This window comes from Cryptomeria japonica, chromosome 1 (assembly GCF_030272615.1).
Source record: "Cryptomeria japonica chromosome 1, Sugi_1.0, whole genome shotgun sequence".
Classification (NCBI taxonomy): Eukaryota; Viridiplantae; Streptophyta; class Pinopsida; order Cupressales; family Cupressaceae; genus Cryptomeria; species Cryptomeria japonica.
In genome coordinates this window covers 651,434,802-651,506,890 of record NC_081405.1, presented here as the reverse complement: position 1 = coordinate 651,506,890, position 72,089 = coordinate 651,434,802, and the positions used below count along the sequence as shown (strand labels likewise).

The window sequence follows — 72,089 nt, the reverse complement described above, 5'->3', positions numbered from 1 at the left end:
CATGTATTCTTTTGTAAGATTTGATCTATTTGTATTTTAGTGATGTTAGATGGGTGTCGTATATGGAGCAATAGAGAAGGGTAAGTTTCTACTTCAAACTTATTTGTCAATAATTGGCTCAAAAAGATGCTTTGGTCAAAGCTTATTGGAAATTAGTAAATGCTTGCTATTTGATTGTTCATTCTCTTTCTCTGTATCATATCATGATATCGTTACATTTTCAACATTTAGAATATAGATATATCATGCGTGCCAAATTTCATCACTCATGTTAGTTTTGAATTGCTAGGCATCCTTGTGCAAGGTTGGGTATTCTTTATAATACATTTTCCTAGGAAGCATATGCTTTGAGATTGGGTGGTAAAGCACCGTATCAATGTTCTTGTTTGTGTTGTTCTTGTGTGGAATTCACAAGGCAAAAGTAACTATCAAGATTGATTCAGTTATGTAGTTTACATACTTGTTGTTTTTGACCTTATGGTCTTCATGTAAAGGAAATAGATTCTTAATGTTTGCCTAATTATTGGGCTTATGTATTCAAATGTTATGTCAAAATCTAATAACATGTCTTTATTATTTTATTGAGCATGTCAGTTCAAATAATATTTAATTTGTGCATTTTGTGTAATTTGATTTTATTATTATGGAGGTCCTTACATGGGGCTTCTAATTCCAAATCCTCTAATATTGTCAAAATCTCCTCTCTAAAACCCATGTTGTAGACACAACCCTTCTCAATCACTTTATAAGTATATATCATCCATTCTCTTTTCCCATATTGTCGTCCATTGCACAAGCACACACTACCAAGCAAATATACGTCTTATTAAAATTACTAGCAACTCCAAAGCATTTAACACACTACAAACTCCCTAGATAGGAAACACCCAATTATATTTTCATCAAGTTTCTATTGAAAGATGAAAAATATTAGCAAGAGATGGAACTAAGATAATCTCCTAAATGACCACACTCTTTCCTTTTTCCCCTTTTTGGATATGCAAATATTCAAATATCAAGATATGATATTGAAATCACTTCAAAAGGGGACATCAATAGAGAAGAACAAGATATAGAAGTGCAGAAAGCCCAAATATTTTAGACTTGTGTCGTAGGCATAAACACCAATGCTAAAACTACAAAAGTGATCTATGAGATGACGTTTTCCAAGTTGTGTATATACTTGAATTATAGGAATGCTATCATCAACACTTGTCCCCTTTTGGGGTGTTTAAAGAGGGTTGTAGCACCCATCACTAATCTCAAAGTCTTCTAGGGTATTTGAAAAAGTTAAGAGCATCTATGGTTGACAAGGGGATCTTATAGGAGTATTTACAAAAATGTTTAGGTCCAATGCAAGTGTACCTATTAATTCTCTAGAACTACAAATTTCCATGTTTTTAATTCCATATTATTTTTAGTCATCGAAACAATCTACCATCCAAATATTAGTGGATGCATTTTCTTATATTTTATTTCCATTGACTAATTTACAATCCCAAACATCTGCATTTGATATATTGACAGAGATATGTGAGTTCTAGATTACTTTATTTGTAGTACTAAAATAACCTATTAATGAACTTTATATATATGACGTTGGCACCATTTAAATATGTTTCTAAGCTTTTGGATTTGATTGTGTGAGCTTTTTTACATCAACGTTTCAGATCACACTCTGTGATCCATCATCAAGATGAAAGTAGACAGCACAAGGAAAAAAATACATAAACCAAGTATCTTTTGACAATACAATATATCTTTAATGTCAATCATCCTCAAAACTAATTCTTTATAACGCTTTTAATTTAATTAAATATTCTTTATAAAGAGAGTTTTAAGCCGCGAACTTCAAAATAACCCACATTCAAAGAAGATTTGATCTTGCTAGACGAGCTAGAGCCGAACATCAAAAAAAACTTATTCTAAAGTTGCACATGATGCAACGACACTCTCCCCCAAGTAGATTGCAGTACTCAGCACAGCGCCCTACGCTTCATTGAATCTGCTGGCGGTTCAAATGTTGCAGACATGAGATACGGATAACAACAACACTATTTAATGAATGCAGAACAGACCAGCCCTGCAGCAAAGTGCCAAACCAGAACAGAACAGAAGTGCCCTGCAGCAAATTGGAAAGTCAGTCTGCCACGTAGTACCCACCTAGGTAGAAGACAATACATCTTGTCGTTCCCTAAATTTCCAAGCTCTCAGTTTCAGAAATCTAGCAGCATAAAACAACAAGAAGCAATCAATCCACCGTCCACCCTTTGGAGTCATCGGAACAGAAAACATTTAAGGAAAATGAGAACAAAATAGGATCAACCGGTTTATCTTCTGTCATGGGTGGTAAAGAGTCTCGTTTTCAAAAAAAAAACAGTTTCTTTTTCCTACAATCTTTTATGTTTGTCTTTTAAATCTGATTTTTCACTGATTTTTGCCAAAACTTTCCTGATTTTTCCAATGTTTCAAATAATCTTTGCCCATTTTTTCCCCAACCGAGTAAGTTAAAAGTTTCCACCTTTGACAGCCCTGCAAAAACAAATCCATTTTATGTTCAATCCTCTTCGGTCATTACAAAACTGTAGCACACTGTGCATCTCACATGTCTGCTGTAAGACCCGTGACTCCGAGCTCGTGTGACCTTATCCGTATGTGACGACAGTTGGGGACCAGTGATGTCTTCATATATAGAAAAAAAAGCCCATTTCTGTACAAAATTAACTACGCCAAGTATATCTTCAGTATATGGTATTCCAGACAATTTGAGCTCCAAAGAAATGAGGGAATTCATCACATCTCGGCGGCTCATGATGCAGGTATTTTGGGTATGTTTTATAGTTGGAAGAGGAGAAGAAATACAAGAGGGAAGATGGGAACTTCTGGTCGAAAACGCGGGAGTTTCTGCAATGCATATGACGCTCACTCACACTGACAAAGTCGTCATCTTTGATCAGACTCTGGCGGGTCCGTCCAAGATGTTGAGAGCTGATATTTCCTGCAATAATCAAACAACCAACGGGACAGAAGATTGCTGGGCACACTCCATCGAGTACGACATTGCAGCGAACAGTGTGAGACCTCTGCGCCTCCTCACCGACACTTTCTGTTCATCCGGCGCCTTTGATAGTACCGGCAGGCTCGTCCAGACTGGCGGGTGGAACAACGGGTACAGAGTCACCCGCTACTTCACTCCATGTTCGGACTCGTCCTGCGACTGGGTCGAATCTTCGACATTGCTCTTCTCCAGAAGATGGTATGCTTCAGACCAGATCTTGCCCGACGGTCGACTCATCATCGTGGGCGGGCGCAGGTCGGATTGGAGTAATTCTTTCCACTTGCAGAGTTTTTTTGTTGTTTTTTTTTTTTTCCAAGAATCGTGACAAATTTCTAAAAATCTTTGAATGCATCTAAGATTTGTCTTTTCATTTTCAGAATTTTTTGTTTTTTTGTCTTTTAATTTTAGGTTTTTTTAAAGAATACAAGTAGAATGTAAGTTTTACATAAGTTATTAGAAATCTTTGATGGTATCTGAAGCAATTGTATATTCAATTTTTATTTACTATTTTTATATAGTAAGTTTTATTTACTACTTCTATATTATAAAGCAATTGGACGTGAGATTAAGATATTTTGTAATTTTCCATTGCAAGATTTTTTAGTTTTTAGTTTTTAAATTTTAGTTTTTTTTTCAAGAATGCAAGTAGAATATGCTTTTTACATGATAAGTTTCTAGAAATCTTTGAATGTATCTAAGATTTATATATATATATATAATGAAGCAATTGTATATTCAATTGTTTTTTTTAAAACCTTTATAATAGACCAATTAATTGTTTATTTAAGACCTCTATATAATAAAGCAATGTAAATTCAATTTTTATTTAAGACCTCTATATATAATGTGAAACAATTGATAATTTAGTAATTCTTTTCACTTGAAAAAATTTTTGTTTTTAGTTTTAAAGTTTTTGTTTTTGTTTTTGTTTTAAGAATGTAAATTTTACATGATAAGTTTCTACATTAAAATCTTTATATAATGAAGCAATTGTGTATTCAATTTTCATAAGTCTTTGAATGTATCTAAGATAAGTAATTGTGCATACAATTTTTAGAAATCTTTGAAATGTATTTAAGACTTTTAAATAATGAAGCAAGTGTACATACAATTTTTAGAAATCTTTGAATTGTATTTAAGACTTTATATAATGAAATAATTGTACATACAATTTTTAGAAATCTTTAAATGTATTCAAGACTTTCATATAATAAGATAACTGTAATTCAGAAATTCAAGAATCTTTAAATGTATCCAAGACTTCCATATAATAAGATAACTGTAATTCAGAAATTCAAGATCCTCAAAAATATGCAAGACTTTCAATGTAATTCAGAAATTCAAGATCCTCAAAAATATGCAAGACTTTCAATCTATTTAAAATCTCTAGAGTTTTCAAAAAAATTTAAATTATATTTAAAACTTTATATAATGAACAATTGCCCATACAATTTTTAGAAATCTTTGAATATATCCCAGACTTTTTTTTAAAATGAGATAACTGTAATTCATTGATTATGATCCTTGATTTCTTTCAGGTCGTTTAATTATGAGTTTCTCCCCAAGCGACCCGGCGAGGGGAGCTTTCGACTACCCTTTCTGATCCAAACCCACGACACAAACGAGGAGAACAACTTATACCCATTTCTCCATCTCTCTTCCGACGGCAATCTCTTCATCTTCGCCAACAGGAATTCCATTCTCCTCGACTACAACCAAAACCGGGTCCTCAGAACTTTCCCCACCATTCCAGGTGCCGGGTCAAGGAGCTACCCGAGCAGTGGGTCTTCCGTCATGCTACCGCTCGACAATGCAAACAATTTCCAAAGGGTCGAGATCATGATATGCGGAGGCGCAGCCGACAGAGCCTTCACGAGGGCCCGAGATGACCAGGCATTTCTGCAAGCATTACAGAGCTGCGGGAGAATTGAGATCACTTCCCCAAATCCAGTGTGGCAAATGGAGGAAATGCCCGGGCCGAGGGTAATGAACGACATGCTCATTCTCCCCACTGGTGAAATCCTCATAATCAACGGCGCTGAACAGGGATCTGCGGGCTATCAGAATGCGAGAGCACCTGCTCTGAGCCCATTTCTCTACAGACCCACGCAAGCCATGGCAAACCGGTTCAGCATATTGGGTTCGACAAAAATCCCTCGAATGTACCATTCCACTGCAAATGTTCTTCCAGACGGACGGGTTCTTGTGGGTGGAAGTAACTCCAACTTTGGCTACAATTTCTCTGACGTGCCATTCCCCACTGAACTTCGGATCGAAGCATACATTCCTTACTACCTGCATTCCTATTATGATCCCATAAGGCCGAGTATTCTGTCTGTTTTTCCGCGGAAAATTAACTACAGATCTAAATTCGTCGTGCGCTTCTCTGTTCAGAGACCACCCGGGGTTAACATTCGTTTCCATGTTTATGCTCCTCCATTCACCACGCATTCGGTGTCGATGAACCAGAGAATGTTGTCTTTGGCGGCCACACCCGTTGCCCTGCGGAATAGCTCGTATTTGGTCGGTTTGATGGCCCCACCAAACCCCGTGGTGGCTCCTTCTGGGTATTATTTGCTCACTGTTGTTAATGGAGGTGTGCCCAGCAGAGCTGAATGGATTTGTTTTGTGAATTAGAAACAAAATTGACACTGCCCACTGCAATCAAATTGTTTTTGTTGGCAGGATTATATGTTCAATTGGGTTTGAGCATTTTTGTATATGTTGGAGTTATTGAACTTTTTTGTATATTTTGGAGTTATTGTGGCATCACAGGAATAAATGACAGAAGAGTAATGGCATTGTTAGGACCGTCCAGCATGAGTCCAGAAGACATGTCTGTCAATCATTTTCAGCTAGCTGTTGTAATAATGTAGCGATGGAATTGGTATAAAGGAGGGGTAAGAAAGAAGTTGAGCTGAAGTACATAGTGCAGGGCCCATTTGTAACATTTAATATAAGTAAATTTAATCTATGTAATGGTTAAAGTTGGATACCAATGTCGTCTTTTTTTAAATGATGGTATCGTTCATGTATCAATTATCTTTATGATTTTGTTCATGTAATTCTTAAATATTTATCAATAAAAATAATCAATACATAATAGTTAAAAGTTCACTAAAATATTCTATATATATCAATTGATGTTCACTTGTACATCTATAGTTAAAATTTGAATATTTAAATAAAAGAATTGTACAACTTTATTAATGAACATAATGTACAGTTATGAAAACATTTGTATATAGATATTGATAAAATATTTATTGACAGAATATGTGTCAGATCAGTTATATTTTATTTTTTTAATAATTGTATTATATATATGATTATTCAAACATCTATGACATGAGAGATTAAAGTTGCAGGAAAGTAACAAAATAATTGTGCTCAGAATAGTTTGTCCGGTCACTTTGAAGATTGATAAGCCTCCAGTTGGAGGACTGTATAAGATGCCATTCACGTGCCAATGCCATGCAACGAACGTAATATGGTAATATAATTGGAAAACACAGTCAACCCGTGTGGCTTCCTGCAGATTTCTAAGTTATATATTTTAGTATCACACACACATTCTACAACACTCCATCTGACTTTCTCATATCATTTGTATCTTCTAGTTTTCTTCAAAAGGCATACCTCTTTCATAAATAGCTACAATTTTATTTTTTTTCAATAAAAGTGGATTATTCCACTAAACTTTTTTATTAATATATATGATCACACCTTTTCTTTAATCAATTACTGTTATATGTTCTACATCGCTGCTTTTTTTTAATACATTTGATCATTAATTATTGTTTATTTATAATTAATATAAACAATTCTCATCTTATTAATATTATCGATGTCCAGGTTTCTAAGTCGTTGTCTAACTTGTATGTGTGATTCACTACACCTCAATACAATCGATGCTTTTATCAAAACAAAACTCCTTTGGTAACTGTTGTTATGTTGATCAATATACATTACTTTGTCATAATGTTCTTTGTATAAACAAGTTGTTGTTGTTTCACTATTTTAGTCAGTCAACATTCATCGTAAGTATCAAAATTTTGATTCATTATAACATCGACTCGCTGGCAATCAAGTCGACTATATCTTGTTTCGACTTTAGCAAAACAATTACCTCTATCATATAGATTACCTATCATGTATCACTAATTATGATCGTTGTCCATGATTCAGTTTGTTGTTATGTTTGATCGTACACACTTCTAATTGTTGCAATATTGTGCTTGACTTATAGCCTTGAGATACATTACTCACTTAATTATACCTTTCTTCACTTGAACAAATTCGTTGCTTCTTTCTTATTATATGCATTACATAATACACACTAGGAGTCGTCATCATTTATATTTTGTACTCACTACTGCATGTTCTTTACAAAACATCTTGTCTTCAAAACCAATCTAGATCTTGGTATCTTGTGGACAATCAAATTGCTTCTTTGATATCAATGACAAATTTCAATATTCTTGATTTTTCGTCTTGATATCAATGACAAACAATTCCAACAACACCTTCCCAAGACAAACACAAAATAAAGCAAGAAGCAAAGGCAAGATTAAAGTGTGCACGAAAAAATCACATATATACAATACAAATTATTTTCGTCTAATGCAATTATTTGGTTATGGAGATGATTCTAAAATGAGCAGTTAATGTATGTTGGTGTGGAAGCCATGTTGTTGTATGGAGTATGTGTATGGATGTTTGTGGTAGCATATTATGATGTTATGATATTTTTGGAGCTTTATTTTATATCACTATGATGTTTCAGTCATGTTTGGTTGTTTTGGTGAACAATTTGTCATACAGTTCAATCCGATATGTGGTGGATATGCATCAAATAGTTATGTGATTTTAGAGTAGTGTTTGTAGAAGTACATTATCATTATATTATAGTTTTCAGAAGGATAGATGATCTACAATTGAACTTATAAGTCTAAAGTCTGATTGATACAATTGCAGTACAGTGGTGTGGAGGAATACATTGCATTCCTTGGCTTATAGTCGATTAAGAGTTGTGGATGGTTGATTAAGGTTCCCTAATTTTTCATGTGGGATCTTTGGTTGTGCACAAGTTTTGTTTGCGGTTAGGGTTGAAGTTTGAGTTTGTTGTATTGGCATGGGTTAACTGTTTTATCTTTTGAGGCTAACTTATGTGCTTTTTGGCCTATATAATAGTATATGTGAGCGCATGAGAGCTATCTTGGGAGCGCTTGGAAGGTGTTATGACATGGTGTGATCCTTCACACGTTTCATTTGCCTTGGAGACTATTTTGGGAGGATGGTTATGTATGAACACGTTACATTTTTTTAGGCCAACCTAGTGAATGTTAGAGAGGTTGAGGTTGACATATAATGGACAAAATTATTGTATTCATGCATGAATGATATGTATATTTTATGTGAAGTCATTGTGATAAATTTTAGAGGTTCGGATATGTAGCAAAGCACAGATGAAGATTGTTTCAGATGTGTATTGAATTGTGAACTATTATCAACATTCTAGTATATTTTTTTTGTACAATGCAATCGTATTGATATTATTGTATTAGAAGAATTGTATCTTGCCATGAAGAAGTGATCTTCAGTTTGTGCGAGTAATTATTGTATCTTTCCCTAAGGTTGTGTGTCTTAGCCTACAAGTCATCTTTTGGAGCAATGAGTTCCTAACCTCTATAATTATTTGTGAGCTTGGTTCTCATCGTGGTTTTTCCCCATTTGGGTTTTCCATGTAATAGTCTTTGTGTTCATGTAAGTTTGGTTTAGTGGTTTTAGTTATTTATTTCCATGCAAATGGTTGATGAAATGAATAATAAAGTAAGAAGTTAAATCTGATCAAATTCTAACTAATAACAACAGGGGTTAATAATATGCTCTCCAAATGTCATTAGACATTAATGGTGGCCTTGGAGGGAAAAGGCTAAACTCGAAGGAGATATGCATTGACTTTACAGAGCAATTGGAGGAGGGTGTGTTCTTTTGGGAAAAGCACGCAGTCATTGCAAGGATTATCGGGTTGAACTAGTCAAGAAAAGAAATTAAAAAATGGGTGGAAGGCAGTTGGGGGTTGCGGACTGTCATTAAATTCATTCTAAAAGGCTTCTCCATGGTCTTGTTCGAAGATGGCGAAGACAGAAATCGAATTCTCAATCAGGAGAATTGGTTCGCAAATAATCACTCAATATATCTGATACCATGGTCCTCGAACTTTGATCCAATACCATTGGTTGTATACTCTGCATCGGTATGGATTCGATTATACAATTTAACCATTGAATATTGGAGAGGTTATTCTGGAAAAAATCGGCAGATGCTTGGGGACTCTATTGGAAGTAGATTTTGATGATGAGGACGATCTATGCAAATATGCCCATTTGAGGATTGCAGCGATTAAAAGGATTCCTGAGTCAATCACATTTTTAACTTCAAGTGGTGAATGGTGCCAACAAGTGGAAATTGAAAAAGAAATTAAACAATGTCCTAGATGTGGGAGCAAGTTTCATGGATTGGATGAATGCAAGATGTTTGTGAGGAAGGCTAGGAATGTCCTCAAGAAGCCAACCCGTTTTTGGAGGTGGAAGCCAGAGAACTCATTAAAAACGGTTACGGATCAAGAAGGGAAGAGATCTGGTGATGTTGATCAGACACACAACCACGAGATGAACCCTTCGACTTCTTTGCAATCAGCATCTTGCAATTCAGAGGAAACAAGAAAGGAAGATTCGATCATGGTCCTAGGTGATAATGGCGAATGTTCAAGATTGAATATTAATGTAGGGAGGGAGAATGATGCAGTCCCAAATACCCTGAAGCAAAGGACTTTCAGACACCAAATTTGAATTTGAAAAGGGTTCAAATGATGATTTGTTTCAAGAAGATGAATTGGAAAACATTGATCCAAGGTGTATCAGTCAGTCGGCTAATGCATTCTTGGGGAAGGCCAAAGGTTTTAGAGGTAGGAGGAGCAATCGTCAGAAAAGAGAGGAGAGAGCAAGGGAAAAAGGCATCATCAGTGTATTGGATTTTATGAAGAAAGCCAAGGGAGAAGGGCTCTCCCTTGGTGGAGATAAAAAAGGGTAGTTCATTAATTCTTGTTCTAAATGGGACGAAGACCGAAGACAAATTGAAGGTCTGGAGAGAAATTACAGTGTAAGCGTCTCTAGTTGAGAAGGATAAAGCTATCATAGCAGAGGATTTCAATGCTCTGCTGGATGTGGATGAGAAAGAAGGAGGTCTCGGAAAATGCTCAAAAGTGATGGAGGACTTCAGAGATTTCATTGAACACAATAAGCTTATCGATATTATCCCAAAAAATGGTAAATTTACCTGGACTAGCAGAAGGTTGAACTTCTCTAAAATATCGGAAAGACTAGATAGGTTTTTTGTTGGAGACTGGTGGTTGACAAGGGACTTGTTATTGGTCACTTGCATTATTCCCCAGTGTGGCTCTGATCATTTACCAATTTCTTTATCAATCGGGAATGAGACTCACAAATAGAGGAGCCACTTCAAATTCCTCAGTATGTGGTGGTGTGACCTAGGTTTTAAAGAAAAACTCAAGGTGTGGTGGTTGGAAGGAGACACTTTCGTGGGCACCCCTAGTTTCAGATTTGTTAAAAGGCTTAAATCTTTAAAACATAAGATTAAGGCCTGGAATAAATCGAGCTTCAAAAACATTTTTTCAGAAAAATTGAGAATAGAGGAAGAACTTGAAGCGTTAAACCAAAAAGTGATGTTGGTCGGGATGAATAAGGAGGAATTTCTACTTGAAATTAATTTAAAGGAGGAGTACAATGAAGTTTTGAAAAGAGAAGAAGTTTTTTGGAGGGATAAGTCTAGGGAGCTATGGATTTCAGAGGGCGATCGTAACACCAAATTCTTTCATGCATCTTCAAAAGCCAGAGAATCCATAATAAGATCAATGCCATCAAGGATGAGAATGGTCACTGGAAGATGTTAGACAAGGAGATACAACATACTGCCCTTAATCATTTTCAAAGAGTTCAGGGGAATGCTGACTTGGGAGGAATTGATTTTGAGCACCTTGTCGACATGAATATTAATAATTATCTGATTTCCAGTTCGGATGTAGAATTGCAGGTAGCTCCATACACCATGGAAGAAGTGAAGGCTAGGATGTTTGGACTACACCCAAACAAAGCCCCTGGTCCGGATGGGATGACTGCAAATTTGTTTCAAAACTGCTAGGAGTTCATGGGAAGAGACATTTGGATGATTGTTGAAGACTTCAGGAAAAAACATAAATTTGTTAGAGAATTGAACCACACCATGATTGTGTTGATTCCCAAGAAAGAAGATTGTGTAACCATGGCGGATTTTAGGCCTATCTTGTTGTGCAACACGATATACAAAATCATTTCAAAATCTATGGCCAATAGTCTCAAGAAAATCATGCCTAATTTAATTTCTGAAAACCAAAATGGCTTCACACCTGGTAGAGAGTTAGCGGACAGCATCATTTTGGTAGCAGAGGTGCTGCATTCCATGCAGTAAGGCAAACAAAAAGGTATGACCATTAAACTTGATGTTGCAAAAGCTTACGACAGGGTGGTTTGGGATTTTCTTGTCTGTGTCCTTGATAAATTTGGCTTTCCTAAAGATTGGATTGATTGCATTAAATTTTGTATTTCTTCGGTGAGTTTTTCTATGATTGTAAATGGAGCGGTTTGTGGGTTCTTTGAGGCCACAAATGGGCTCCGCCAAGAGGATCCTCTTTCCACTTCTCTATTTGTCCAAATGGCAAAGGTGTTGGGCAATTTCATCAAAAGGAAAAATAGTGAAGGTTTTTGGAAAGGCATCAGGGTGCATGAAAATTTTGAGGCCATCATGCATTCGCAATTCGTGGATGACACAATTTTGTTTGGTGAAGCTTCCATGAAAGAAGCGAAGGAAATCAAGAATGTCTTGGACATTTACACTCAAGCTTCGAGACAGGCGATTAATAGGGATAAATCGTAGGTCTTCTTCTTCAACACCAGCAAACCTCTTCAAACCAAATTTGCAAACTTCTTGGAGTTTAAAATTGGGGTGTTCCCCATCAAATACTTAGGGGTTCGGATCAGCTCTAGTTGCAGGCAGAGTCATATCTGAGAAGATGTGATTCATTCATGCTAATCGAAGTCTGATAAGTTGAAGAACATATGGCTCTCGCAAGCGGGACGTTTGACTATGATTAGAGTTGTCCTCTCGATTATTCTGATTTATAGTATGTCTTGTTTTAAGATGCCGCATGTGGCTGGGAGGAAGTTGGATGGTTTGCTCAAGAAATTTGTGTGGGAAGGTGCCAAAGATCAAAGGAAGATTCCCCTAATCAACTGGGATACCATGTGCCTTCTCAAGGAAGAAGGTGGAACAGGGCTGAGGAAGATGGGTCTTCAAAACCTTGCGTTGGGGGTGAAATTGACTTGGAAAATGTATGAACATTTGAACAAGTTATGGTGTAGACTCTTTAGGAGGAAATATTTGGATTTGGAGAATCTGAACAGGATCCTTACCATAGTTGATGCTGCTAGAGGTTCTTCGACTTGGTGGGACTGCAGGAACATCATTACCGATCATATTTCTTGGTGCATTGGCAATGGCCAGACGGCTATGTTCTGGCACAACTCATGGGAGGGTGAGCAAGTGTTTAGTGACTTATTTGCAGAACAGGAATGGGTCAAAGAGGTCGAAAGCAAGGTCAGCCTTTTTGTTAAAGATTATGTTGATGACAGCTTGAGTAATGGTGGGGTGTTGGGGTGGAAAACTATTGATATTGGAGAGAGAATGTTGTGTTGGAAGTTGGCAAATCTTCTAAAAACATATGTGTCTTGCAGTCGAAACAGGAGGACATCATATTTTGGTGTGCATCCAAATCGTGTAAGTATAGTGTGAAATTGGGGTACGAGATTCAACGTCACAGATTGAGAGAAAGCAAGTGGCCTTATTATCTTTGTTGGAACAACATTGGTCTTCCTAAAGCTGGAGCTTTTATGTGGATTTCACTACATGGCAAAATTCTGACTGGTGATAGATTGAAGTATATTGGGATATCAAGACCGAGTTGGTGTGTTATGTGCAAAGGGAGTGAAGAGATGGCTAATCATTTACTCTTTCATTGTCCCTTCATGGATGCATGCTGGAATTGGCTCGTGGATAAATTGCAGTTCTTTTCGGTTAAAAATGAGCTTCTTAAAGATTTCCTTCTTGCGTGGCCTAAAGCAGGTCATTCGAAGTTGAGTAGATTGTGGCTGATTACCCCTGCTTTGTTAGTTTGGCACATCTAGAAGGAGAGGAATAGGAGGATATTCAGAGAATCTTGTCTTTCGTTGGAGGAGGTGATTTTCAAAATCAAGGTGGCAATTGAAGAAGTGATTAATGGAAAGCCCCCCAAAGCTAAATCATTCAGGTATTGCAGTTGGGACAGTGATATGGAATGCAATTGGTCGCTCAAGGACTGGGGTTTGGGGTGCCCTCCAGTTCCCAAAACCAATAGGAAGCTAGTTAGATGGATTCCTCAACAATGTGATTGGGTGAAGCTGAATTTTGATGGAGCGAGCAGAGGGAATCTTGGGATTTCAGGTATTGGTACGATCATTAGAAATTCCTCGGGACAATTCATGGGAGGCTTGTTTGGGAGTTCGGGCTTTGCCACAAATAATGAAGTAGAGATAAGGGCACTGGTGGCTGGATTGGACTTATGTGTTCAGAAAGGGTATGACAAAGTCATCATTGAAGGAGACTCACATATTATCACTAATGGTATATCAAAATCTAGCTTTCAAAATTGGAAACTAGGTAAGTGGATACCTTATATTAATAAGCTTCTGGGATCTATTAACTCTTTTGAACTCAAACATACTTTTAGGAAAGGAAATAAGGTGGCAGATCTTTTGGCCAATGTTGGGATTGATAAGGATCTTAGTACAATCATATTCGACAAAGAGGATGCAGACACAGTAGTTTTGGAAGCCATTCTAAATGAGACCCTAGATTTGACTCGTACGGGGGTTGGGCGAACCGGACCATAGGTGGCATAGTTGAGTGATAAAAGGGAAATTAGAACTGTGTTTCGGCTCCTCGTGATTCCCAGTCTATAGAAAGTGGCGGTGACAGGTACAAGTTAGTCATACCTCTGGTAGATCGGAGTATGTGATGGTAGGTAAGAGAGCAATGTGCAAATCCCATAAGATTTCGTTGGAATGGGAGTTTGGATGTTTCCAGTAGTCTGCATTCTATTTAAGGAGGAACAGGATAGAGATGGATGTATTATGATTGGATAGCCAAAATGCCGCCTTTTGTGGGTCTGAGCTGTGTTAATTGTGGGAACTCTCTGGAGCAACAATCCCTCAACCTGTTCGTATTGGAGGAAGAAATTTGTGGTGCAATTATCTCCCTGGTGGATTGTTCCTTGAGCTTAGATCGTCATTGGTGTGATGGGCTTGTTTATCGAGCAGTAATCACTCCCATAGTGGATATCCTAGAGTCACGGGTGGAAGGTGTCGATTTGATGCAAGGATTTGTTAATCCGGTGAACATCCATGTCGTGGTGGATGCAATTTTTGAACTGCAAGAAGGGGTCAGGGAGAGCATCCTGAAGTTGTATTTTGAGCATGTCGATAGCATTTCTTCCGCATTACAGAGGAATCGTCGGGAAATGGGCAAGAGGAGTCTGATGGTGATGAAGACAAGGAAATGGATGCAGAAGGAGAGAAAGAGGAGGAAGCATATGGGGGAGAGGAGCTGGAAGAGGACATGGAAGAGGTGACAAACTCGGACAATGGAGAGGAAGAGGAGGTTGATGGAGAGGCGGCTCGCAGAGCAAAGCAGAGAAGAAAGGCCTTGTTCGCGAGAGAGGCTTGGTGCACTTTCAAGGCAGGTGTGTTGAGCAACAACCTCAACAATTTCAGGAGGCTTTTGGATTCGGATGATTGGTGGCTTTTGGAGGGGTCAACTGACAATCTCCTCAGCATAGGGGATGCAATGGTGGATATACTTCACTTTATTAGACAGAATTAGGGAATACGATACTGGTGTTCAGGCAAGTTAAGGTGTATTTGCCAAGGTTTTTGTAGTCGGGTTCTAATTGTAACTATGCTCTCTCCTTAGTTGAAGAGATTTTTGTATTGGATATGTGATAGCATAACTATGTATTTATTTTATTTTATTAATATAGGGTGCTATCCCCACAGCTGATAGCACTTATCTTAAAAAAAAAAAATCTGATCAAATTCTTAGTATATGTTGATTCAACCCCCCTCTTAGCATCTTGTAGCGTTCAAAAATTGGTATCAGTGCTTGATTCCTGAAGTATTTTAACCATTGAGGTAGATCCAAGATTTGAACATTATATTTGAAGAAGAAAATATGGATTTGAATGAGTGGGATTCTAAAGTTGTTGTTGATATGGAAGGAGAACTAGGATATCCTCTAGTAGATCTGGATGAAAGCAGAAGAAAATATTGCCTATCTGAGAAAGCTACTTGATGAAGGAAGAAATACTATGGATGATCTAGAAACATTGTTAAATGACAAGACTGAAAAATGTACCAAACTTGGAAAGGAAGTGACTATGTTGAAAAAGGAATTCAATAATGCAAAAGAGCAAATTGATAAAGGAATGAATCTTAAAGGAGGTAGTGAAGTGCTTGATGTGATGTTTAATGCTCAAAAATAGAACCATGGGGCCTTCATTGGCTAAGTAATAGTATATCACATGCATTCATATTGGGGGGTTTAATATCCCAAAAATGAGGGTACAATATATTGCCTATTGGTAAAAATAGGGGGATTTTTAATTCAATCTATGAAAAAATACAATATTTGGTGAAAATAGGAAGGCTTTTAATCAGGTTGTGTATTGGGAGAGGATGACCAAAAAGGAGTTTACGGCAATATTTTTTGAAAATAAGGGGATTCTTTAGTATGCCATGAACACAAGTGCTATAACCCAGGTTCACTAAGTGAAGCCCCCATGAATAGAACAAAGACAAGGGCAAACTTGGTTTTGATGAAGGTGAAAATTCTGAAGTTCCAAGCAAGGAACATAAAGGGAAGGAAAAGGTCAAGGAAGAATTGATGAACAATGATGACAATCAACATGGTTTCAATCAAGTCCAGAATAAGAATAATATTAGGACTCCTACAACACTTTCTTCTTTCTTTTCTATGTGCAAGGAATTAACTCAAGAATTGTACTCAGAGATTCTGATAGAATTGACGACGAACAACAGGTTCAACTTTTGACAAAATGATAGTCAAAGGACCGAGGCGTGTTTGTTTTACCTGATCCCAGAAAATCAGGTCAAAGTTCTAGGTACAAATTCTAAACATCTTCTTTTGCCCAAATCTCAATTTGTGGCTATGTGAAACATCTATAGCAGTCTTTTTTCACTCTCTCTCTGCAATTATCCCTTGTTTTGCTCTAGTTTCCTAATTCACATCCAAATTTCAACTAGAAAGGGGGCAAACTAAAAACCAGTGAATCTAATCAAAATTTCAGCCCTTTTTCCTATTTGGTTTGCAACTAGATCTATTGGATTCACCTCTTTCAATGTAGTCAACCCTAAAGTAAAATTAGTGGTCTTACTATCTCAATTGGTGGAACCCTAGTTTTACCACCATTACATTTTGGTGAGTCCGACTCTCATTACAGTCCTTCTGCTTTTTCATTTTTGGATCTGATTTGTATGCACTTAAACATTAAATTTTGCACTCATAAATCATATTTTCAATTGAATTACATAGATTTAGTTAATTTCATAAAAAACCCAATTTATTATTCTAGAATTGACTTGTGGGTTGCATAATTTTTTAGTTGTGTTCAAGATCTGATTTGGGATATTTTCATAATAGAATTTTACTAAATCTGATTTTTTTTTCTATTTTACATACGATTACATTATTTCTTAGTTACATGTTTTCAAACCATGTGTTTTCATTTCACACTACTTATTTTCATCCATAGTACTCTTGCATATTGCATCTTTAGAGTTTCAAAGATACTTCCTATTTGCAAATCATCTCTCAAGGCTTTTATCCATATGTATGTTGTTTTAAGATGACATTTTTAAGAAAATGCATTACATATGTAGATCATATAAAAGCTTTTGTAAACAATGATAATCCTAGAGATGACATTGAAAAAGGTAACACTTGTACCTCTCCTAGGGTATCTCGTGTGAATGAGGAAAGAGTTAATACTCCTATCAATGATCTCTCTAAAGGAGAGTAAACAATGAAGAGCAATATGATACCATCTTCTTCTCATGTACATACTCTAGAGAAAGGGGGGCAAGATCAAAATCTTGTTGTATCAATCTCTTTAGATCCTCCTTGTTCTCCTAGAGCTTATCTCAATCGTCAAAATATTTGTAGACAAGATGATTTTATGCATTTTATTCATGACCTATCTCCTCACATAGAATTAAATAAAGATGAAGCTTTAGATAATAAGGACCCTACTTTCCAACCTATCAAAGAGGACATGAATGATGATACAAATGAGAAATTCCTTACAAAGGATATCCCTTCTTCATCTATTCATCCCTTTGAATATTACATGTGTCTTTACAAAAAAATTTAAAAAAACTCGTGATAACAATCTGTCTTCCTCGTAATTGAAAAATTCTTATAGGTGTGGTTATAATATAATCTCAAAACAAGGCTATAGTGGACAAGGACTTGGAAATTATTAATAGAAGGTCTAAGACATCCTCATCATTCACCTATAGATGATCTCCTCAAATTTCAAAAGTTTAAGACGTATCTTACAAAACAAAAACTCTATCATCCATATAAAGGTGCTTCTTCCTCAAATAATCATTTATGCACATATCATCAAACTAATAATCATCATACAAATAAATGTCCTGATTTTCGTAATGAAATACAAGGACTCATTGATAATGGAACTCTCAAAATTATAGAAAACAATCATTCTCCTACTAGCACATCTTGTTCTACATCTCAAGAGACGACACCTAGACCCCTATTGACAATCAAGACAAATTAGCTGCAAGAATCTTTTGGAGATTGAAGTATGATAAGAATGTTGTCTTTCCTTTCATAAGATATAATAATAAGGATTAAGAAGATGATGAGTATTGTCTTCTTCATCATTGTCATTTTCATTCTCTTGAAAATTGTAAATCTTTTAACCAATTTATTCAAGACCAATATGATCAAGCTTGCATAGCTCTTACAATTGATCTTGCAGTTTTTCTTGGTGAAGAGGTAGAGCCTTGGCAATCCTCCACCTTATTATGTTGCTCCTCACCCTATGGCACTAGTAGTTTAACTTTATTGGGGGCTCTTTGTCATGTGTGATGATGCATCTTCAGTTTTAGTCATACTTGAGCAACAACATAAGTCCTCCTTATCTCCTCCCTCGGGCGCAAGGACAGTATATTCAATTCTCTCTTCTTTTGAAGATTCTCTTTTTTTGAGTTGTATTTTGCATATCTTGATGTCTTTTCTCTCATTGAATGTGTGTTTCTTTCTTAGGGCCTTTTTTTACTAGAGGTGTTCCGTCTTTTATTTATAATCTTTCTTTGGAAGTTGTGTAATCCTTCTTCGTGTCCTTATGTTTAGGGTCATTGATTTCTTATATCATTTTTAAAGATCCATTTTTTCTTTAATGATATGATGTTATTCCTTGTGTGAAGTTATTTGTTTGCTAAAGGGTTATCTCTTATGCAAGAGGTGTGTATCCTTGTGTACAACCTTTTCACTTGACAATCTCTGACTATTATAAACAAACCCCTCACTTTGCGTGAAAGGTGTGTTATCTTTCATCAAGATATCCTTTCTTTTGGTCAATGATGTTATTTTGGTTCAAAAACTCCTCTTGGAGGTAAGATGTCTTTGAGCAAAGATCTTTTCCTCCTCCAAAGGATTCCCTTTACACTTGTTGCAAGATATCTCTTTTACAACTATCTTTAACCCAACATTTATGTTTAAATATTATAACTAAAATAAAATAACTTTTAAATATATCCTCCTGACTTTTTTTTAACAAAACTATCTTTAGCCCAACATTTATGTTTAAATATTATATAACTAAAATAAAATAACTTTTAAATATATCCTCCGGACTTTTTTTTAACTCGCGTATTTTTCAACTAAATTCAAGGTGCTTCACGAGAAATGTCCCAGAATTGTGGTGGCTTAGGACCTTAATATATTCAACTTCAACTTCACAATGAGAAATTGGCATACTTCTCCACTGGCAGAGACACATGCCCGAGCCATACTGTGCTTGAACAGAAAAATTGCAGTAAGTTCTAAAAGTAATTGTTTGTGCATTAATGTATATTACAATGCAACGCTTACTAAACATGTGATCGGGAACCCTTGTATACAAATAATTTATAGTTGTAGCCTCATACTGGAGAATCACTAGCTTGGTCAACAAACATTACTAGAATTAAGATATGCACAATTAAGAAAAGACATTCACATAAAGATGAAAAAAAAATTGTCAGATCAATAAAACTACAAAATATGATAAAACCTGGGTTGCCAGACTACAACAGAATTGTGAACTTGAGCTCTCCTTTGAAACAACAAATCAAATAAGATACACCTGCTCGGATTAATAACAAGATATAATCCAGAATGCTACTTCACGTGATTTCCACCTTCACACAAAAATAACAGCCTGAAGCATTTGCCGAAAACTGCAGAGACTTGAGCCCTTATTGCCACTGACCGGGTACATTACAAAAAATGAATTGGTGATACAAAAATGTATTTTGCAATATTTAAAATTCAATTTGTGATATAAGAAGATAAAATAGAATAAATGAATAATGTTTCGAGATGGGAGTGATGTATTATCTACAGTCGAATTACTCAATCCAGCAACTGCAATTTCAATTCCAAGTTGCATACACATTAAATACACCATACAAAAGAAATGTACATTTACTTCGTTTCTCACACCTCCAGAAATATTGAAGCCATGCAATAAAAGCACAAATTCACGCCTTCACGCCACTCGACACCAAACAGATTAAATCCAGGGGTACAAGTCATAATACGTGTTTTCCTTCTCCCAGAATTGCATTGAACTTTAATAGAGTTTTATTCTGGTGCTGATTTCAGTTCGACATATAGGACATATATCCAAGTTTTGTCCACAGTCGGCACATGTCTGTTATCAGAAACAAATCAGCAACAGTGAAATAAAAATGCATTAAAAAGAGATTTCTTTTGAAATTAATCTATAAGACCTGCCTACAATACCTGATGACCACATCCAAAAGCAAGATTTTTAGGATTCGTTAGGCAGATTGGACACATCTGTGAAAGTCCAGGCAACTTAAGGGAATCAGGAAGAAAATGCAAAGTCTCCTAATCACTGTATGGAATTGCTCTTAAGCCACATCAAACGAACTATCAAACAAAACTAATCTATCCAAATTAAATTTGCCACAAAGATTCCCTTACTTGAGCATCCCAGGTGTCCTTAGCAGTTGGTGGAGCAGATCCTCCATATGAATTATACCCATAATCTGGTGGACTACTGGTTTGGAAACTCTCTGAACGTGCATATCGCTGTGTGGTAGAAGTATTAGCATTGCCAATAGGTGGTGGAAGAGATAGACTGTTAGGCATCTTCCCCCTACGACGACTGCAATACATCGAGATAATAAATATTATAAACAATAAAATTATAAATGAAATATGGCAGAAGATCTTAAAAAAATATCATATGCTTAACAATAACAGTATCCAATATGAAATGAATTATATTGAGTGCTTTGATTATAGATATAATTGGATCAGTCATTGATGACATGTTATTCTCCCAGTTTTGGGCATTATATACTGAACCTAATAATTTATTTTATACCACACATTGTTGAAATTCTACTAAATAAATGCAGGGCCTGTAAAGAGATATTTTTTAGATGATACAAGCAATTTCGATCAACAGATTGAAGATTTCATGCATGTCACTTCCACTCGATCCTCATTTTCAGTACAGTTGGAATACTTCACACCATAATAAATATTCAATCGAGAACATTATTCAGATCTGAGTGAAGCTACTAAAGAAACTGTCTGATCTCCATAACCACGGAAACACTTGCCATGGAGAAGATACTCGGGTTAGTTGGGCAATAAATAACAAATACTTTAAGATCAATCTTCTGACCCAGAATTTTGTGCATTAAAGGAAAAGATTAAATGTTATAAGATATAGAGAAGTCTTTCAAGTCCAGCAATAGATGAAAAATGCAGTAAATAATGATAGTTTAAGAGTAAACAGATTTCCACAGTTCATAATGATTGTTGTAATTGTTTCTGGATTACACTGTGTGAATTTTTTAGTGCATCGACATTTCGGATCAAACTCAATGATCCATCATCAGGATGAGAGAGCTTAAGGCAGAAAAATGGGTGAATTGCAGACCAATTTTTTTAATTGTCTTGGTCTGCAATTCACCCATGTTTCTGCCTTCAGCTCTCTCATCCTGATGGATCATTGAGTTTGATCTGAAATGTTGATGCAATAAAAAATTCATAGTGTAATCCAGAAACAATTACAACAATCATAGTTTAGTTGCAAGGCTAAGCTGCACAACTTGATAGTTTAGTATTGCATAATTAAACATATATCTGAACCCAGCATTGGGCTCTCTACTATCTACAGGGCCCACTTCAGTTAGAAAAAAAAGGTGTGAATGCTCTCACCACTGTCATTATACCACCGGCCAAATGAATGCCATTCTGGTTGAAGACGATCACTAGGGCTTTTCTCTGAATGCTCTCACCACTGTCATTAGATCATCAGCCAAATGAATGCCATTCTGGTTGAAGACAATCACTAGGGCTTTTCTATATTCTCTTTTTTTCACTTGGCCTTTCCTCCAATGAGCAGGGAGGGAAGGCTTGCTTTTACCTTTAGTTATAGTTGGCTTCCCTGCAGGATGGGAATGGGTAGCCACCCATACTACTCTATTCAGCACCTGCCAAGTGTGAGGGGCAGCTAGCTATTCATTCAATCAGTGAATGTTCATCCTAATTAATCCCCGAGCGAGTTCTTGGAAATATGGTAAAGCTTCAACAAGACCCTTAGGGTTGATGGAACTATCTGCATGTGGACTCTAGAATTGAATAGGGATTAACTCAAATTGTTAAATTGATAGATTAAATGGGAATGAATATATATTGAAGGGATAGAGATCATCTTCCATTTCCTCTCTAACCTATATATATATATATATGACCAGGAAAGGGATCTCTTCCCATCTGCTAATTCCCCCAATCTCTCCATTCCACCACCCTACTATAACTACTCACTACAATGCGGTGGGGGGGAAGGGATCAAGAGAGGAGCTCACTAAATCACATGCAGGGGCATCGGTTCATTGTTCAGATAGAAAGGTCAATCCAATGGGGAAGGGTAAAAATAGAGAAATTATTTCAACAATTTCTCCTTTTTTATTGTTAAAAAAGGCCATACTTTAGATATTGTTAAGTTCAACTATTTATTTATTTATTTTATTAATGAAAACTTGTTTATTATTTAATTGTTAATATTTTTTATTATTTAATCATAAATTGAATCAATATTGAATTTATACTAATTTCAAATTAATAAAGAAAAACATAATATTGATTTAAGGTATAAGAGGATTAGCTGAAACAAGTCATCTATTTGATCAATGGCCAATTAAAAAGCCCAAATCGAGTAGTAGGTTTTTTAGGTCTTTTTGTAGGAGAGGGGAGGTGCTAAGGAGAGGGATATATATCTTCCTATATTTTTCTTCTTTATTTTGTATATCAATATATTACTATTCATTTTTGTAATTAAGATTTTCATTCAATCCACAGAAAATTAGAATGTACATAGATTGTGCTCTTTATCAACACTGAAGATGATAACAAAATCCTTTTTAGATATGATTCCGCAAATTTATTTTAAGATAAAATATAATATTGTTCATTTATATGATTTGTTACTTAATATGATTAATTTATTTCATCAACTTGTTTACATGAAAAAGATAGATATAGAGGTAGAAAAATGAAAGATGATTGAAATGTTTGATTAAAAAGGAAAGACAAATAGGCGACCTATCGATACAATGAGGTTGTGATCACTTGTGATGAGATCTATTTTTATACTTTACCACTTTCCAATACTTCATTTACCAAAATAAAATCCCTGTGCAGATCGAATAAGATTTCACATATCCTATCAACTAGCCCATGATTCGAAGGCTGTACAGTCTGCATAATGTAGAAAGATGAAAGGGCCAAGGACCTTCTCCTACTTCATCAAAAGCAATTCAAGAAAATGGATGAATGTATTTTAAGAAAACTGCTAGTATGCTCAATCATAATTTGAAATAAATGGTTGTGATAGCCCTTCGTTTTAAATTATTCCCAATCTACATGGAGAAGTTGGTAACATTACTGGGATAAAATTATTAATGAGAATAAAATCAATAGTTTTAAAAAGAATGTGTCAGAGCACGTAGAGGTTTGCTCCAATTCAGCTATAGAAATTGGACAGTTTTTTCCTCTTTTATGATCCAATCTCTATTATCAACAAAATCTTATTCATAATTTCGAAAAATAATTTGCTATTTGTTCATAAAAAAGCAAGTGCTTGAAGAAAAGAGATCTGCTCAAATAGGATTTGAACCTACAACCAATTGGTTAACAGCCGACTGCTCTACTGCTGAGCTACTCAAGAACAATGATTAAAACCTTGAAGAAAAAGGTTCTCCTCAAATAGGGTTTGAACCTATGACCAAACGGTTAACACCAAAGCACTCTACCACTAAGCTACTAAGGAATAATAAAGATATGAAGTCCATATATGTCATTTCTTTGAAACAACCTATGACAAGTGTATCAACAATTGGGTTATTTGAAACACCTCCACCTTCTTATGCCTATTATAGGCTATATTATAAGCATTATAGGTCATGATAGCAATCCCTCCTTCATTTCTTCATAAATCCTTTGGGACAAGGGGAGGTGCCAATCAATCACCATCAACACGATCTTGTTCACTGCCTCCTTCCCCCCAATCTAAGATGCATATTGATAGATCAATACGGTGCTGTAAATCTGCCAATGTGCTAAGTATGTTGCATTTAGCACTTTGCCCAAAGTGCAACAAAGACCTATCTATCCCTGGCTTACTAATTATGCTAAAGCTAAGCTAGCAATTAACCAATTCCAATTAAATTGTGAAACCGAGTGTATATGATAGTACTTGGAACAGCAATTCATGAATATAAAAACCTAATTTGAGTAGAAACATCTTAATGAATGAGGGTCTTACCAATACACCGTGCAATTCAGCAGTGATGAGGAAGAGTTATAGGTCATACACAGATAAATATGATATATAATATAATCTTTACAATATGAAAAATAGTAGCATACTGTGGACCCTTACTTACATTTGTTTAGTAAAGTTCCAAAGCTTCACCACAAATTTAGCTATTGGTATTCGCAAAGAGCAGTAATAGTAAATTTATTCAATAGAGCTACTAGAGGCACTCACAGTCTCTCTATAGTGATTTTTTGGGAAAGGAGGGATTTGAACCCTATCGTTGTAGTTTGTAACCATGTGGTCTAATCCTCTAAGCTATAGTGCTCGTCTCCATGATATTACAAATACTGCATTGGCAATGTGGAATAGGGAAAAAAAGAATGTCAAGGTTGGGTTTGTTTTTAAAAATAAGCTTGCTTATTTTATTATTCTAGCATCAAGCTATTTTTCCACAAGGCTTGCCCTGCAATATCATCACTGTAATAAAATTCAACCATCAAGTTCAAGATTGTTTGGCGTGATTCCCTTGGCCTAAGACACCAGAAGTTCAAACCATAACCAAAGAAGGCCATAAGATATTGGTTAGTACTTGCCAAGCTCTCTAGTTGGCAAGGGCACCTTTTTGGGGCCCTCCCAAGTAAAGAAGAGATCAGAATAACTATGTTATATGGGGACACATCCCCATCCCCTCAAACCCTTGTCCTGTCCCCATCCCCTAAATAGCAACCTATGGGAACAATTCTAATCATTCGTAGTTAAGAGGTAAACATTGGGGCAACATTATTTATGAACAAGATAAGTGTGTTATGGGACTTCCATGTGCACCACCATCTAGCCTTGGACACCAAACCTCCAAGAGGTTCCTTCTATACAAGATATTGTTGAGGGATGTGATAATGTGTATTTTGTACATGACCAAACACAGAATAAAATACCTAAAGGGTACCTTATCCTCTCTTGAATAAAGCCTCTGAATGCTTAAGATGTCGCAAAAAGGATCAATCGGGATGACTTCAAGATTCTTTGTTGTAGGATCTCTACGTGTGGATAAGCTCTCTGTGGTATGATGTGATTTTGCTGAAATCACAAGATTTTACCGGCTTAGATTTGGAAAAAAAGGGAAAAGGACGAGGGCGAGGAAAGGATCTAATTCTGATACTAAGAATGTAGGAGCAATGAATGACCTTTGATGAAATTCTAACTAAAGTCTTGTTTTGACATCCCAGGACCATCTCCACAAGGTTAGTGCGATCTTTGGAGGAAAGCTTTATGATGTTCAGATCATCACTACAGGCATAGACACCATCAGGCTGATGCATATCAATGAAGAAGCGACAATTGAAGTTAAGCTTAAGTTGAATGATTCTAGTTGACTACACAAGGCAAGTCTGCAATCAACAAACTGCTAGTAGTATGGATATACGAATTTCACCATCAATCAAACACATTTCTTCCACTCATCTAATAACATGAAACCAAAACTGAGAAATATAGAGACCATGCAAATTGTTGAATCGACCCATAGATTTCACCATTTCTTCAATGAAGTTTTACAAGCCTCTTACAACATCTTGGCAACAATCTTTGCCTTCTCTCTCTACTCTACTCTAATTGCTATACTATTAACTAACTATTCACTAACTACTTACCCACTATTCTTCCACTATTCACTAACTACTTTCTATTAGCCTTTACAAATGAAGAGTCAGGGCTTATATAGTGCCCTTAATACAATTCAATGGCTAAGATCAATTTGAGATCAATGGCCAAGATTTTACAATGAAAACCCTAATTAGGGTTTGCTACAACAAACTCAATTCTGACCAATGAAATAATTGTATTAATTGGACACATGTCTTCTCTGGAATATTCGACCAATGGATAGCTGGGGTACGTACATGGAAGTTTGTGCCACCTTTAATGAGTCAGGTACATTGAATCTGGGCATGCTGAGGTGGACCAACCCGACTGGAGGAGTGATGACTAGGATGCCACCTTGTCTGATACTTGCAATTTGGTAGATATCCAATTCGATGATGCTGAGAAGCTAGCTTTAATTAATTCATCTGAAACTATCTGCTTCTTCAACGAACCCTTGCTTTGACTTCTTTTGTCTTCGATGTGCAGGATGATGATGCACCTCGCCTTGGAATGCTGGATTGGAAGAGGTTATTCCTGATGATGCTTGACCGAAGAAGGCTGTCCTTGTCGATGCTAGACGGGAGGAGGTCGCCATTGATCCTTACTTGATCTTCTTTGATGATACTGAGCTGGAGGAGACCGTCCTTGATCTGGCTTGATTTTCTTTGATGAGAGTCTGCCAAGTAATAGATCCTCCGGCTTTGGGTGGTTATTTGAAACCTACACAAAAACTTAAAATTAGTCTTTGAGCATCATACCTTAAAGCATGAAATTTAAGACCTTTCAAGGGTATAACTTAAGATATTAATTTGAAAAAGACATGATAAATCCAGAATTCTAATTTTTCAAATTAATTATGAATGGAAATTGGATTTTGAAGACTTAGACTTTACAAAATTGCTATGAAATCACAATAAGTCTTGAATAAGAACTTCAAAAAAATGATTCTTCATACCTCCTCCTTGAATGCTTAACTATGAACCTTGAAAAAAATGGAAAAAAAAAATCAGACTTTGCTGGATGAGGATTTGAATTGCTTGGCCTTCTTGGATGAATTATGTCTTGATCAACCTTCAAAAGAACGTCACCTTCACTAGCCTCCAACACTTAGCAAATTCTGGAAATTTAGCCTCCAACACTTAGCAAATTCTGGAAATTTAGCCTCCAACCTGCTGGATTTCGCTCCTCCAATCTGCTCCTCTAAATTCACATAAGGAATGAAAGAATGATTTGCGTTTGCTACAACACTCCTCTCTTATATAGGGCGCTCACCCTAATCAACCATGAGGCCGACCTAGCAAATAAACAAAAATAAAATAAAATCCCTTTTATAAGGAGGTCGACTTGCTTGTAAAAGCAAATAAATGCTTTTGAGCGCTCACCTTTTATTTTTTTTTAAATTTTAAAATTAATTTCAAGGCCCAAAGGTGGATTTTTCATTTATTTTAAGGCTTAGAATTTAATTAATCAAATTATGAATGCCTTAATTTATGCGAACTTGCTTTAGTTTCCCAAATGTCTTGAATTTGGCAAATTTAGTGAAAATTGTGGGCTAGCTTAGGAATATTAAGGTTTGATCAAGACTTAATGAAACTTGTTTCCTCCTTAAGCATCAAAATATCCAAAGTGATGGTTTGAACCCCTTGTCTAGACTTGCTCACTTGATAAAATTGAAATTTTCTCAACCAATATTTGCAAATTTCCATGTCTTTGTATTCTCAATCTTGCAATTTGCCTTAGACTCAATCAAACAAGGTTGAATGATAGATTTTTTGATATTTTCACCCTGGACCCTTTGGAAGGGTTAGGAGCGATTTTTCCAATTAGGTCTTGAATATCTCATTTCTTTCACTCCAAAATCTCCCGAAAGGCGAGCTTATGCTTGTTTTGACCTAATCAAGTCTTGCATTTCAATTTTTTATGAGGAAATTAGGTGAAAATGTGAATTTCGCCCTGGACCCTCTGGAAGGGTCAGGAGCGATTTTTCTTGCTTGAGCTTACTTCTTCATCATTTTGTCTTGAATCCACCCCTCAAGGCTAGGCAAAGGTCTTCTTCTTTCACTCCATCCAAGCTTGGTTCGTTCCTGCAAGGCAAAATAGGGGATTTTGAGATTTTCACCCTGGACCCTCTGGAAGGGTCAGGAGCGATTTTTAGGTTTTAGGCCTATTTTCCAATCCTTTCATCTTCAAATCACTTCCATGGCATAAAACATCTTGCCTTACTCCCCTTCAAGTCATGAAAACCCAAAATCTCATCTTGAAATGCAAGGAAAATAGGAGGATTTGGAAATTTCGCCCTAGACCCTCTGGAAGGGTCAGGAGCGAATTTTCCTCTTGGCATCAAAACTTGTATCCTTAGCAACCCAACCAAACTTCAAGGCAATTCAAATGTCATTTTTCACCCATGTCTAAGCTTGGCCTTGCCCAAAATTTGGAGAAAAGAATGGTTTTAGTGTTTTTCGCTCTGGACCCTTTAGAAGGGTCAGGAGCGATTTTCAAGTTTTGAGCATGTTCCTCCATCCTTTCAACTTCAATTCACCTTCAAGGCTAAAAAAACACTTGCCCTTTCACGTTCAACCCAAGTTTCACTTGATTTCGCAAGGGAAAATAGGTGTTTGAAGAATTTTCGCCCTGGACCCTCTGGAAGGGTCAGGAGCGATTTTTCTTTTTGGGCTTAATTCCTTCAATCTTGATAATCATTGGCAATTTGGAGTCATTCCTAAGGCCTTCTTTAATCATGATCCACACTAGAGTTGGCATGAAACTAAGGGAAAAGATAGATTTTGCTCAATTTCGCCCTGGACCCTCTGGAAGGGTCAGGAGCGATTTTCCCTTTTTAGACCAAAATCATCATTCTTTCAAACCCAATCTTTATTGCAAGGTAAATTCTCATCTCTCTTCGCCCTAGGAACAAGGTTTCAAGCTCAAACAAGGTGGCAAATGAAGTTTATGATGAATTTTTCTCTGGACCCTTTGGAAGGGTCAGGAGCGAAATTCTTCTTCCAGGCTAGAATCCATCATTTTTTCAAGGTTTTCAAACACTTCCAAAGTCCAAACATGTCCGCTTTTCCCTTCAAAATGCCTTGCAAATCAAAATTTGGTCAAATAAGGCAAGAAATGAGTCCTAGGTTGAAATTCGCTTTGGACCCTCTGGAAGGGTCAGGAGCGAAATTTGACATTTTAGACTCTCCGTCAGGATAATTTTATGGAATATAACATTTAAGTATAAGAACTTTAAGTTATATTCCATATATACTTTCAGGATGTTTGAGAGTGGTTTCAGACCTCCAGGAGTTATATTGCAAAATCTAGTTTTTGGAGGATTCTTCAGTTTTCCAGACTTAGTCAAATTTCAGGATCAGGACATTCCAGACTTAGCCAAATTTCAGGATCAGGACATTCCAGACTTCATCACTCACCAACTTGACCTAACTCAAGCAAAACCTGCTATCCAGGTGATCCCCCTGGCGACACTCGAAAGCTAAAGGCTAATAGACAAAACCCTAAAAGACCTAGAAAACAAACCCTAGAAAGCAAAAAGCAGGGGTCCCCATTTGCAATGGGGCGATGTGTGAATACGTCACAACAGGATGCCAACCAATTGATGCACAAGGCACTATCGCAAGTGTTCCTAGGTGTGATAAATGCCCTCCTTGAGAATAATCAAACCTCTTAGGACAAGAAATAACGGACCACGATGTAGTATCGCCCTACAAAGGAATATTATCGAAGTGATGTAAAAGCTCAAACCCCATGACTGCTTTGCTTTGTGCTTTCTTCTTCCAAGTAATGGTGTGTAGAAAAGTAGAGTGTTGTGATGCCTTGAACCTAGACAGATATTTCTGACAATAGGCAACATGAGTTCAAACATCTTCACTCTGATGCTAATGATCCATTTTTTGTCAAAGATTGGAGGATAACTTCACATGTCTACAAAGTTATGGCTAAGCCAATCGAACTAGGTTTACTTCCAATGGCAAGTTGGAGTTGTAAAAGCATTGTTATATGATGCCATGGCTGAAGCAAAGCAAGGCATGACAAATATTGTCCTATATTCATTGATGTTGCATGTATGTACAATTAATTTACAGGAGCCATGGCCAGAAGCAAAGTCCCATGATCAAGCAGTGAAAAGATGCATGCACCAGATTTGCCAAAGGCATTCTGGAGTACCAAATCAAACTACAAAATATGGCAAGGCTTGTTGATGAAGTTGATGACTAATTTACATAGCATACAGTGATATGTATTTATACAAGAGGTTGTGAACTAAGCCTTCCACAATATGCTGACAAGTATCATGCACATGTGGTGCACTTTCTATGTGGCCAAAATTGTGCTAGATGTTAAATACATATGGGACCAATCAGTTGACACAATCATATGGAGCAAATGCAGCCAGGTGTTGGACATTTATGGAGCTAAACCAATCATGTTGTGCAAATGTATATACTTCCCATGTGCAATTTGTGCACAATACAGAAGGGCTGCAAGAGTTGAAAAACCTGTTGTGCCGAACAGCAGACTTATCAAGTTGTGACATGACTGAAGAGCGCATGCATGCTTTGTCTTGCAATGTCTTGCGCAGAGCTGTTGGAAATCAATTCTTGTGCAGAGCTGTTGGAATCTATGCTTGTGCAGATGTGCACAAAGCCAATCTGCTAGAAGCCTTCGTCCATGTGCAACATATTTTGGTGCCTGATGTGTGCATGAGGACATGTTGCGACATAGAAGGCACTGAAGTTGAGCCATTACACAGGAGTACATGATGAACAAAATTGCACACTGATCATTGTTTATGCTGACTCGAGAAATAATACAACGGAGGTTGTCTCTAATAGTTCAATATTTTCTTAAATGCATTAACATGTGAAAAATATCCTTACTTCAGTAGCAACTAATCCAGCAACCATTAACTGTATAGTATTTCCATTTTAGAAAGTTAATATGAAATATTAATGCAAAATAAGATATAAGGTACCCCAGTATTTGAAGATCTAGTGTGGCCTTGTACTGAGATGGTATTTCCATCAATGCTGCAAGTGCAAATTCAGTCTCCTTCCTAGAAACGGGAATGTTCTTTGACATGATTGCTGTAAAGTTCACAAACTGTAGAAACAGAAGCAAAATCTTTTAACATAAGAATAAACTTCTAAAAATTTAAGCTCACAATGTCAACTATATCCATTTTATAGTCACAACCAATAAAATTGAAAGAATACCTGGAAGTTATCAAAAGATCGAGCTGGTATGTTATCGTCAAATTTTTGCATCATGTCCCAAGGTCCATCACCAACTCCAACCAAGACAATTGAGAGTGGATATTCACTGTATCAATCGTAACAATTCTTGTGTTACAAGTTTATAGGTTTAGTATCCAAAAAACAGCAAAATCATGTACATGGGATTACCTTGCTTGCACTATTGCATTGACTGTATTCTGTTCTTGTGGACTCAGGTTACTATTTTCAGTGTCAACACTTCTTGTAACCTATAAATATTTAGTACGTGTGTTATGATCAGTTGATGGGCAAAATGGATACATGGCACAATATGAGTAAAACATTGTCAGTTTGCCCACACTTCAAACAAGAAAGACTTACAGAAAGACAACAATTCAGGAAATCAATGCTCAATGTACAGTAGTCCAAGGATAAGTACAACTGTACAAGCATAAACAATAAGGACAACTATATGCGGTAGAAATGCATGTTACATATAATTCAAGAATTCTAATAAGTAAATGGTTTTTATCCAACAAGGTGAAAGACAGATATTTCAATTTGTTAAAATTAACAGTGCAGTTAAAAACAAGAGTAGATAAATGATATACCTGCCCATCTGCAATTATCAAAAGAACGTGATACTGCCCCCCACTTTGCTCAACAATACGGATTGCTGCTTCAATGATTGGTGCAAAAGATGTTGGCCCTAATAAGAAAAGAAAAATATGAAATGCATTAGAAAATGGCATAACTATATACAATACCTACATACATGAAACATATAAATATGAACCCAATCAATCATTCCAGAGAGACATCTCTCCGAGCCCAAGGCTTCAATACACAAGACAATCTACATTTACATTTTAAATATGCACATCAAAGCTTAATCAAATACAAATCCTTACTAACCAGCAAGTCGCAGTTGGGGAACTATTTCCCTATATCTTCTTAGTGCTTCTTCAAATCCATTGCATAGCATATCATCTGGATAGAAACTGAATACCTGTTGATCATGAGTTGAAGCTGTACAATGCAACAAGAATGTATTGTTAGTGACAAGCATGTCACTTTGTCTCCTGTGAACTCTGCAAAGCAATATATGAAAAATAAATTGACAAGATAACTATGAAAAGAAGATTGAAACTTACCATCCCCAAAACCAAAACACGGGATTAAGTTGTCCTCGTCAAAAGCAGACAAGGTCCGTCCAATAATTGAAATTGCTTGTTCGTAAGGATTTGGACTATCTCCAAGATGATGTAAACTTCGCCGATTAAAAGACTTTGTACCTAACTTCCATAACAGTAGTTTGATTTTATTTCTATTAAAACAAAGAGAAGAAAGCGTGCAAATCGGTCAACTGAAACCAAGGTAAAGCAGAAAAGCTATACAACTGCACATGAAACATTTCTAAAACCAACATAAAAATTAATATCATGTACAGGGCAGATGAAGACCTGTCCACTCGTTGCTTTTTGTGAAATCAATACCCACAATCAAGTTGGAAGACTCAAGGCCAGCTTGTGCAAGAGCCTCAGTCACCTACAATAAATATAGAAGCATTCAAGAGTCATATAATTTTGCAACAGGGTTTTTCAACATCATTTTTAAAGCAAATGCGATAGTAAATCTCTAAGTATTTAGTCCTCTAAGTTTCTATGGCACTTTCAAAAATCTAAATAAAGTCTAGATTGTACGACGCTGCAGGCATTACAAATAAAACAGTAAAACCTCATAGTGAATTTCTGTTAGTATACAGTCCTCTGAAGCTTCTTTGCCAGTTTCAAAAAATTAGGGTATCTAAATTCTAAAATACTGCAACTTTGCAACTGAAACACCAAGTTACTACAGATAAGATACAATATCCAATACAAGTATCATAATGAAAATAAAAAATAAAATTATTATACGACAACCACATTCCAAAAAACAAAAGCTTCCAATATCAGAAATCCACCACTTTTTGAAAGGTTTTAAATTCTGTAATTCCATTAGTCTCGAATGTTGAGCTGAGATTCTCATCTGGCGTCAATACCGAAGTATTAATAGCAGCCAGCATCATGAAACATTCTATTTATCCTTTCAATTAAATGATATGTTGGTCTCAGATCTCAGTGCTTGCCACCAGTGAAAATGATGGACAAAATTGAGTCCTACCTCTAACCAACATCATTAACAAAATGGACCTAGGTGTTTGCACTATCAGCATTGACCCATCATCATTAACAAGCCCAATCTTGTTTCTAAGAGTGTTGTCCTTCTGTAGGAGTCCAACTTGAACAATGACAAAGAGTTATTATAATTGTCAAGTACTATTGTCATGGGTCATTGGCTATAAGATTCTTCTGTTATGTGACTATAGTAAGCATGATATATTTTGAAAGTGTTGATTTTGATCTCAAACAGTTGGCAGAAGATAACATGATAAGCACTAGTACACGGCAGAATAGCATTTGAGTTCATTCAATGGTCACCACTAGTTCTCCAACACAAGTTGCAAGGTCGAGAAGCTACAGAGCTTGACTAGGGACATCAGCAGACATTAGTCCTGATGGACCCAGGTGTTATCAAGATCAGCATTGACCAGTCATCATTAACAAGCCCAATCAATTCATTTGATGTTAACTATAGACTACAAATATTAGTCCGTCTTCAGATTTTCTTTATCACAAACATTCTTCAAAAAAAATGGCATTCATTAATATTTGAACCTAGGTGTTTGCAAGATCAGCATTACTAATGGACCTGGGTGTTTGTAAGGTCAGCATTACTAATGGACCTGGGTGTTTGCAAGAGCAGCATCGACCCATCATCATTAAGTAGCCCAATCTTCTTTCTAAGAATATTGTCCTTCTATAGGAGACCAGCTTGAACAATGCATACTTTGACAAACATTAGTCATGATGGATCTAAGAGTTTGCAAGATCAGCATTGGCCCATCATCATTAACAAGCCCAATCTTCTTTCTAGGAGTATTATCCTTCTATAGGAGACCAACTTGAACAATGGCATGGAGTTATTATAATTGTCAAGTACTATTGTCATGAATCATGGGCTATAAGATTCTTATGTGACTATAGCAAGCATGATATATTTTGGAAGTGTTAATTTTGATCTCAAACAGTTGGCAGAAGATAACATGATAAGCACTAGTACACAGAAGAATAGCATTTGAGTTCACTCAATGTTCACCACTAGTTCTCTAATACAAGTTGCAAGGTCAAGAAGCTACAGAGCTTGACTAGGGACTTCAGCAGACATTAGTCCTGATAAACCCAGGTGTTATCAAGATCAGCATTGACCAGTTTTCATTAAAAAGCCCAATCAATTCATTTGATGTTATCTATCGACTACAAATATTAATCCATATTCAGATTTTCTCTCACAAACATTCTTCAAAAAAATTGGCATACATCAACAGCCTTTGAAAATAGCAGGAAAAACGAATCTGTAGGTGTTTATCGGTGTGACTTGAACTATGAAAGGTCGTTAGCTTTTGGCAATGTGAACAAAATTGTGGCAGACAAGGTCAACCGAGTTCTGGCATGAAATCCAATGTGAAAGTTAAAATTTGAAATTTAGCAAAGACAAACAACAGGAAAGGATGTGTAGGTTTGTCAGGCCAGAAGCTGGTACCTGAAGAATACTAGAGAGACAATCAAGTCCCATTTAGAACCATATCTTGAGATTCAAGTTATAAGTTATTACAACGTATGCCATAGCTGACAAATCCTGAGTCTCAATAGGCAAATGAAGTTGGTATTTAAATATACCCCACCAGGGAATGACACTTGGTAGCTACAAATGCCAAGATGCACATGTGAAGGCATGTCAGGATGAAATTCCAAAGCCCAAATAAAACACAAAATTCATGAAGCCTCAAAGTAGAATCAGAGGTTAGGCCCATGGGTAAACTAAGTTTTGGATGTGAGAATGCCCAATCCATGGATAAAATCTTAAGTGCACACTGCAGATTTGAGATGAAGAATTGCCTTAATCTTCTATTTATTTTTTTAATTTGCAGAAAGCAAATGACAAGAAACATGAGAATGAGTATGTCAGTCAGGATCCCCATATCACAAACCTAGAAAAAATGGAAGATGAAAAGTTCAACTGATAGTGACATGTGAATTTAACCAGGTACTTTAAATCTATTATGGGTTAAAATAAAATTGGCACATACTAGATTTCCAGGAACAGTCTTTGAATTCTTTTTTTTTGGAGACAGATTCTTGCCCATTTGAATTACTCTTCACAACATCTATGTAATGTGGAAAGCTGAAAACTTAACGAGTTCTACTCCGCTCTTTCTCCAAATATGTCATTCTTAGTAGAACGAAAAATAATAGAGTTCCTTTTCATCGAGCAGATTTCCTCCAATTAAAGATTCCCATGATTTGGTGTGCACTAGTGCTTTGATGACACACTTCCCTTTAAAATTCCTTTGAATGGAAGGATTTTTCCCCAAGTTTCAAACCTGCAATTTATCATCAAAATTCCAAAAAGACATTAATATTATATTCTACTGTAGAAGGTATGAGAAAAGTCCGACCTAGCCATTGAAAAACAGATCAAAAATCTATGGAACTTGGCTTGATGATTGTGGGTGCCAAAAATCTCCAGGCCTACATAGCATATATGTACTGTGAGTGCTTTTCTCGTATCACTAGAGAACAGAACATAATCAATACAGACAACCAGTAATCAATCTGTGGAAGACTTCAGGGAAATAATCCAACAACCATATGAATGTGTTCCGACATAACATCATACAACATGAACGGCCATTTAAAAAGTCTTTGCTTTGTCTTAAATATTATCCGAATCGTCTTTGATCTGGACAATGACTTAGTGATAACCCAATTTGAGAGCTATTATCCTCAGTCCAGAGCTATTATCCTCAGTCCAGGCTCCCTTAGTCCATACTGTTATCCTATGAACATTCACATACTGTATTGGCTCTTTCATAGTGGCTAAAAATGTCAATCAATCGGCTACTCCACATTCTGACATAGATTAGAGCCAGCATTTGCCTCATTCTTTTAATTGGATTTTTTTTTCACATAATATTTTGTAATACACAATATCTTCCTTCAAGTGTTTCTATCAATTTTAGGCCAATTTCCCGTAGTTAGTAATTGTAATCTTTTATTGTTATAATATTTGCTTCTAGCTGACAGCCTCTTGTTGTTTCAATGTTGAAGTTATTATTTCTCAATGTGACTGAGCATACTTCAAGTCTTACTGACCTACTTTTGTCATTCAAAATGTTACTATAATTTATTTCTTTCAGAAGAATACCTGCTTCAAGGAGGCCATCCAGAAGATGTCCAAACAAGAAATAAATACTATTTATTTTCAATGATCTTGTTGATGGTGCAATAGTGATACAAATTCAAAAGAGCATTCTTCAATGCAACTATAAAAGGCCTTTGGTAGAAAGACTGACATGTGTGAATATGACCTTTATAGATCATCTGCTAGATCTATATCTGCTAAAATAATGTTATCTATGAGCCATTGACATAAAAAGTAAACTGCGAATTTTTACAATGACCTCCTCAATTGTGTACTAATCGGTACAAGTATGCCAAACCAATGTTAAATGCAACCACAACTGACTTCAGTAGAGAAATAAACTTGCATGTATATAATGTTTTTTTATTAAACCCCTAAATATACCATACCACTTTATCTCATTGACATAGCGTAGGATTCAAAAGAGATTTGGAGAAAACTGATTCCAACATCCACATGCTCCTCTGATATTGCATTGAGTCATATGAGGAACCCATGAAACATGATGCTCGTGGATCAGAAACCTTTTCAAGTTAACAAATATCTATGAACTTTTATTTCAGTGTAATGTCCTTTACCATAGAAATAAATGTTCCACCAACCTTTGTGAAGCAATTCCAGCATTATACATGTGGTATGTCCTTATACTTTATAAAAACAAGCTTGGTAGACAACATATCTCCTGCACATGAGGTTTGCCAAGAACCACGTCACGGATGACAGCTGAGACCACATCACATAGTACTTTACCTTTCACCCCTGATTTGTGCAAATATGGATAACACTTCCAGTTGTCCTATTTCAAGACAATCAGATGCCATTTATAACTTTGAGTTCACATTTTGAAACTTGGGTGCCTAATGTACATGGCTATCCCATATTCCTGCCTTCAAAACAGAATTGCCATCTCATCCATCATCATGATCTAATCATCTTTGTGGTATTCCATTTCAGATAAGCACAAGTGACATCAGTTGTGATCCATACATGTGATCCTACAGTAGTCAACTACTACATCCCTCTTTCATGAACAAATTCATTTTGCTTTATTACATATTAGAGATATGATGATGTTATGTGAAACTTATTGAGAACATCAGTTTGATGAATTTAATGGAATGATTGAATATTAATTTGAGCAATTAATACTTTGTTATGTGGATACTTTGAATGGTAAAAATTTAAAATATTATGTCTAAATACTTTCGTGTGTCTAAGTGGATGCAGGAAATTCTATCACCCTCCAAAAAGGGAAAGTATTACCAGGGAAAGGGACATAGACATGGGAAAAGGTCAAAGTTGCCATCAATGCCATGTTTATTGAGATAAGCAACCTATTAGGGTTTGTCTTTGATTGCCCAAGAGTCATTAGGGTTGGTCCGGTCAAGGTCATCTTCCTTATGTTAATAATCTTCAATATTAAATTTATATCCTTGGGAGTATCTTAGTATTCAACCAATTTAATTAATCATTATAAATAACGTATATAAATATATATGTGTGTGAAGAATACTTGCATACATACATACATAGCTACACACACAGACATACATACATACACACACACACACACATATACACACACACACACACACACACATATTTTCACATATATTTATGTATATATATGTGTATACATATATATGTACGCGCGCACGCGCACACATGCACACACACACATACATACACACACATACATAACTGTTAATTCAAGAGTTCAAACTTAAATCTTAGGAGACAAGGTGGAAACGGCTCATGAAGCTGAGACTCCATGTGTATGCACACGCACGCACACACACATACATACACATAACTGTTAATTCAAGAGTTCAAATTTAAATCTTAGGAGACAAGGTGGAAATGGCTCATGAAGCCAAGTTTCCATGTGTGTGCATCTTTATTACCAAACTTACTTAACCAGCATAGGCATTACTTACACCGCATTCATTACTTGCAGTGGTAGTGGTCAATAACATAGTTGTATGATATGCAAATGAAATGTAATGCCAAGGAAACATGGCAATGAAAATAATGGTTTCTAGTTGCCATCAAACTTTTTGTTTTGAAATCTGGCCATATAGTAGGAAACCAAATTCTGGGAAAACATAATTACGATGTCTGGAACAAAATGCTGGTAAAAATCATAGAGATATCAGATTCGCAAGGGTCGAAAATTGGTAGCTCATCTCTTGCATGGACATGGTTCCTAGCTGTGAAGGAACAGCACTTCATTCTATTCACTGTTGAGCTAATTGTCAGGCATGAATCATTAACATTTACACTATGCTCTATCAAGCTTTTACATGCATTCTTAGTAGTAGTATGCATAGATCAGTAGCAAAAATTGCTTCTTGCAAATTGAAAATAAACATTGAAATCATTGTAGCTAGTCATACAAGACGGCTTAACTAGAAAAGCATGCATATCATTGAGTTTTAATGTAATCTCATACATTCAAAGTATTTCTAATCTATCAGGATATTTGATCTGGTCATTTTTCTTGTGCATGTGCTGTTATAGGGATGTAGTCTGTCATTTCTTAAGCATGTAAATGCTGTATCATTTTTTTATAGACTGCAAAAAAACTGGTAATACCAGTCTTCGAGAGGTAGAACCATTTTCATAATGTATACTTAAGATTGCCATAGAATGCTCTGTTTACATTCAATCTATCAACCAACTGATCTGGCATTAGTGATGCATACTTGGTACTTGTTCTCAGACACTTATGAGGGCAGATTAGAAATTTGAGAGAAGAATATTCTCAGCTCTGCATTATTAATCCACGACAGTGGAATCAAGTATTTGAAAAGGCCAAGTTACCTGCTAATCTATGAATCGTAATCAGCTGATAGGAAAACTTGTAAGACCTGTTGGAAGCTTAACCCCAACCGGGAGGTTGACAGTTGTGAGTGCTTGGAAATAAGTGATGGTGTGTAAATAATATACTGAGATCATGGTTGCACATACATGTACATTGTACACATGCAATATACCAAGTAACACCCACTTGCATCCAGAATTACATAATGAGATTGGTTAATATGAATTCATGTTGAGAGTAGTAACTCACGCAACTCAAGGCATACTAGGGTGGAGTCTCTATTCAGAGGGTAGGAAGTGATCCTAGCCAAAGGAGAGAAGTAAGACCATAACAAACTTATCATTGTAACTCATCAGCTAACAAGATAGAATTTAGCAATACCTTAAGAATTATATGAAGAGCTGGAACCATAAGTTGACTAAACGTGAACTTCATCCGATTGGGTCTTGTGTAACCTACTATAAGCAGTTCTCAGAATGCAGTAATAGCATGTCATAATAGTTTAGTCCACCAAGTCAAGTCAACCAGAACTTAAGTGATGGTGAAAAAAGTTGAGTAGGGTGGTGAACAATGACTGCGCGTTCAACGTGCTTTGCAATTATATAAATCCTTTGGCCAAGGTGGCGCAGCATTCTACATGTGTCTATCAATTCACTAGATCCAAATACACAACCTAGTCAGAAGGTCATGCTAGTTAGGAGGTACCTATAGTGCATGACTGACTAGAGTCATGTAGGTTCTAAAACTAGGCTCAAATGGCAATTAGAACTAGTCCTATGTCTGCACCCTCATGAAGAGTAGGACCACTTTTGTAAGGAAGGTGTGCCAGTGATCATCAGGTCTATGGTTGGAGATAAGCACCTTGATGATGCTCTCCCTCTTGCAGAATAAGCCAAGACTTGCAAAAGATTCCAGATTGGAAAGCAATTTTATGTAAACTCTAACCTTCTTGTGTACTTTTTGCATAGTGATTTTTGTTAGAAGAAAAGTGCAAGTTATCTTCTTTCCTTATGTAATTTCATTTAAATGATGCTTATGATTACTTTTTATCTCTTGATTCAAATTACTTAAAAAAAAAAGTTTCAAAAGTTTTTATTCAAGCAAAAGATAGCATTTCTTTTATGCAAATGAATAGAATGAACTTACAAAATTCTTTTAGGAATGGTTTGCATGTTACATCGACCTTCATGGAATAAGAAATATAGTATTCATCAGCTTTGTTACCCAACTGATAAGGCACTAGACTGGAATATGGCTTCATCTGTTGATCTTCATACATCATCAAGTTACATAGGGGTCTAATCATCACAATTGATTGGTCATATTTAACTAGGGAAGTCTTACATACTTGATGGTATATAAGGGGTCCTCTTCGAATCATTTTTGTCTTTATACCTAACGAAATTTATTTAATTATTTTCAGATTAATAAATTATTAAAATGTACAAAAATATTTTAGTTATGGACCAAGGACATGCAAGAATTGTAATTGTTAATGTCATGAATTTGATCCAAAGCAAGATGTCTTAAGGCTGTCTACTGTCTTGTTTTGGTTAAAATAGGTGTTGTAAACAACTATTGACAATTGGCTCACTCACCTCAATGAGTATACTGTTTCTCATGCACTCATGGCTGAAGTTGAAGCTGAGTGTTAATGTTTTTAGCAGCAGGAGATTTCATTTTGCCTGTGATGGTTTCTTCCTACACTTCTAAGAGAAGCTGATGTGTAACGGCTTCCTCGATAACTGTCACTGACCTGCATGTATGACTTGCAGCTTCGTGGGAGCCTCGTGCATGCTGGCAGCGGTTTTTTTCCTCTTCGTATTCCATCGGGAAAGAGGTTCACTTATGTCTACGTCTTATGGCTCTTGTCGGTGCCGGAGTTTGTAATGGCAAGTATTGTAACTGCCGTCCAGCATATTGCGTGATCTGGATGTTGGCTTTTTGTCTCCTTCATCTCGATGTTTCAAGCCTTGTCGTTTCTTTAAAGGAGGTCAGCAGTTCGTATTTCAAGGTATGGAAAAGTCCTTAAAGAGAGACTATTATATATTTGTATGAGGAAAAGTCCTTATAGAGAGACTATTATATATTTGTATGAGTGATCATTCAGGGGTGGAGTTTTTCAACAGTATTTTCTGTAGCATCTCTGTATCTTCTTCAGCGTATATATCTTCTCTGTCTTCTCGTGTATGATTGAGGGATGATTATTATATGTCTCAGAAAGCTTCGTGCTGGCACTATTGTAGAAGCCTTCAGTTTCAGATGTTATCGGCTTCATCTTCCAATTGTTAAGGGTTAACAATTGTGTCTAGATCATTCAGTTTGAGAGCTTTTGTACTCAAGTTTGTGACTTCAATAAAGTTTGATTTTTGGGGTGGCTGGGTTTTTCACCCTCAGGTGGAGGGTTTTCCCAGGATAAATACTTGTGTATCTTGTTCTTGTGAAATTTTATTGTTTCAGATTTCTGTGTCTTATGTTTCTGGTTCTAACATTAACACTGAGATGGTAGGAACTTTTACACTTCTAAAATAAATTGTAATTATCTCAAAATACTAGGTATAAGCAGTGTTCCACAGGGACACGTCTCCCCCCAGGCCCACGTTCCCCGTCCCCGAAACTTAAGCCCTTTGTCCCCTGTCCCCCGAACATTGGATATAAGCAACTTCAAATAAACACAGTTAGGTAGACTAAGTTTTATATCAGCTTTGAGATCCTAAACAATTTCTGAAGTTAATTTTCTGAGTTTTAGTGATTACAGCTAATAATCGCTGCTTAACATTTGCTCTTCGCAAGAAGCCTAAAGATTGTTATCAAATAGGCATATAAAGGGGTCCCATATTAAGATAATGTCTACTACCTTATAAAAGGATCCTTTGTGCTTGAGGTTTACATTATATCAAGATATGCATTTGAAAATTCAAATAATATTTATATAGCTAATTCCTCTTAGATGGCAAAGTTTACCTTTGTTTCTCGTATCAGTTCATTATGAACCATAGCAGACTCTGAAAAAAATATTTAACAACACATAAATGACAAAGAAAAGCAGAAACGGGATTGCATAAAATGGGGCATGAACCATAAACCTTTATAATGATAGACTATTTAAAAAACACATCTGAGACACAGAATCGACTTAAGAGTACTGTGATCCATATCCATCCCTGACCTGAGTACACTTTGCTCGCAAACCACATAAATTATATCCAAAAAATAATAGCATCATGCATGATAGAAACCTAATCAAGAGAGTAAAAAATAACAAGGAGAAATACCTTATCAAGTGAATCATAATTGTCAGCTATTCGAGAGTATCTCCTTTGTAACTTGTGCTTATTAGCCTCTGATTCTACACGTGTGTCCGATGGATGACTTTGCTGGCCATAAGATGAAGAATTCCAAGTTTGAGGAGATTCATATGACCGAGCACCCCAAGATTGACTCCTCTGACGAAAGATTTTTGAGCTCTTGCCTCCCATAGCCTAGATTTATAGTGTCAAACGTAATAGCAAGTTTTGGCAAGTATGGCACATAATATTTCTCCAAAATCTCTTCTGGAATAAAGATTAAAACAATGTCTCAGCAAACATTAACAGAACCATAGAAACCTAAATCGAAAAAAATTAACAATTCAAATAAATGACACAACTTTACAAATAGGGAACTCTGAAAACCAAAAAAGAAGTTAAACTCTTCCTCGGTGTACGACATGCATCTTGCACAAATTAAAAAAAAAAAATTATTAGAGTTCTCTTATTTTCTATTTTTCCTTGGAATCCAAGGGCTTCTGCTATGCACGTAATAGCAAAAGAAAAAATACTTTAAAACTCTTCCTCCGTGTAGACATGCATCTTGCTTAAAAATAAATTTTATCAGACTTCTCCTTTTTCCTATTTTTCTTTGGTGTAGAGCGGCTTCTACCATGTATGTGAAGAAAGTGGCATATCCGTACCTACTAGCAGACTCTCCACAAAAGCGGTTACAATTTTTAAGACAAAGGCATAAAAATTTTGCTTCAGAACCTTCAAAGACGTTCAATACCGACTCGCAAAAATTGATTTTCAATTCAGACTGAAATTATCTATCCGGTACCCTGAACTTCAAAATATTTATATTTTTACAGAAAGCAATTCCACTCTAAAAAGCAACCGCGTATTTATGTTTATTGGAAGCAATTTCACACTTCAAAAGCAACCAAAGAAGCCCACAAACCCAATTAAATTTGAAAACCTCCACTTACTGAAACTTCCGAATATCTTGCCTTTGTACTACCAACCTCCGAAGACGGCAGAAGAAGAAACCTTTTCTCTATTTTCCAAATTTACGAATTTCAAACCCTCCTAACATTTACCGAAATCCCAATTTGAAACTTCAAACCATTGTTTACACGAAATTCAAGCTGACAAATAACGAAAGCACAGTAGAATAGGCCACAAGTTCCCGTTACCCAATTTGTACACTTCCTTAATTAATTGAAATTTCTCTACAATGTCAGCGATACTTTGCGTTATAAATTCTTTATAGCAGAAATTTGCTTTAAAAGATAACGAAGGAGCTAGGAAGGAACGAGTACTAAAAATAGCTTCTTACTGATTAGATTTAATCGGGTCCTTAAAATTTCTTACATCTGTAAAAAAGCATTGAAATCGACGCGCATGAAAATCCTCTGTAAATCAGAACATTCAAACTTGTAACCCTACGAATATACTAAATATGTCAAAGCATAAATTCAATAAATTATTTAAGCGGCGGCATGCCATTCTATTAAATCCCTCAACTAGCAATCATCTGGAGTTCTATCAATAGTTTTGTACGCAAATCTAGTTAAACACGAAGCTTGGCGACCCTGAACTGCGACTATTAGAAATTGGAATTATACCCCACCAAAATGCAAATCGCTAGCTAGCTTTAAAAATGAAAAATCAATTAAAACAAAAAACAAAAAACGGCAAAGCAATGGCATTTTACAACTCAACCTACATTTTCTTTAAAAAACGACAAATTTTACCAAAAACTTAATATTCAACGGAATTTTTCAGCCATTACTTTAAAAATCAACAAAATGCAAACTCAACCCTAAGTTTACGCTACGAAACAACACACTACAGCAAGAAACGGAAAATTTCACCTTGAAATCTATATATAACCCACAGAGCAGCACATTTTAAGAGAAAATTAAATATCTCCACGGACTAAACTTATCGCTTCAACCAGAATAAGTTGAATTCTTCAAACACAATTTTCAACAACAATGAAGGGACTCGGAAAGCCACTAAAGCTCAAAATAGCCGTCAAAAACGAACGAAGAAAAGAGGAAGCTTCACATTAAAGCAGACTTAATTGTTGCGTTCTTTACCGGACTTTCTGCAGCAGATCTGCCAAATTTAACCGGAAAAATACGCGCTTTGAGCCGAAAAAATAGACTAGCATGCAATGTGAAATTCCAAAGCAAGTTACCGTGTATTTTCTCAGAATCGCCCCAAACCCTGGCTCCTGAGTCCCTGAATTATTTTTAGAATCCCTGAATTGTTTTTAGTACTACTACCTACAGCTAGTGTTCTGAATATGGATTTTCTTGAAGATTAAAATACTCTTCCATTATCGACTTCCTGATTTGGCTCGTGTGCTGCCAGCAGAGGATCACTTTTGCAATACGGTCACGTGGCATGTGACCTGGACGGGTACAGGCATTTCGTATCCTTTCGGCTCTTTCCCTTCCTCCCATAAAGGGGCCCGCTGAAAGAGCCATGTGAAAAACCAAGGGTGCTATTTGGACGGTTAACCGACAAACCGGCTTAAGACATAGTATAAGCTGTGTTGACCCGTACTCCTGTACAAATGATTGAACAAAATTATAATCAGTTTGATGTCTCTAGGTGATATTTTTTGTTCAGTTTGACTAAGTTTGACGAGGTGGAAAACATTTAAAGCTTGGACAACTATTTACCAAGTGCCCCCACATATCCTTGATGATCCAAATCTAAATACATCACGAGAGGGGAAGAGCACATGTAGCTGTCATAGTTAATTTTGCGCAAGTAGCTGTCATAGTTAATTTTGGGCATTTACATGTATATCAGATTTTAATGATTTCGTTTTAGTTTTCTTTGTATGTCACTTAAATGCTTATAGCTATTGTTCTTCTTGTGGAATCAGTTATGTGCACAAAGATCAAAAAGTACACATTTCAAAGATAGTGGTGCACAAATGGGTCAATTATGAACAAAAATTGACAAAAAGTGATCGGCTATTGGTACATGTGAAATTTATTAATGGTTTTTCAAAAATTGGAACTATGACGGCTATTGAGGGGTCATTGTGACAATTAGTGTGCAGTTATTGGAACTATGACGACTATTGATGCTCTTCCCCTAGCATACTTATATTTTATAAATAAAATTTATGTAGACAATGCATAGATTAATTAATTTCATATGATTAATAAATAGGAGTTTTTTTTAAATATAGATTTAAAAACATATTTTTTAAAATTAGAAGTTTCTTTTAAATCTAAATTTAAAAATATAATTTTTAGAGTCATAAGCAATACTTTTGTATTCACTAAGTGCTTTTATTCAATTAGTTTGCACCAATCAAATGTGATTATTATTTTTGCTTTCAAAATAAAATTAGTTTTTGTAAAGTTGAGATTTATATTTTAAAATTTGAGATATTGTAAATATTATTTATCTACACTATGATTGGTTTAAAAAAAATGGTGTTATGGGAGCAAATTTTTAGGAATGATAGATTTTTTAAATCTTTTTTAGATTTCATTTGTATTTTATAAAAAGAAATGTTTATTTTAAATGATTTTTTTCGTTTGTTATTACCACTTGGGTAGGCAATACTATTGCATTCACTAAGTCCAATTAATCAATTAGTTTGCACCAATCAAAAGTGGTTATTATTTTTGCTTTCAAAAAGACCTTGGTTTTTGTAAAGTTGAGATTTATATTTTTAAATTTAAGATATTGTAAAAATTATTTATCTTCACTATGATTGGTTTTAAAAAAATTAGTGTTTTTTTGAATTTTTTTGTATTTTAAAAACTAAAATGTCTATTTTAAATAGTTTTTTTCATTTTTTATTAGTTATAATATTGTAAATATTTTTTTTTTTTAAATAGACATAAAAATTTTAATTTTTTTTTGTTTTATCTCATAATAAAACCAATTATAAGTGCTATGGTGAACTCCCTAACAAACTTTATCAGACTTTTTTCATGAATATTTCGGTTTGACAATCTATTATAGTTGTGTTTTCTGCGTGTTTTTGTATGTTCGGGTTGATATGCTTTTGTGGTCTCCCTCCCTTTTTTTCCTTTATTAGGCTTTTTTGGAGCTGTGGGTATATATATATATATATATATATATATATATTCACAGTTCCATCACTATGGCATCTGGCTCTCTGCATCTGCTCTCAGTTGGTTTTGGCTCATAGTAACTCGCACCATGGTATTTGCCCTGATTTGGATGGTGCTCTCTTTTTGCTCTCTAACACGCCATGCCCTTTGCTTGGCTTGGGGTTTGATAATCGGTTATGGTATAAGCTCCTCTGCAGAAGATCATGGTTATGGTTGCATTTAGGTTTCTCTAGTATTCTAGATTTATTTGCTGGTAGATTTATTTTGATTTAAGTTAGTTATTGTTTATCTCTTATGCGATTTTTATGCTTCATAAGGATGGGCATTTTTGTTATGGTTGTCTCAGTATGTTATACTATGCCTATCAATCCTGAGTATAAGTGTTAACATATTAAAGATGACTTAAATTCCATTTTAAAGATGGCTTAAATATGGCTTAACTTTTTTAAGATGGTTTAAATTCCATTTCAACATTGTTCTTTTCCTTTGGATGATTGAAAATTTATTTCAGCTTGAGTAATGATAGCTGATAATATGGATAGTATGAATAATGATATCTATTTCACCTAACCCTACTATTGAGTTGTGAAGATTTCAGCAATACAGGATCTTACAAGGCTACAGATGATAGGATTTGATCTGAGATAGCTAGTCAGGGTACTATTTAATAAAATCTAGATATGTAAATGGGGAATGAAGCCCCAAAAAGCAATCCTGGTATCTCTAGAAATTTACTATGGTAGTTGATGTGAAAATGGTAAATTGTACTGCCAGAAATTACCTATGGCAGTTGATGTAAAATTGTAAATTGTACTTCTAGGAAAAATTTCCTTGGGCAAGACCGGAGGTTTTCTTGACTCGGTTCTTTCCTACAAATGCCCACATTGAACTGAGTTTGTAAAAATTATTATTTTAATTAATAAAAATTATCTAGCTACGGCCTATTACCTGTCAAAAAAAAACCAATTACAAGGATTTGATTCAGTTTAAAATAAATTAAATAGAAATATATCTATTAAAAAAATAAACCTAATTGAACCTATTGAAATGTGAAAACGATGAGCCTACTGAAAAGTAAACCAACTTGCTAGATTGTGAATTCAAGGAAGTTTTGAGTTTCTAGAAGATGGAGTGTGCGCGATTTTTGCAAATCTGAGCTAGGGCATTTGAGCCCTAGCCCATGGGGGGTCTATGTTTGGCTATGCGAAGAGGGGGGGGGGGGGGAAGGGGGGGTTGTTCTTTGCTTCCGTGGGGGGTGGTGGCTTTTGCTAAGGAGCTTGGTGGCTGGTGGCAAGGAGGACTATGGTGAGGCTTTTGTTTTGAGTGCGGGTGCGGGGTGTGCAGGGCATCTAATTTTGGCAGCAACGATGGGAGGAGCTCGAGGGGTGTGGAGTGTTGTGGCCATTCTCTCCCTGTATCAGAGTTTGGGAGGGGTGTGTGGCTTGGGTGGAGGATTCGGTAGGTAGGGGTTTGGTGTGTGGGTCTTCTTTGTGTCTAACCCTTCTCCTTTTGTGATGTCGGTTGCTAAGGGAGAAGCCTTGGGGGATTCTCCCGATATGGATTTTCAAGGGGTGTTGGACGTGAAATCCCCATCCCAAGGTATCAAGACCTTCATTAATGATCTTTTTGTTCTGGATTCAAGGTTTACTAGGGCAGGTTTGTCCAATGGCTCTCGGATTTCGAAGATTAATGGTTGTCTTGAGAGATGCAAAGAGAGGTTGAAATTGATAATTCCGCCTGAGATGATTGTTGAAGATGTTGAATATTTCTCAAAGCACTCGTTATACTGCAAATTTTGGGGGATGAGGGTTTCTCTACAGTTTTTGGAGAATTAGGCTCAGAGGACTTGGGCACTGGAAGGGGAAATGGATGTTATGTTGTTGGCAAACAATTACTTCATGGTCACTTTTAATTGCATGGATGATCGCAATAGGATCTTTGAAGGAGGCCCATTATTTTTATAATCGGGTGGGGTTGTTCATCAAACCTTGGCATGCGGGATTTAACCCTTCGAAAGAGCTCCCGAATTGGATCACAATGTGGGTTTGATTACCTCATTTTTCGATGGAATATTGTCGGGAGAATGTGTTGCGAATGCTAGCTTCATTGTTTGGGAAGCCTATTGGATCTTCAGTGCAAACCTTGGGGAGAAAGGTAATGACTTTTTCTCGTATTTGTGTTGAAATTGATCTTAGTAAGCCTTTGCCAGATGCTATAGATACGTGTGCGGGCTCTTACTCTTGGGTCCAACAGCTTATTATGCGACTTTACCTTTCCAATGTTGTCTATGTCATGAGTATGGTCATTTGCAGCGTAAGTGCCCTAGGTCTAAATTGGCTGAGCTTCAGCCTCAACAACCATCTCGTAACCTTGATGGGGCTGATAAAGGAAAAGCTTCCATGTCTGGTGTGGTTGTGGGTGCTGATGGTTTTGTCCTGGTTACGACAAAGAATAGGAACCGATGTCAAAAGAGGTCCTTGCAGGAGAGTCAAGAGGAGGATACCTTTGACAGATTTGAAGCCTTGGATGATCTTATCCAGCAGGAGGTGAATCCGAGGATGATTCCTTTGGATCATAGTGCAGGAGGGTTGATTCTTGATAGTGTGAACTTGGATACTACCCAGGGTCTGTAGGCGGGTGAGAGTCATCAGATGGAGATGGATCAGCAAGTAGTGGCTCAAATGGGACCCATCTCTAGTGCTAAAGTGAAGATGGTTGGTGGGGATGTTTCTCCCGCAGCGCAGAAATTGGACTCTATTGGGGTTAAAAGTAATAAGATCTCCTTACATCTAGGTCTTCTTCAGAAAGACATGAGAAAAGGAGCAACGGAGAAGATTTCAAAGGTTGGCATAAAGGACTTAGATAAGATCAAATTGATGCTCGAGAGAATTTGGTTGAGTCAGGATCACTAAAGACTTTGGATTCTCATTTTTCTAATCCCTCAAAATAGTTGTGTTATCATAGAATGTGAGGGGCTTGAACAGTGGCCCTAGGCAAAAAGTTGTTTGCGAGTTGATAAGGAGTCATTCTCCTGATGTCCTTTTCTTGTAGGAAACTAAATTATCTGTGGAAAGTATGTTGGGTTTGGTGTCAAAGCTATGAGGGAGAGGCGAATGTCAATGTATTGGGGCATTTGGCTCCTCTGGAGGTGTGGCCTATCTTTGGAACCCCTTGAGGATTCGTCCTATATGGTGGGTTTCTTCTAGATCATCTTTATCTTGGGTTGCCTTTAGTCTTGAGACAAGGGAATATATCTTGCTTAGTAACATTTATGCCCCCACTGATCTTCAGGGAAAGTGAAATTTGTGGTCTCATATTAATTTTATGTGTGGGTTGTTTCCTTTTCATCTGTGGATTATGGTGGGTGATTTCAATGCCATCTTAGAGTCGAGTGAGAAGAAGGGTGGTGTTATGCGATTGGAGATTTCATCCTTCCTTCTTCAGGATTGTATATCAACCTTGAATCTTGTTGACATCAAGCCCGGTAATGGTATGTGTATATGGTGAAAATGGATACAATAATAACAAGATTGAAAGGCTAAATGAATCCAACCACTAAACCCTAGCCTAACAACAACAAAGATCCACCATAACATATGAAGATTACCTAAGACAATGTAAATAAAACAAAATCACAAAGATTATACCATCACATGTCCAATAGGGTTTTGATCTCCATTCTTCCTATCTCTATTGATCTTGCTTGATATATTTGCTCTCAGATTTTATGTGCACAAGAGCTCAACAAAGAACGGAATGTGGTTGCAAATAGGATCGTAGTGTAGCCAAGTCCTTAAGATTAGTCATTAGGGTTTGATAATGAAGAAGGCATCTTCTTAAATAGAAGACACAATATGAAATGAAGGGATAAGATTAAGAGGTGTAAAAAGAGAGGTCGGCTAGGATTAGAGGGTAGGTAGAAGAAATAATAAAATAATGAAAGAGGTAGGTAGTGTAGGAATTAAGAGATGAATGACATGTGTCATGTGTAAAAAAAGATAATGAATTAATTAAATAAATAAATATTTAATTAATTAATAGAGGAAATGGGATAATTAAATAAATAAAATATTTATTTAATTAGAAAAAGGATAATTTAAATAAATAAATGTATTTATTTAAATGAGAAATAAGGCTAGAAGAAGATAAATGAATTAATTAAATAAATAAAGATTTATTTAATTAATAGAAGAATTAGGCTTAGATAATTAAATAAATAAAATATTTATTTAATTAAACATGACAATTTTGGGTGTCTGCATTTTGCCCCTCTTTGAGACAATGTGGCTTGTCGCGTTGTTTCAAAGAAGATAAGATGAACTAATACAAAGTTGCCCCAGTATGGGAATGATATGCCCCCTCGAGAGATTGGATGAAAATGTCTGAAAAGATTGCAGACAATCTCTCGATAAGAAAGAAAGGCTAGAATGGACTGACCGAATAAAGTGACAAAGTCACGGGATGAAGAAGACTGTCTCGGGAAATGAAGGCCAAGGCTAGGGTAGGCTATAAGATAGACCACGGGCAAAAGACATCCTCATTATCATCTACACCTTCACGAGATCAAAGTGCAGAGCGAGAAAAGAGCAGCAGCAGTCAGCAGCGATGGCTTTCGTACACAGATTCGACCGCGTTCGACGATTTCAGAGGCCAGCAGATGCAGGAGAGCCGATAAGTACCGCCAAACCTCCTCGTACTTTGACGCATTTGCTTTTGTCATTAATGCATGTTAGTTAGAGCAATAAATGCGCTTAGGAATAGGGTACAAAAAAATGCAAAACCGTGAAACCGCGTCTGCGTCGATGTCAGGCGCGTCTGTGTCCACCAGGCGCGTCTGTGTCTAGAACCGCGTTTATGTCAAATGCGGGCGCGTCTACGTCATGCAGGGGCATTTATGTTTTAAAGTCGCTTTTATGCAAAATATAGGCACGTTTATGTCAAACAGGCGCGTCTATGATGTTTAGGCGCGCTTGTGCAGTCTACAGGTGCGTTTGTGAGTTAAAAGCGCGTTTATGTCCGAAAAATGCAAGGTTTTTGTCTTCTAGGTCAAATCGGCAGTTCTGTGATGAACATACGTTGTCGATTGGATAAGCTGCTGAGAGGATACACTCAAGCAGGTCCTCTAGGAAGACTAGGATAGATCAAGGCACTTTGTGATGAATAGTGAGCACCAAGATAGAGTACTTTGTGATGAACAGGGAGTACCCCAGATATGAGCAACACTTTGTGATGAACAGGAAGTGCAAATGTGAGTAACACTTTGTGATGAACAGTGAGTGTCACACACGTAGTACTTTGTGATGAACAGGGAGTACTACTAGGATAAAAGCAACACTTTGTGATGAACAATGAGTGTCACTAGGATAGATAACCATATGCATTTAGATAAAAAAGTAGCATTTTGTGATGAACAGTGAATGCCACCATGACTGACATGATTGATTTGTTTGACTGCAGGAGTATTTGCCTATGTTGGAGTCACGGGAGAGATTCCCATCGACTCAGAGATTGAGACCTGAGTTGTCGTTTCAGGATAGAGCTGCCATCGAGGAGATGGGATTGAGACATATATTGTATGTGCCTGAGTTTCGGGCAAACATGGGTTTGCTGACTGCGCTTGCGGAGAGATGGCACTCAGAGACGTGCACTTTTCATTTGCCGATGGGTGAGATGACAGTCACCCTGGAGGATGTCTATAGGATATTGCGCATACCGATTGATGGAGATTTGATTCCATATGATCGTGACGGAGACAGGGAGGCATTGAGACGGGTGTTTCAGGATCCCGGATTGGAGATGAGGGCAGGACATGTGGCATGGGACACCATGACAGCCACAGGGTTAGCATTGCCAACTGTAATCGGAGGAGCTATCAGTGGGTTCCTATGTCCAGACAGGGTGACACGGGGGTTAGCAGTGGGCTGGGGCGGAGCACTAGAGACACTAGTGACGCAGCACACCAGATATGTTTGGGGTCCATGTGTGTTGGCCCACTTATATTACGAGCTTCATCAGTTTGTATACCATGGGTCAGTAGGATTGGGTTGCGGAGTGACACTACTACAGGTTTGGGCATATGAGCATCTGCCTATTACGCGACCGATACATTTCAGGGGTAGAGGTCATGGATGGAGTTTTGTTCATTTATATGACATGATCACATCGCAACCGCGGATTGGCAGGTTAGAGCACTGGCGGCGAGTGATAGATGATATTGACGTAGTCATCTGGAGACCATATCTGGGATGCGAGGAGTGGGAGGATGACGCAGTAGAGCTGCCCTACACCTTCCGGAGCAGGTATCTAATTGGGCGAATGCCCTATATACTGGAGAGACAGCTGGTGGATAGGGTATGCAGGCAGTATGGCAGGATCCAGAGGATGCCACGAGGCTTGGGGATGTATGCCCGTACGGTTAGGGATCAGGCGCAGTTTGGGCCTTTATTGTCATATGATCAGGTGCTGACACAGCTGGCAGAGATGGTGCCCGTACCTTGGGATATGTGGCCAGAGATCGAGGACGCCGGGATGGATGCAGAGTATGTAGCATATTGGGTCGAGCATCCATTCCCTCGATTGACAGATCCAGGAGAGCTACTGGAGGGAGATGGAGGAGGAGATGATGATGATGATGGTGGGGGTGATGGGGGCAGAGGCCGACGGAGGCAGAGAGGAGTAGTTGGGGAGAGGAGAGTGGCACCTCGGAGGGAGGGTGGACAGGAGGGTCAGGCCCAGGTGGTGAGGGGTCGCGGTGGATTGCCCCTACAGGTACCAGCAGCACAGGGTCCTAGAGCACAAGGACAGAGACATGGACAGGTACAGGGACAGGTGCCAGTACAGGCACAGGAGCAGGGACGGAGACAGGTATAGGGACCTAGGCATGTACAGAGACAGGTACCCATTCAGGCACCAGTACAGGTACGGGTACAGGTACAGGGGCAGGCACCCGCAAAGGGAGAGCCACAGGCAGAGGCAGAGGGTGGGGATCCAGAGGAGGATGAGCTTATTAAGCTCAGGGAGATCTGCCAAGGCCAGGCAGATGAGATACAGGAGCTGGAGAGGGAGAGGGAGAGGGACTGACTCAGGACTAGGCTCAGGGATACTGAGCGGGAGAGAGATCAGGCGATTCAGTGCTATACAGAGGCTGAGACAGGGCTGAGGGCAGGGAGGCAGGCGGCGGAGGACGCAGGAGTAGGCTATGCATATGTCCTGCGGGCAGAAGAGGAGATTTCCTATTGGAGGGACCTTTATTATGGTGTTGTGCCAGCAGATCAGCGGGCGAGGAGCTTCCATAGACCATCGCGGATAGCGACAACTACGGGAGGGAGCCGGAGGAGATAGGCATCGAGTGGTGGGGTCATGGGTCCTCCACCACCACCAGATAGAGGGGACAGGAGGGATGATCCTGAGGCGGGTCCTTCGAGGGCTCAGATTTCGTCGAGGCCAGGCGGCTCCGAGGGAGGGAGTTCATCATAGCCTTAGAGGGCTCCCTATGTATCAGTATTGTACCATTTTTGTATTGTAGACACCTGCGGGTGATTTTGTAGCCATATGATTGTTTTTGACATCATTGTACCATGACACTTTTGATTATATATGAGATGATTCATTTTTGTGGCAGCTATATGCATGTGTACCTATGTGATGAGATGTTTCCCGATGTATGTTTATGACATGGATGCAAATATGTATATGATGCAATGCAATATTTTTGTTCTTTTATGTTTTATATGTGATGTATGATGCAAATGTGAATGTAGGTGATGCAGATGAATATAATAATGCAAATGTAAATTGTGCTAATAGATGTTGTGTGCAGGATGTGATGCAATTGTGATATCTATATGTATGTATGAAATGCTTATATGTGGTAATGCAGGTGCAAACTACATGAAATGCAAATGTTTTTGGTGTGTCATTATACTCAGTCATGTGATAGTAGGCTACACGGACTCGAGAAGGATGATGGAAGTCAATCAAGAAAGGGGGATGAAAGATAGAAGAGATGAACGAGAAAGAGCTTCTTGTGCGTTATCATCATTGAGCTTATTATGGCAAGTAGGTTATGACAATCGAGGCATATGTTCGACCCAGAAAGTCATTGTACCTGTTTGCATGGAGATAAGACAGTCACAAACAAGGAATGCCCCAGTTCACACTAAACTCTCAGTGTCCTCATATCCTTGGACAAGTCATAGCATTACTAAAAGACAATCCACAGGCAGCAAATACAAATAGGTGATGATACCCCATCCTCGCCTTTCTAGTCAAAGACATCCTGGAGATAGAATCTCTAGTCAGAGACATCCTGGAAAAGCTAAAAGACATGTCACCAAAAAGATAAAATCAAAAGAAAACCAAGACTCGACACCAACATCCATTGTAGTCCTCAAGTTTAGTGTCTCTTGTCACTTGTATAAGTCTTATTTGATTGTGGTCACAATGTTTATTTTCACAGAATGGATAGATAGCACTAAACCATATGTTGTCTAAGTCTGTTGAAAGATTTGATTCGTTGAAACCCATTGTTGCTGCTGTGTCTCATCTGAAACTGACTGAATCCATGAAACTGATACTTTATTGCGAAGAAGATGGAACTTTATTGCGGATCTGTGATGCAAATATTGTTTTATTGCGGATTGTGCACGGATAGACTTGAAGGAAGCTGGAAGAAACTGTACTCCTCAAAACATGTGATGTTCTTAGTTCCACACCCATCACTAGACATAGGATTTACCTTAGCCACAGATAGGATCTGATTTATTATGGATGGAAAGGGAGGTTTATTATGAATGGCTAACCAATCTTAGGTAGATCAATAACAAGCCATGATGGGAATAGGTAAGTTTATTGTGAGTGAATAGGTTGTGAGTGTGTGCAAAGTGAAAGGATGAAAGTGAATCCTGAAGAAGGGAGGAGCAATGTCTCTACGCATGGCACTGGTGACCCAGTTTTCACCATGGTACTTGCCCAGGGCACCACCGAAGTGGTTTTCACCATTGGACAAAATTATTTGTCTTTACTTTTTTTATTTTTTCAATTTTTTTGTGTCACAAGGCACCTGTTTGCCAGGTTTTCACCAAGTAACGATTTTTTTTGTTTTTATAATTTTTTTTGTATTTTTGAATTTTTTTGATTTTTTTTTGTATTTTTGAATTAGGATATCCCAAAGAACTACGTGTAGAACCTGCGAAGGTGCATGCTGTTGATAGGATCCTCCAAAGGTTCACCTTCTGTAGTTGAGAGCTGATATGCACCAGATCCATAGGCTGCTGTAACGATGTAAGGACCAAGCCAATTTGGTTCGAACTTGCCCTTCTTCTCTCTGTCTTGCTGATTCTTGGGATTTTCTCTAAGAACCAAGTCACCTACCTCAAATGTGCGAGGCTTGACCTTGTGATTGTAGCTGCGACTCATTCGTTGTTGGTAAGCCTTGAGATGATTAAAAGCAGTTTGTCTCCGTTCATCCAGCAGTTTTAGTTCTTGTAAGCGAGAGAGCCTATAATCTTCATCAATGATGATGTTTTGCAAAGAGACCCGTAAAGAGGGTAACTCGACCTCAATAGGCAAGATGGCTTCAGTGCCGTAGACAAGTGAGTAGGGTGTAGCTCCTGTAGGTGCACGGACACTTGTGCGGTAGGCCCAAAGTGCAGGATTGAGTTGGATATGCCAGTTACGGCCAGCGTCATCGACTGTCTTTTTGAGGATTTTAAGAATTGTTCTATTAGACGCCTCAGCTTGGCCATTACCTTGGGGGTAATATGGTGTGGAGAAACGATGGGAAATATGGAAGCGGTCACAGAGTTCACGAACATCCTGATTTTTGAAGGGACACCCGTTATCAGTAATAATGGAATCAGGAATACCATATCGGCATATGATATAGTTAAGGATGAAAGTAGCAATCTGTTTTCCAGTGACTTGTGTGAGAGGCACGGCTTCAATCCACTTTGTGAAATACTTTGTGGCTGTGATAATGAATTTATGACCATTGGAAGAAGGAGGGTGAATCTTGCCTATGAGATCAAGTCCCCACTGACAAAAGGGCCAAGGAGACGCGAGTGGTTGTAGTTCTTGTGCTGGTGCATGTATGAGGTCTCCATGAATTTGACATTGCTTACATTTCTTGACAAACTGATATGAGTCTTTTTCCATATTGGGCCAGTAATATCTAGCCCTGATGAGTTTCTTGGCCAAGGTAGGACCACTAGCATGCAGACCACATATCCCTTCATGCACTTCACGTAACGCAATCTGAGCTTCGTCGCTTTCTAAACATCTAAGAAGAGTACCATCAAGACCTCGCCGGTATAGGATATCAACCAAAATGACATATCGAGAGGATTGGTGAATGAAAGTGCGGCGTTGGTTATTTGATAGATCAAGAGGTAAGGTATTGTCGCGAAGGTATGTGAATATGGAATCATATAACTAGGATTCGGGACCAACAACACATATCATTTTAGTAGGAGTGATCTCATATGAAGGAACCAATAGGTTGTCCACCAAGAACTCATAGCAGGTTTCATTTTGAGGGAGATCAATTAATGAAGCAATTGTAGCCATGGCATCTGTAGCACGATTCTGCTCTCTTGGTATCTGCTCAAAATCTATCTTTGTGAAGTGTTGTTTCAAATCATCCACCATTTGTTTGTAAGGCAGTAATTTTTCATCTTTTGTTTGGTAATCATCAGTTGCTTGACGGATAACAAGTTGGGAATCCCCAAAAACATGAAGTTCCTGGATCTTCCACTGAACTGCAATTCGTAATCCAGTTGTTAATGCCTCATATTCCACTATATTGTTAGTGCAAGGAAATGATAAGCGGTATGATTTTGGTATAGAATCACCTTGAGGAGTTATGAAGAGGATACCAGCGCTTGCCCCATGTTGTGTGTATGAGCCGTCAAAGTATAGTTGCCATGGCCTTGCATGTGATATTGTTAAAATGGCTTCGTCTGGAAATTCTGACTTTAGAGGCACATCATCAATCATGGGGGAATCTACTAATTGATCTGCGATTGCCTGTCCTTTTATTGCTTTTCTATCCACATACTCGATGTCGAATTCACTCAAGATCATTACCCATTTGGCTAGTCGCCCAGTAAGTGTTGCTTTATTGAGAAGGTATTTTAACGGATCGATTCTTGCAATCAACTTAGTCTTATGAGTGAGCATATAATGTCGCAATTTTTGTGAAGCAAAGACCACGATGAGACATGCACGCTCGATTGGTGTGTAGTTTAGCTCATATCCCACCAATGTGCGACTGATATAGTATACTGCTTTTTCCTTGCCGTCAGCAATTTGTTGTGCTAGGAGTGCCCCCAGTGCTGTTGGAGTAGCTGATATGTATAGTAGCAAAGGCTGATCTGGAACTGGTGGCATTAGAACTGGCGGATTTAAAAGATAATCTTTGAGCGTCTGAAAAGCTTGTTGACAGTTATCATCCCATTTAAACTTGATATTTTTATGTAGCAGGTGCTGGAAAGGATTACACTTATTTGCAAGTTGTGCTATGAATCTTCGTATAGACTGGAGTCTTCCTTGTAAGGATCGAAGTTGACTGATATTTCTGGGTGGCGGCATGTCCAAGATAGCCTTGACTTTTGCTGGATCGGCTTCGATTCCTCTTTTGGACACAATGAATCCTAGGAGCTTCCCAGAGGTTACTCCAAAGACACATTTCTTGGGGTTTAATCTTACTTTGTATTTTTCCAACCGATCAAAGACGACTGAAAGTATGTCCAAATGTGTATCTCTGTCTATTGATTTACCCAAGAGATCATCAACATAATCTTCCACAGTTATGTGCATGAGATCATGAAAGATAGTGGTCATTGCTCTTTGATATGTAGCACCTGCATTTTTTAGCCCAAAGGGCATGACATTCCAACAAAAAGTTCCCCAAGGACAAGTGAATGATGTTTTGTGTTGATCCTCGAGTGCAATCCTGATTTGATTATAACCAGAAAATCCATCCATTAAAGATAACATTTCGTGACCTGCTGTGAGATCAACGATCAAGTCAATATTTGGTAATGGAAAGTCATCTTTCGGACAAGATTTGTTGATGTCTCTAAAATCTGTACATATTCTGATGCTGCGATCTGGTTTATTGACAAGTACTAAGTTGGAGATCCATTCGGGATAATCAATTGGGCGTATGAATCTGACATCCAATAACTTCTCCAACTCTGCTTTGACTAGTAATGCCACTTGTGGATGCATTTTTCTTAATTTCTATTTCACTGGCTTTGCCCCCGGTTTGACTGTCAAATGATGCATTACCAAATCCGGATCTAGTCCAGGCATATCAGCGTATGACCATGCAAAGTTGATTTGTCGTTCTTTGAAGAAGCTTATGAATTTTGACCTTTCGGACTCTGTCAATGATTGAGCCAGGAATATATTGTGTGGAACCTCTTCTGTACCAATGTTTGTCTTGATAGTATCCTCTACCAACATGGATGACTTTTCCTCATACGAGGCTGGGAGAATATCGAGCCTTCCATCTTCGGGTGCCTCAGAGAGGTTTTCGCCCTTAGATACGTCCTTTCTTTTTACTTTTTTGGGATCAGATAGCGCCACAGTGTGGTTTTCGCCATAAGACCCTTGATTTGTTCTTATTTTCATATTTTTGCGACTGGAAGGTCTGACACCCTCACCAAAATATGCCATGTTGTTGAGTTTTATGGTGTATCATGCTTTGTGGTCCCCAGGGGGAAGATCATCTCGTATGCCAAGGTAGTCAATAATAGCTTCATCATTTTGGAATGTGTCAAACTGTGTTGGTCCTTCATAATCCCAGTCAATGAGTTGGTGGTGAACAAGGGGAAGGCCTTTAATGTTTTCGGAGTTTGCAGGGCTAAGAGTGAAGATGTGGTTATATTCGGGTATATCGAGGCAATCGTCAAGGTCATCGATGGCACTCTCGTCATCAGTTTCGATCGCAAGTGAATCCAAATTGTCGTCACTAGTAGCGCATTCTGGGACAGGTGTTCTCATCCTATGTGATTTCGATCTAGAACCTTGAGACGAAGACTGTGCGGAATCCTTATGGGTTGTTTCTTGACCAACTCTGAACTTTTTATAAAATTCCTCTTCTTCTATGGGTTCATCTGGCTCTCTGAATGTCTCGGTGAGCTCATAGTCACTGGAGGATTTGTCTGAACCCCATTCCCATTCGTTGGAATATGTGGAATAGCGATCCTCTTGTTGAACTTTGGCAATTTTGATTTGTGATGCCTTTTCTGTCCTTTTAGTGTGGATCTTGGAAGTTAGAAAACCAAGTCCCTTTGAGCGTTCCCTTTTTACAGTCAATTCAGGTTGTAAGGGCTCCATAACGCCTTTGCGTAACCCAAGAGGGCTTTTTCCATCATACCCGAATTTTTGTAGAATCTTGAAGCCTTTACCATATTTCTCATAGGGTATATTGATCTGATCTTGTGTGTCATCTTCAATGTCTTTGTAGAGCATTTTGTATAAATCTTCCTCTTCCAGTTCACCCCATCTTTGAAAGGTAGTAGGATCCCATTTGAATACCATAATGGATATTTGCTTATTAGGATGTGGCCTTCCATATTCTTTTGGAGAGCTCATGACTTGTCATAAATACATGGTTTGATTTAAAGTGTATTCTCCCATGCCTTTGTCCTGAAATTTGCCTTTAAGTTCACCTTGTTTTGATGTCGAAGGTTTCAATGACTCAGGGTCAATGTATGCCGAAGAAGAAATAGCCTCACGATTACTGGGAATGATGGTCTCAGTATGTGATCTCAGGTTATTGCAATATATGAACGGATTAGGATCACCGTTAACTGTTACCTTGATTCCGTTGTGAGGAAACTTAATGCATTAATGATATGTCGATGGGACCACCCTCATTTCATGAATCCAAGGACGTCCTAGCAATATATTATAAGTGAGATCCAGATCTAGGACTTGACAAACCACATCCTTTGTGACTGGCCCAATTCTTAGAGGTAGGGTGACTGTGCCCTTGGATGAGCACTCTTCATCATCATATGCCTTGATGGTGATTTGATTTGTTGAATTCACAGCTTTATCAGAATATCCCAATTGTTTAATGGTGCTCAACGTACAAATGTTTAGACCAGCTCCTCCATCTATCAGGACTCGCTTTATTCGATGTTTGTGTATGAAGGCTTCAACATGTAGTGGTGCATTATGTGGCTGACTTATGGAGGCGTCATCGGCTTCTGTGAAAGTGAGGGAATGTGGAATGGAAAGGTATCCCACCATGGCTTGAAACCAGTCCACGTTCAGATCAGTAGGAACGACAGTGTCTCTCAAGATTTTGTCAAGAATAGCTTTATGAGCGGGGGATATGCGTAAAGCCTCAAGGATGGAAATGAGCGTGGGTGTCTTCTCTAACTGTTCTACAAGGTCATACTCAGGCTTGGTTGATGAAGAAGTGGTATTTTTAGTAGAGGCACCTAGCAACGTAATCTTACCTCGACGAGTTGTAACATGACATTCAGAGGTATGTTCGGAAGAAGATCCAACACCTCTTAGGACAATCTTGGGTCTCTGAGGAGGATTCTCAGGATTTTTGTTCTTGATGGTAATAATAGAGATATGATTGTCCATCGAGATGTGACTGATAGTTGAATCGTAGTTATAAGGTGCTCTAGTATAGTTGGTCTGATCATCTGTGACTTTGGCTTTTCCCTTGTCATGATTTAGGAATGGTTCCTTAAACATCTCATGTTCTTGATTGGATGAGTGTCCCTCAATCTCAATATCACCTCTATCAATGAGATCTTGCACAATGTTCTTCAGTCGATGGCAATTTCCTGTCTTATGACCCTTGCTTTTATGAAATTCACAATACTCATCATCATTCCACCAATTTGGTTTGACCTTTGGTTCATATGGAGGAAAGTCTGGAACCGTAATCACTTTGTTTGCCACAAGCTTTTTGAAAACTGATTCAAGTGGTTCTCCCAACGGGGTGTACTTCCTTTGTGGTCTAGAAGTTGTTTGAGTATTCACTTGATTGTTTGTAGAACTCGATCCCGAAAAGATGAATTTAGGTCGCACTGTGTTGGCATCAACAACACCATCATTGACTGTGTTCTTGTTTTTATTCCAAAATCTTGGCTTGTCTTTCCCTTTAAAGTCATCTTTGTTTTCCTTGAATATCTTAATGACTCCTTGTTCAATTAAGACCTTTTCTGTTGTTAAGCCTTTTTCAATAACATCCTTGAAGGTGGACAAACAAGCTTTCCTTAGATCATAGCCAATGTCTTTGTTAACATTTTGAGTGAACATTTCTACCATTTGTTTCTGTGGAATTTCACAAGAGCATCTGCTAGCTAGATTTCTCCATCTTTGCAAAAATGATGCAAAAGACTCTCCTTCTTTTTGCTTAGTATTGCACAAAGTAGTGATTGAGATATCTGTCTCTATATTGTAGGAGAAATGTTGAATAAATGCCTCTGCTAAGTCACCCCATGACTTAATATCAGGTGGTAGTTGGGAGAACCATTCCATAGCTTGATCGCCTAAGCTTTGTGGGAACAATCTCATCAAATATGTTTCTTCTGCCACTACCTCAATGCAAGCTGTGAAAAATTGTCTTATGTGTGCCTTGGGGTCCCCTTTTCCTCTATACTTGTCAAATTTAGGAGTCACAAAGTGTGCAGGAAATGGAGGCATTGGAATGCTCTTGTTAAATGGATAAGGACATATGTCTCTCATTGTGTATGTTGGTTTTGATGTATTTATGTCCTCCATTTTCTTTTGTAAATCTCTGATTTGTTGCTCCAAATTACTCTTAGGTGGAGATCGACTTCTTAAAGCATACCCCATGTTTGAAGCACCAATTGTAGGAGGAGCATATTGCATGTATGGATGATAATCATACACATGTTCATATGGAGGAGGTCTATATTGATGCGGCATATATGGAGCACTTGGTATGGATTCATGTTGAGGAACCCCATATCCATTTTGCGCATGTATACCATATTCTACAGGCATGTCATGTTCTAATGTGTTGCCCCCAAATTTGACACGGGGTTTCCTTGTGTCCAAATTTTGAGCATGCCTTTGAATGTCCAATTGTTTTGGTTGATCCATAGCTTGAGCATATCTATCTACATAAGACTTCCATAATGGTCTATGAAGGTAAGTATCATATGTTTTAGCATGTGTATGTGGGACTTCTGGTTTTTGAAGCAAAGCTGATGGTGATTCAGGTACCATATGTGGTCCTCTATTTCCTCCACTATTAGGTCTCCTTTGATCCATGTTGGAGTGAGTTTGTTGCAAGGGTCGATTTTCCATAAGTTGAGACATGTCAAAATCATGAGGTATCTTGGCTCCACTTTGTGCCATCATGTGTAAGAAGTATTGTCTATCTCTCCTCATTATTTCTTCAACCAATCTATTGAAATGGGGATTCATGATGGATTCTTCTACATCTGCTGAATGTATTGAAAAGTTGTCCACATTGTCATTGTGTGTAGCATTGTTGTTTGTAGTGTCTGCGTTTTCCACATTTGGAATGTTTCCATAAACATCCATGTCAGGTAATGTAGTGTGCTCAGGATTGAAAAATAAATCGTTATCATACTCATAAGAACTCATGTTTGCGGACTCTTGAGCCTCTTTAGCTTCTCTCCTAGATTTTTGAAGACGGGTTTCAACCATGAACTAGGTATTGACCAAGATGTGAGAGACTAGATGAAAAATGGAAAGAGTATGGAAGACCAAGAGTTGTATGGAGTGTAAATGAATCTGAGGTGTACTTGCAATGTCCAAGGTGCAAGACCAAATATGTATGTAGTAGAGTAGGTGTGACTTCCAAAGAGAGGATAGTTTCTCTTGATGAGGTAAGCTGACCTTGACTCTAAGTAAGACCAAATGAGACCCAAAGGTAAGAAACCTTGATGAGGGACCACTTAGCAAAGTGTTGTTGTATGTAATGTGTTGACAAAGTAAGATGAGGACAAGCAAGTGACCTTTTGACTCAAGTTTGGACAAGTATGAATGTAAAATGAGATGTGAAGCAATGATGGACTATGTGAGACCCAAAGACAGGTTGAATGCTAGATGAAACCTGAAGAAACAACCTAGGAAGCTCAAGTATTCCGAAACTGATTTCTTTTATTTGCTGGACTGTGAAATTTTTCAATTCTGGACACAAACGCTTCTGTATACTTCACAGACGCGATTCCCAGACACACACGTGTCTCTGTTCTGCACAGACGCTGCTAGACACACAGACGCTATTATGCCCTTCATAGACACGTTTAGATGACCCAGACGCGGTTAAAACAGACACAGATGCGTTTCTGTAAACTTTGTGCAATTTTTCCAATCTGTGAAGTCATTTTGTTGTGACCAAATCTGACTGTTTGACTGTTTTTCGTGACAAGAGGACACAATGTTGATGAGGACTCAATGTTTGCAAGGGTTTGGACTCCAAAAGTGTGTTGTTTGATGTAAAATGTTTTGCATACACTTGAAGACACAAAAGACACAATGTTTTGTTGTTTGGTCTTGATTGTTTGAATGTTTAATATAAGACAAGCACAATTCTTATGGCTGGCCAAGACAATAGTTGTTGATCCCACATAGGGTTTTACCCCCGAGGCTACGCTATTCAGAGCAGATACTTAGATGCTTGACCTCACTGGCTCCACCCTCGGCACTCACTTCTCGGGTCAGCCAAGCATCAGTCCCCATGAAAACTCCCAATGGCGAACTTTGTATCTCTACTAAGAACCGTATGTGTGTGGGCCGCTACCAGAGGTCCGACCTCCTGCCCCAACAACTAGAAGGATTTGGGCTTCTAAAACAAAAAGGTGCTAGTAAGGGCATCCGCTCATGTGGCCATACATGCGGCAATTTCAGCTCTGTAAATACAGAAGGCTCCCAGCCGGTAGGGGTTACGCCCTATAAATGATCAAATAAATTTGATCAAATGGGTTTATGGGGAGACATAGTGTCAGTATGAACTAATCAGCACACGTTATTCATAGTTTTCACCATGAATACATTTGATTATAGTGGTTTGGAAGAGGTGGGTTTTCCTCGCTACCACTTGGGTCGTTCTCTTCTCACTAGTAGTCCTAATGACCACACGGGAAGATAGGCCCTCTAAAGATTAAACAAAAAGAGCCTATTGCTCAAGACACAAAAGACAATGGTTCAATTTTAGTGCACCAATGGAAGTGTTTGCTAGTATATGAAAACAAGGCACACAACAAAATTTCAAAACCCTAGCCAAGGACCTACAAAAACATTGTTAGTAGTTTGGGTTGTTTGACATAATCACCCCTTCCCGCAAACACACAAGTTAGGTACATTTTAAAAACCCAAAAGACTTTGTGACATAGGGGCCTTCAACAAAACGTTTTTCCTTCCAAGACAAACTACACCAACTTAGTTAGCTAGATCTGAAAGGGTTAGTCCAAAAATAAACCAGATCTGAAACCCTAAGTGCGAAATCCGAAAATTGAATCAATGAAAATTTCAAAATTTCGAAGCAGTATATACACAAACACTGTTACCCTCAACACAGACGCATCTGGATAACACAGACGCGGTTCTGTGATGCAAAGACGCGGCTAAAAATCACAGACGCTCCTTTCCGACATAGACGCTGGCAGAAATAACACAGACGCGCTTTTGAAACACAGACGCTCCTGTCTGAAACCTGCAAAAATAGAATTTGTTGAAAACACAGACGTGATTCCAGATTCCGCAGACGCGCTAGAAAATCAAAGACGCGATCTGAAAGTTCGCAGACGCGAAAAAAACCTAAAATGCTGTCGAAAATGTCCGATTTGCAACTTCAAAAACGCAAAATCTGCAACAAGGAGGTTAAATGCAAAGGGACAAGAGTCCCACCGGGCATGCCAAAATGTGTATGGTGAAAATGGATACAATAATAACAAGATTGAAAGGCTAAATGAATCCAACCACTAAACCCTAGCCTAACAACAACAAAGATCCACCATAACATATGAAGATTACCTAAGACAATGTAAATAAAACAAAATCACAAAGATTATACCATCACATGTCCAATAGGGTTTTGATCTCCATTCTTCCTATCTCCATTGATCTTGCTTGATATATTTGCTCTCAGATTTTATGTGCACAAGAGCTCAACAAAGAACGGAATGTGGTTGCAAATAGGATCGTAGTGTAGCCAAGTCCTTAAGATTAGTCATTAGGGTTTGATAATGAAGAAGGAATCTTCTTAAATAGAAGACACAATATGAAATGAAGGGATAAGATTAAGAGGTGTAAAAAGAGAGGTCGGCTAGGATTAGAGGGTAGGTAGAAGAAATAATAAAATAATGAAAGAGGTAGGTAGTGTAGGAATTAAGAGATGAACGACATGTGTCATGTGTAGAAAAAGATAATGAATTAATTAAATAAATAAATATTTAATTAATTAATAGAAGAAATGAGATAATTAAATGAATAAAATATTTATTTAATTAGAAAAAGGATAATTTAAATAAATAAATGTATTTATTTAAATGAGAAATAAGGCTAGAAGAGGATAAATGAATTAATTAAATAAATAAAGATTTATTTAATTAATAGAAGAATTAGGCTTAGATAATTAAATAAATAAAATATTTATTTAATTAAACATGACAATTTTGGGTGTCTACAGTATGTTTACTTGGAACTTCAGGAGGGTAGGGGAGTATTGGATTGCAGAGAGGCTGGATTGCTTTCTAGTTCCTAGTTTTTGGGTTGGTGGGGGGTGGTCCACATGCTCTGAGATTTTAGATTGGAGAGGTTCGGCCACTAACCCATCAAATTGGTGTCTTCTTTTTCTTGGGTCTCTCACATTCCTTCATTCAAATTTCAGCTTATGTGGTTGTGAGATCCTTCTTTGCAGGATCATGTTGCAGAGTGGTGGAGGAAAGGGAGGCCAACCTTTGGCACTGCTATGTACACTTTTGCCAAGCAGTTGTAATTTGTTAAGTTTCAGCTTAAACGATGGAATCATCAGTGTTTCGATAATATTTTTCATGCTAAGACAACTGCTCAATTAGAGTTGAATGGCATTACCAGAGAAATAAGAGAGCATGGATTGTCATAAGCCTTGCTTAGGGAGGAAGACAGGGTAGTCAAGGATTTAGAAGAGTGGGAGATTAGGGAGGAAATCTACTAGAAACAAAGAGCTCGTAATGATTTGCTTCAAGTGGGGGATAAGAATATTGTGTTCTTTTGCAATTCAGTGAAAGCAAGAAGACATGGCAATTCCATTCCTGTTATGGTTAATGATAGAGGTGAGCAGTGTTTATCCTTGCAGGAGATTTCTAGGGAGTCTATGCAGTATTTCCAATCTCTTTTTAGTGAGTATTCTTAGGGAGAATCAGAAGAGGAGAATCGGGTTCTTTCTTGTATTCCTTCTCTAGTTACTAAGGAGATAAATGATCAACTTATGGGTCCTATTTTGTTGGACAAACTTGAGAGGATTGTTTTCCACATGAAGAAGAAAAAAGCTCCTAGACCGGATGGGTTTTTGATTGAGTTCTATCAAGAATTCTGGGATATTATCAAATTAGACTTATTAGAGGTGGTCCAAGAGCCCTAGAGGAATAAGTAGATGCTTGGGGCTTTGAATGCGACTTTCATTGTGCTCATCCCCAAGTGTGATGGGGCTGACCGGTTAGGCCAATTCTGCCCTATTTCTCTCTGTAATGTGATTTATAATATTATTTCTAAGTTGATAGCAAAAAGGTTGAAAATGGCTTGGGGGTGTCATTTCTGAGGAGTATAGTGAGTTTGTGGAGGGTCGTAAAATCTTGGATGGAGTGGTCATTACTACTGAGACCATTCATTCTATGGCAGCCTCCAAGGAAAAAGCTATGTTTATCAAGCTGGATATGGCAAAGGCTTATGATAGAGTCTGTTGGTCCTTTCTCCAAAAGATTCTTAGGGTTTTTGGTTTTGTTGATGAAGGGATACAATGGGTAATGAGTTGTGTTTCATCTATCTCATTCTCTGTGCTAATTAATGGAGATCATACTGAGTTGTTTGGTGTGTCTAGGGGTCTTCGTCAGGGGAACCCTCTTTCCTTGTACTTATTCATTCTTTTGGCTGAGGGTCTAGGGAGGTTAATTAAGTATAGTGTGAGATTGGGTATTATTAATGGTTGGAGTTGGGGTAATGACATACCTCCTCAGTCCCATTTGCAGTTTGTGGATGATACAACCCTGATGGGACTAGCTAGGATCATAGAAGTTATAAATCTACATAAAGTCTTGGATGTTTATCTTGCTGCTTCTAGCCAGTTGATCAATCAGGATAAATCTTTCATTCTCTTCTGCAACACACCTGGAACTATTCAGACAAGGATTTCTCATATCTTGAGATTCCAGGTCGGTTCTCTTCCCTTGACTTACCTGGGTATTCCTATCTTTGCTGGTAATCCTCCCAGGGACTCTTGGCAGGGTATTCTGGACAAATTTTGCATGAAGGTTGAACATTGGACATATAGACAGATGGTTATCCTTTGTTGGGTGGGTTCAACTGATCCAGTCGGTGGTTCATGCTCTTCCAATTTATAGGTGTATGCTCCAAGTGGCCCCAAAGTGGTTTGTGAAGGGATTGGATTCTTTGGCAAGGTAATTCTTATGGGCAGGCAACCTATCCTCCTATAAATGGAGTCTTGTCAAATGGGACTTGGTGTGTAGCCTGAAATAATTGGGTGGGCTTGGCTTAAGGAAGTCTACTTTATTTGGGGAGGCTTTGGCAACAAAATTGTACTGGAGGTGGTGTGTTGAACATGATCAAGGCTGGGCTAGGATTTTGTCTTACAAGTATATGTAGAGGATCCCGAAGGAGGAAATCCCAAGATATCTACTTTTGGGAAAAGGCTCTATGATTTGGAGTACTCTCAAGAAAGGGGTTGCACTGATAAAAGGAGGAGTTTTTTGGATCTGTAAGAGGGGGGAAGAGGTGCTTTTTTGGTTTGATTATTGGGATGGCTACTCCCCCCATTATCGATCAGTTTCCTAATTTAGTGAATCTTTGCCAAAGGTTCCTGGAGGAAGGGTGGTCTAGAGTGAGTGAATTTAAGTTTGTTTATAGGTGTGTGTAATTGGATATGGTGCAGTGGAAGGTTCCTAATGAATGGTCGGTTGTTGGTATGGATGAAGATTGTGCTAAGCTTCATGGAATTTAGGCGAGAAGACACTATAGTTCCCTTAAGGATAGGGATAGACTTGCTTGGTCCAAGAATCCTAAGGGTGTTTTTATTGTTGTCGGTGGGTACCAGGAGTTCGTAGATTGGAGGGGAGGGAGGTGCACTGGTGGAAATATGTTTGGAACAATTTCTCTTGGCTGAAGTGTAACTGTTTTGCTTGGACTTTGACTTTGAATAGATGTCTAACCTGGGACAATATTCGCAAGCATGGGTTCCATGGGCCTTCCATCTATGTTTTGTGTGGTAATGGGGAGGAGGATTCTTCATACGTGTTCTTCAGATGCCCTTTATCATTGTTGATCTAGCATTACTGGTGGGGGGTGTGGAAGCACCCTTGTGTTCATGCGGATTCTTTGGTGGAGTTTTGGAGCAGTTTGGGCAGGCGTCCTATTTTGTCCTCTTTTCTCTAGACTGTCTGGCACATTGGGGCCATTTTCATACTTTGGCAAATCTAGCTAGAGAAGAATAGGAGGATCTTTAGGGAAGTCAGACTATTAGTTCAACAAGTGTGGATTAGAATCATTGGAATGATCCAGGAGATGGTGGAAGCTAAATGTGAGGTGAATTTTCGGCTAGATAGAGGAGAGGTTGATATTGTGAGTAGGTTGGGTTTGCAGGAGATGTCTCCTATCTCAGCTTGTGTCAGGAGAGATAGACGTGCTATGAAGAAGGTTCATAGGGTGGGAAGATGGTTTCCCCCTCAGGATGAATCCATTAAGATTAACACCAATGGCTCCTCTAGGGGTAATTCGAGTCCTATTGGGATTGATAGTGTTGGTAGGGATTGTATGGGGGATGTGGTTTTCTTCTTTTTAGTGCATAAAGGGCATTAGTATAATAATTTTATGGAGGGATTAGCAATTTTCTATGCTCTGGAGTGTGCATTTGAGTTGGGGTGGTGTAAGGTTATCTGCAAATCAGATTCGCAGATTATTTTGAGCAGAAGGTGAGTGGGATTAATTGGTAGCTGGCAGGGATTGTTCACCAAATTTTGCAAATTAGTGCTATGATGGAGAAGGTGTCTTTCATCCACATTCCTCATGAATGGAATAGAGCAGTTGATTGTTTGGCTAAGTGGGCCTTGGAACATGGTGATGATTGGAAAGTTGAGGGTTGGGAGCATCTTTCCCCAGATTACTGTAAGGACTTGCATAGATATTTGTTGAAGATATGGATAGTTATGAAGCTGGTTGATTTTTGGTTGGGATTGTTGTTCTCTTTTGGAGCTTTGAGGCTTTGGTTTTCTTATGTAATTCTTGTTTCTAATTATTAATAAAGTTTTTACCCCTTTATTAAAAAATAAAAAACCTAATTATTATATGTATTTTTATAATTATATTTTATATATTTTCTGAAATCATTCTATTTTTAATACTTTTTGAAAATCATTAATTTTTTAATCATTTTAATATATACAAAATAATTTAATAACTTTTAATCATAAATTGAATTTTTTTCATTAAGTTATTCAAAAAATGTTTATTTTCACTTTTATAATTATTAATAGTTATTTTATTAAAATCAATTATTAAATAAATATTAAAAAATAATATAATATTAGACTTAAAATTAATAATTAAATTTGAGATTAATTTTATTATTATAAATTTTTTTTTGATCGATAACCTGGATATTTAATATTGCTTAAAAAGGAAAGATTACAAGCATAAAGTTGTTCAACAGCATACTGCTACATGGGATCTCGCCCCTACAAAATCACCAGAACCCGAGAAAGATACCAGATCTACAAGTCCAATCCCCACAAAATTAAACCATTCTTAAAGACTTCCCCACCCAAAACTCGACAACCCCAAGGGACCAGCCTATCTAAACCAACCAAGGGCCTCTTCCCTTGAAAAATTAGGAATGCCCTGACTAGGGCTTGCCACATGAGTCTCCCACCCACCACTTGGCATGGTTCCTGACCTGCCATCTCGAAGCATACTGCGCTCCACCACCTTTTCTTGCTTCCAAGGAATTTGGTGTCGGATCAAAGGCCGCCCATCATCATCCAATGGCGCCTTCGACTTGATTGGAGCCTTCTTCCCATGGATTTTTTCTCTTTCCACTAGTCCCAAATCCCGCACAAAATTCACCACGTCCCTCCACCCCTTTCTTGCATCCTCCATCTGGACCTCCACAGTTCGGGAAGCCGACCAAAGCACCAACGAATGCACATCACCCGTTTCCACACCAACCCTCCACCACGGTTCTTGTTGCATCCTCAAACCTTTGCCAATTTCTGTACGTGCCACCACATCCTCCAGCCCTCCCGACCATTTAGGTCTTAGCACCAAGGACGTCACCTTCAACACCTCCTTAGTCGAGCCACCCACCATCAAGGCCAATGCCACAAACAACGAAGAAATGTCTAGATTTTTTCAAGGTCTGCAATCAGACACCAGAAATTCTTCCCCAACCATCAAGCGCACAACCCTCCAAAACACATCCCCATCAACCCTGAAAATATTCGACAATCAATTACACGAAATAGAGCCATAGAATGCTGGCATCTGACCATCTATAGACAGAGAGAAATTGGCTTCCATGCTTCCCCACACTCTCGTCCACAACCTGCACTCACAAACCAAACCAAAACCAAACATTGAGAAGTGCCAAAAAGCCAAGAGCCAAGACCCTAAAATAGCCAGCGCCACAACAAGGAATAATCACTCCACACATAGCACCTCAAACCAAGCATCATCAACTGGACAACTCTCCAAATGTCGCCATCATCACTCATACGTCATCGTTGCAACTTGCTACTTGATTGTAGATCACATTCCACGAGAAACATCACTTCTCACATATCCAATGTCAAAAACAAACCAAACCGGACTCAAAACATAACTCGGGTTCTCTTCCCACATCTTAAGCAAAATCAACCAAATTCACAAGGACCAACATTTCGTAGGTCCTCAAATAAATTAAAGTTGCTCTCCAAAGAACCATTAGCTCCAACATTTGAAAGCTTGTTAGCCTCAACATTTGCCTCCCTAAGTACATGCGACACTTTGAACTCATCAAACCCACAAAGAAGGAGATTCATTCTTCTAATGTGCTTATCAAGTTGCCAGGCCTCCATCTGACCTTTGGCATTCCCATTCAACAATGGAGTCTCCTCACTTCTAATTTATTT

At 37.7% G+C, this 72,089-nt stretch overlaps 2 protein-coding genes across 8 annotated transcripts; one reads left to right on the top strand and one right to left on the bottom strand.

Annotated features, from left to right (window-relative positions):
- The first annotated feature begins 2,447 nt into the window (after positions 1-2,447).
- Positions 2,448-6,057, top strand: LOC131050510 (aldehyde oxidase GLOX). Of its 2 annotated transcripts, none has more exons than XM_057984709.2 (2): positions 2,448-3,256; positions 4,597-6,057. In XM_057984709.2, the coding sequence occupies exons 1-2, from the start codon at positions 2,679-2,681 to the stop codon at positions 5,693-5,695; spliced, it is 1,677 nt and encodes a 558-aa protein (XP_057840692.2). In that variant the 5' UTR covers positions 2,448-2,678; the 3' UTR covers positions 5,696-6,057. The 2 variants fall into 2 exon arrangements, with proteins under 2 accessions (XP_057840692.2, XP_057840691.2); XM_057984708.2 differs by having other exon boundaries at positions 2,456-3,313.
- Positions 6,058-19,823: 13,766 nt separating this feature from the next.
- Positions 19,824-45,090, bottom strand: LOC131050417 (E3 ubiquitin-protein ligase RGLG2). 6 transcript variants are annotated; one of them, XM_057984579.2, is made up of 12 exons: positions 44,725-45,090; positions 42,644-42,922; positions 32,704-32,788; positions 32,395-32,535; positions 32,156-32,269; positions 31,852-31,949; positions 31,430-31,509; positions 31,241-31,346; positions 31,000-31,127; positions 20,525-20,708; positions 20,321-20,377; positions 19,824-20,228 (listed from the first exon to the last, which is right to left on the bottom strand). In XM_057984579.2, the coding sequence occupies exons 2-12, from the start codon at positions 42,845-42,847 to the stop codon at positions 20,148-20,150; spliced, it is 1,278 nt and encodes a 425-aa protein (XP_057840562.2). In that variant the 5' UTR covers positions 42,848-42,922; positions 44,725-45,090; the 3' UTR covers positions 19,824-20,147. The 6 variants fall into 6 exon arrangements, with proteins under 6 accessions (XP_057840562.2, XP_057840563.2, XP_057840565.2 ...); XM_057984580.2 differs by having other exon boundaries at positions 44,826-45,090; XM_057984582.2 differs by lacking the exon at positions 44,725-45,090 and adding an exon at positions 44,497-44,641.
- Positions 45,091-72,089: the final 26,999 nt, after the last annotated feature.

Coding starts and splice junctions, on each gene's coding strand:
- LOC131050510 (XM_057984708.2), top strand. CDS start 2,679: ATGTCTTCATATATAGAAAAAAAAGCCCATTTCTGTACAAAATTAACT. Junction 3,314..4,596: donor ATCATCGTGGGCGGGCGCAG/GTCGGATTGGAG, acceptor GATTTCTTTCAG/GTCGTTTAATTATGAGTTTC.
- LOC131050417 (XM_057984579.2), bottom strand. CDS start 42,847: ATGGGAGGCAAGAGCTCAAAAATCTTTCGTCAGAGGAGTCAATCTTGG. Junction 32,789..42,643: donor ATTATGATTCACTTGATAAG/GTATTTCTCCTT, acceptor TATTTATTGTAG/GTGACTGAGGCTCTTGCACA. Junction 31,950..32,155: donor TCCCCAACTGCGACTTGCTG/GTTAGTAAGGAT, acceptor TTTTCTTATTAG/GGCCAACATCTTTTGCACCA.